Source organism: Lycium barbarum, chromosome 4 (genome assembly GCF_019175385.1).
Source record: "Lycium barbarum isolate Lr01 chromosome 4, ASM1917538v2, whole genome shotgun sequence".
Classification (NCBI taxonomy): domain Eukaryota; kingdom Viridiplantae; phylum Streptophyta; class Magnoliopsida; order Solanales; family Solanaceae; genus Lycium; species Lycium barbarum.
Window position 1 is genome coordinate 5,434,227 of NC_083340.1, and position 72,089 is coordinate 5,506,315.

The window sequence follows — 72,089 nt, forward strand, 5'->3', positions numbered from 1 at the left end:
GTGGAGGTGTCAGAGGTATGGGTGGGAGTGACAGTAGCGAGTGGAGATGATGATGGTGGAGACAGGTGTGGTGCGGCGTGGGGTGTGTCAGAGGTGTCGGTGATGAAGTGGGAGTCACGAAGGGGGTATGGGTGTGGTGGAGATGGCGGTGATGGAAGAGGGAAAAGGAGGGGCGGCGCTAGGGTTTTTTTGGGGGGAAGAGGAAGAGAGGCGGAAGGAAGAAGAGGAAACGAAGAGGCGGAAGAAGATGAGAAGTTAGGGGAAACCTTATTTTGTGCGAAATGGGTCAGACCCAGTCCATAAATGGACTGGGTTAATTCTTTTTAGACCGGGTATTAAGAGAATAGGCTAATAAATTAAAACACGAATTATTCTAAAAATTGAGATAAGAGGTGTGGACTAGTCCAAAAATATTAGAGATTAATCGGACTTTGATTTGGGGTCCGGTAAGTCAAATCACGAACTGAGTGCAAGAAATAGTTCGGCTTCTAAATTTGAATAAGAGACCTATTTAAATAACTTGTGTTAAAATATTGATCGACATGAAATGCGCAAACATTAATGCTCAGATAAAAAATGGCGTTGTAATAGCCGTGTAATAATATTCCGAAAATCCACAGTAAGATAAATACTATTATTTAATTATACAAAGATAAATGCGATGCGTGCGCGTAAGCTGGTAAAATGCCGAAATGATAAAAAATTATGAATTTATAATAATAGTAATAAATAATAATGATAATAATAATAATACTAATAATAATAATAAAAATGCGGTAATAGTAATAAGAATAATTAATAGAATAATGCAATAGCGGTATTGATAAGAGGCTAATAATTATAGTAAACATAATATATATATTTTTATTTTTCCCAAAAATATTAGAAGCGCGAAATAGGTATTTCGGAGGAGAGGCGGGACAAAATTGGGTGTCAACAACTTGTCCCTCTTTGCCCGGTAATGATGAAAAGAGTTGTCGGGCAAAGACGTTGACTCGATAGCCTATTTTGTCCCGGCTAAAGGAAGCTTGAGAAAGTTATGACCGAACTCCGGTCTCTGAGTTGCCTACATATCTCGGGCTGTACGAGAATCAGGTCGAGTGTAGTTCTGGGACAATTACGACACTTGAACCCCAATTGGCGCGAAACTTGCAAAATATTGTCTCAGTGCTGAATTATGATAACACTGGGTATTGTGATAGAAACTTGAGAATTCTGAAAATTGAATTGTTGGAACGCAAGAGAATACTTGTAATTAGAGACGAATGTTCGAGGTAGATCTTTGACCCGTGTCGGGAAGTCTGATTATCCTTCCCGACAAATTGCCCCAGTTCGCTGCTGAAGAAAAAGTTCCACGAGTTGATGTGTGATGCCAACTTTGATATTGTCAAAAGCCACAAGCTACAAAACAATTGTTAGCAATAAAGAAATAATATGTGTAAATAAGACAGGGTTGGAAAAGTTTACACTTGTAACCCCTGTTTCGAAAGTTGAATCCACAATATACTTTGGAGATGAATTAAATTTACGGCTTCCAATTGAGTCGATATTGAGATCCACTTTAACGAGAGCTAAATCCAAAATTGAATTTGAAATACCCCTAAATTGAATTTGAAAATACCCGCATTCTGAGGTGGGTGCCTGAACTGAAATATAAGATACCCGCATTCGGAGGTGGGTGCCTGAACTTGAAATATAAGATACCCGCATTCGGAGGTGGGTGCCTGAACTGAAATATAAGATACCCGCATTCGGAGGTGGGTGCCTGAACTGAAATATAAGATACCCGCATTCGGAGGTGGGTGCCTGAACTTGAAATATAAGATACCCGCATTCGGAGGTGGGTGCCTGAACTTGAATATAAGATACCCGCATTCGGAGGTGGGTGCCTGAACTTGAAATATAAGATACCCGCATTCGGAGGTGGGTGCCTGAACTTGAAATATAAGATACCCGCATTCGGAGGTGGGTGCCTGAACTGAACATTGAAATACCCGCATTCTAAGGTGGGCGCCTAAATTGAAAATTGGCATACCCGCATTCTAAGGTGGGTGCCTAATTTGAACATTGAAATACCCGCATTCTAAGGTGGGTGCCTGAATTGAACATTGAAATACCCGCATTCTAAGGTGGGCGCCTGGATTGAAAATATACATACCCGCATTCTAAGGTGGGTGCCCAAATTAAATTTTGAAATACCCGCATTCTAAGGTGGGTGCCTAAATTGAAAATTGACATACCCACATTCTAAGGTGGGTGCCTGGATTGAAATTGACATACCCGCATTCTAAGGTGGGTGCCTAAAATTGAAAATTGACATACCCGCATTCTAAGGTGGGTGCCCAAATTAAATTTTGAAATACCCGCATTCTAAGGTGGGTGCCTAATTTGAACATTGAAATACCCGCATTCTAAGGTGGGTGCCTGAATTGAACATTGAAATACCCGCATTCTAAGGTGGGTGCCTGGATTGAAATTGACATACCCGCATTCTAAGGTGGGTGCCCAAATTAAATTTTGAAATACCCGCATTCTAAGGTGGGTGCCTAAATTGAAAATTGACATACCCGCATTCTAAGGTGGGTGCCTATATCATGTCCACTTCCCATGGTGCAAAAATGTAAATCCACATCCACTTTCAGGATGCAGAAAAATAAATCCAAGTCCACTTTCACAGTTCAAAATATAAATCTACGTCCGCATTTCACGGTACAAAATATAAATCCACGTCGACTTTGACGTCCGTATCATACGGTACAACAGTAAATTTACATCTACTTTCACGTCTGCATTATACGGCGCAAAAATAAATTCACTTTTACTTTCGAAACATAAATCTGTATCCACTTTCTACAATTATATGTATATTTTTGTAATATAATTCTACTCCCACTCCCATACTCGTATCCACAATATAAATGTAAATCCACGTCCACTTTAGAGATAATATTGTAAAAAGATATCCACATCTTACTCGATGTCCCATTGTGACGGGGGTTAAATCTATAATTAACCCCACAATTTGATATACGATGCAATATTTCGATCTTGTTATCTTATTAACATACTTCATTCTAAAAGAATTTGATAATGATTTGAACATGTATGAAGTGATGACGAAATTGAGGAATTCTAACCAATAACAGGTGACCAAGGTCAGTGTCCATGATTATATGTATTCGATCCATCGATGAATGTCACGAGCTAAAACAATTGTTAGTGATAAGAATCAATAGCTGGGTCTAAAAGAATTATACTTACAGCCCTTGGTTGAGAAGATGAACTTGTGTCCACTGTTGCAATTGAAATTTCGTGATGAGTGGAACGACGCCCACCGTTCGGCATAAGCTACCTTTGCATCCACGCTGAAGAGTATTTGCATTTTGAAGAAAGTTAACTTTTTGATCACGCCCATAATTTAATACATGCACCGTGTTCATGTTAATTGGACCTGTCTCAACAAAGAAAAATTGTGAGTTTAAAAGAAAATTGGTTGACTTGTGCATGTCGGGGAACTTGGCCCTTGAATTGACCTTTGTCTCGGTCGCGTCCACGTTCTTCGATGTCTCACCACATATCTTGCTTTGCCGGGGAGTTTCAGTTATAAAAAAATGTATTTTGAAAATAAAAGTAATGAGATTTGGATGACTTTGAAAGGAAATACTTAGTGGCTCTAATATGTAACATGACTAAGAAGACTCGATTTTTGAATTTATTCACATTTTAGAAATATGGATGGACTTTTGTTTAAGACCACTTTTATGCTACTTCTAAAAATTTATCACAGTTTCAGTCTTAGAGATGCTTGATTCTGGACAATTGAAAAATAAGAACTTATAATGAAAGTTTTCGAAAGTGATTTGACCGACTTCGAAATTTGTCCCAGTTTCAAGTCCTGGAAACGCTTGGTTCTAAACGATCGAAAAGTGAGAAAATTGTAATGAAAATTTTGAAAGTGATTTGACCGATTTCAAAAATTTGTCTCAGTTTCAAGATACTAAGACACATGAATTTAAGCGGTGGGGAAGACCAAGTTTTGTATAAAAATCCTTATATATTTTATAGGAACCAAAATGTTTGAACAAACTGAAGATAAAAATTTTAAGATAGAAGGGCCGAACCCGCCTCGGGTTGCCTACGTATCCCCAAAGGAATCAGGCCAGACGTAGTTCGTGATGAACATAAAGATTTTTGAGTTTGTTTTGTTTTTCAATAAAGGGGGGGCCGAACCCGATATGGGTTGCCTACGTATCCAAAAGGAAATCAGGCCACACGTAGTTCCACCCATACAACAAAACACTGAAATATTTGAAAAAGTGGCCGAACCCGATGTGGGCTGCCTACGTATCCAACAGGAAGTCAGGCCAAACGTAGTTCGTTCATACAACAAAACACTGAAATATTTTGAAAAAGTGGCCGAACCCGATGTGGGCTGCCTACGTATCCAACAGGAAGTCAGGCCAAATGTAGTTCCAACCACAAAACAAAGACGTTGAAATAATTTGAAAAGAGTGGCCGAACCCGATGTGGGCTGCCTACGTATCCAACAGGAAGTCAGGCCAAACGTAGTTCGTTCAAACAAAATGACAGAATCTTAATTTAAAAAGGCCGTAACAAAACATAGAGGCAACATGACAAAAGGAACTAAATGTTCTAGTTGATACCTCCGGCCTACTACAAAAGGAAATTTAAACTGAAAATACTGAAACTCCCGACGAACCGGGGCTAAGATAGAAGTTCAATTTTGCAACTCAGGTCCTGGCTCAGCAGCCTATAAAGTCAATATTTCAGTAAAGTCTTTGATTATCGCAGCATGATCATTTTCATCTTCCACGAACAGGTTCTTGACTCCCTCCACGATATCATCATAGGCAACTTCAACAATCAGATCTGAAGGTTTTGAGAAAGTTTGATCAATGGTAGGAATAGGTTTTGGCAATGCAATCTCCTTCCTTTTATTCTTTCGTGCTTTCTTCACTTCTTCCTCAGTTGGCTCATATCCCAAACCGAATGTAAATTGTTGCGTAGGGAGAACGACTGGCTCAACCCGCCCATTTAGTGTTTTCCCTAGCCCAAATCCAGGTTGGTACCCATTTCTCACCATTTCTTTTGCAACCATAATTGCGGCACATGATCTTTTGAACTCTTGAGTTTGACATACTTCACTCTCCTTAGTGACATTCCCAACCTCCCAAGCGTGGTAAGCTGCTCCGTCGAACCCTCCTTCTGCCTCGACGAATGGAGTGGATTGCTCTATATAGAAAGACGTGTCTCCTTCTCCATGTATACATATTTGTTGTTGATCCCACTCGAATTTGACAGTTTGGTGCAAAGTAGATGGTACAGCCCCAGCCAGATGAATCCACGGCCTACCTAACAGCATATTGTATGACGTGGAAATATCAAGTACTTGAAAGTCCATAATGAATTCAACAGGGCCAATCAACACTTTCAACTCTATTTCCCCAATAGGACGCCTTGGAGCCCCATCAAATGCTCGAATATTCATATCACTGGTCTTGAGCTCGCTAACATTATATCCGATCTTCTTCAGACTTGTTAATGGACAGATGTTGAGTCCAGAACCCCCATCAACTAATACCTTAGCCACAAACATGTTACGACACTTGACAGTTATATGGAGTGCTTTGTTATGCATGCATCCTTCCGGCGGCAATTCTTCATTATCGAAGCTGATTCGATGACTGTCAAGCACGCGCTCAATCATCCCAGCTAACGCCTCACTAGTTGTTTCGCTTGGAACATATGCTTCATTCAAAATCCTCAACAGTGCATTCCTGTGCATATCTGAACTCAAAAGCAAAGAGAGAATAGGAATTTGAGCATTGGTCTTTTTCAACTGATCCACAACTGAGTACTCACTAGCCTTGATCTTCCTCAAAAATTCTTCTGCTTCGGTTTCAGTCACGACCCTTTTGGGAGGTACATTGGCTTCCTTAACTTGCCCCAATCTAACTAGCTCTTCTGGAGAATAGCATCTTCCAGACCTTGTCATTCCTGATGTCTTAACCTTGTCAGTGATCGTGTCCTTTCCTCGACATTCCATCACAGTTTGTTGATAATTCCATGGTACGGCTTTTGTATCGAGCACTGGTAACTGATTTGGTGCTCGAACTACTTCCACAGGTATTGATGAAGCTCCTAATATCTCGACAGGCACACAACCCTTTATCACTACAGCCGGAGAAGCAACGGCTACAAAATCATGATCCTCCACACGATCCACAGGCACTATAAATTCGGCTGGGTCGTCAACATTTTCATCTATTCCAATCATATTTATCGTGGCCCCATCATGGGTCGGGAGTGGATTGTTAACCACATTTGGTGTTGGTGGTTTGACCGTGATCTGTTTTGCTTCAATAAGATCCTCAACCTTATGCTTCAATGCGTAACAACGATCAGTGGAATGGCCTTTTACCCCCGAATGATATGCACATGTTTTAGTGGGATCAAAGCTTCTGCGTAATGGATCTGGAATTCTACCTTCCACGGGATATACTAAGCCTGAAGCTTGCAGTCTTTCGAAAACAACGCTCAGTGGTTCTCCCAATGGTGTGAAATTGCGAAACGGTTTATTTGGGCGAGGTGCGGATGCATTGTTTGGATGATGAGGTTGTGATGGTGGAGCTGGATATGTTGGTGGTCGTGGAGCTCGATATGCTGGTTGTGTGTTGTAAACAGGGTAGGATATTTGTGGTGATTGAGGTTGGTAAGATGACAAAGCTTGGTCGTAGGGATGTGGAGAATATTGGAAATATTGTGAGTGGTGAGCGTTAGGCTGGTATCGCGGTGGTCGTTGATGGCGGTATGATGTGTTTCCCAAGGCCATCACCGATGCTGCTTCTTTCTCTTTTTTCTTTCGATTTCCAAGAGTACCAGTTTGTATAGCCCTACTGGTAGACTGCAAAGCTGCTAGACTTGTTATTCTCCCTGTCTTAATGCCATCTTCGATCATGTCCCCAGCTTTGATCACTTCTGCAAAAGTTTTTCCACTCATTGTCACCAAACGTTCATAGTATTCCGGTTCTAGTGCTTGAATGAAGAAAGTAACCATTTCTGTTTCCTCCATGGGTGGGTGTACCCTAGATGCTTCTTCCCTCCACCGTATAGCATATTCTCGAAATGATTCGGTGAACTTCTTCTTCAACTTTGTAATTGAGATTCTGTCAGGAGCGATCTCAACATGAAACTTGTAGTGATCCACAAAAGCATTTGCCAAATCATCCCAAGTACGCCATTTGGTTGTATCTTGCTTAGAATACCACTCCAAGGCTTTTCCACTCAAACTCTGATTGAATAGTTTGACTCTTATCCCTTCATTCTTCCCCACACCAATCAACTTTTCACAATAGACCTTCAAATGGAAGAAAGGGTTCCCCGACCCATCAAACTTCTCAAATTTTGGAATCTTGTAACCTGGTGGCAATTCTACCTCAGGAAATGCACATAATTCTTCATATCTCACGCTTTGGTTACTACCAAGTCCACGCAAACTTCTCATGGCATCTTCCAAACTTTTGAGCTTTCTATTTATCATTTCATCATTAACTGACCGTGCCTCATTTTCAACTTCGACATAATGATCAACATCTGTGCGACATTGTCCTTGAATCTGTGTCATGGGTGGAGCTGTGGTATAAGTATACACCGGCGGAACTTGATGTGTGTCATGTGCTGGCGGTATGAATTGAGCTTTTGAAGAGGTGGTTGTAAATAAAAAGGGAGCATTTTGAGTGAGGTGTTCGGAACGAACTGGCTGAGAAGTGGTGAAATAATTTGCTTGGTTAAATTCGTCCAAATTTGGGAATGGATGTGGCACAGGCAAAGTTTGACGAACTCCCTGGGACGGAGTCATATGTGGCGGTGTTTGAGAAAATGACCGGTTATGAAGTACCATGTGACTTAGTTCGGCAACTCGTTGCTCCAGACGAGCAATGGTCTCCAAATGTGTTTCTGGTTCATTAGAGGATGTGGGATCACTCGTGATTGGTAAACTAAGAGATGGCTCAGATGAAGTGGTTGCATTGATCAAACTTTGCTCCATTTTAGAACGAGTCCTTTTAGTTAACCAGGTGATTAGTGATGAGTCAGAATCTGATTTCTTGGCTTTAGACCGTGTGAAATATGGATGCTCCGCCAGTTCCCTTTTAGCACAAGTCAACCTTTTCTGTTTTGAAAATAGGTTTAAAAAGAAAAAAGATAAAAACAAGAAAAAGAAAAGGAAAATGAGTCAGTATACGGTAAGGATAATATTATTGCATATAAACACATTATTGCACATAATACATCGCGATTTATAATGCAAGGGACCTCTTTATGCCAGAGGTAGGCCTAACGAACATTGAAGGACAAACATGTCTTTTATGTATCATTCCATAACTCTTCTTACAACTAATTTACAATAAAATAAAATTTATTACATGCCAATAAATAATACATCTCAAAGTTAAACTAAGATATCTAATACTTCAACTCCACTAATTTCTTTTGGTTGTCTTCAACCTCCAGCATTAATTTAGATGCTCCACGTCAACCTGCAACAAAAGGTCAGTTTTTTCTTGAAATACTTATCTATAGAGTACTAGGTCTACATATTCCACATATTTGTCCTTCAAATAATGCACATAGATAGTGAGTAGTGTCACTTAGAGTCATAGACTCTTTTGGACATTTGGTAAGGTTGACTAATGAACTTAATACACCAAGGGTATTAAGCCTCCTAGGTTTAGAATGATGCATGTCCTTACAAGGTTTTGGCTTCGCTCTACCCTAAGTAGACTAAGAATGGGTTTACTAGACGCAAAGTTCCCAAGCGGACTGCTCGAGTGAGAAGGCTACGCGGTCCCCGTTATTCGGGCACCCCCGCGCATGCGCCAACTCCCTTAAAATTTGGATTCTACGAAGAAATTTGCGGGTGCGCTAAGCACACCTCGCGTGTACGTGTGATAGTGTGAATTTTCCAAAAGTGGAGGAAATATGAACGGAATGCCAGTTTAAGGAAAGCAGTAATAACATATTACACAGAAAATACATATAAGGAATAAAAATACTTAAAAGCATATAAAGCAACAATATAGACAAAATAAAACAAAATAAACAAAGCATCCAACAAATGATTTATTAACCTAAGTTGTTATGGTTAAGAGCCTAAAATCCCCAGCGGAGTCGCCAAGCTGTTATACCCCATTTTAACCGGGTTAAAGCGGAGTAGAACATATTGGTGATTCCTATATTATTTTGTTTTAAGGAGTCGCCACCTAATTGATTTAACGGTGAATTAGGACACCTAGATATTAACTAAGATAAAGCTGAAACTAAACCTCTGTTAATGGTCTGCTTAATCAGTGTGATTCTTGGTTGCTCCGGATGCATTACATGTGGAAAAAAAAAAAAGAAGGATGAAGATTAGCGAGATAGCTTATGTAAAATGTATTCACAATACGTTTTTTTTTATAAGAAACTGATAAGAATTCATGAAAAGAAATACCATAGGACATGAATTACATCTAATAAAGAAAGAGTGTTCAGTTTTATCCAAATTCCATCTTAAATGACTTGTAAGCTGAACCAGATATTGATAGACACATGCTCTCTACATTGCAGTGAGGTAATGAAGCCATATTAATACACTCAAAAGGATGTTAGCACATGAACTTTAAATCTCAAATGTCAATGATTTGATCATAGCATCCCATACAAACAATGGCTAAGCACATCAACATACAACCTAAATCATGTTTTTAACTCCACAATATAACAGCCAGGAAAAAAAACATTTCGCACTTAACAAGATTTAGAAAAATAGCGATCAGTTCTTAGAAACAGAACACCAAAATGGCAGCACATTGATGATCAACAATATCTCACAGATGTTAAAGGGAAAAATAGATCAGTTTATTCACTTGCGAATGCTGTAAGTTCACAGATTTCATATAAATAATAGGTGTCACACGGAGCAGTCCCTAATCCTATTTCAGATTAATTCCTTGGTTTAATCATATTTTACGAAAGCAAACTGGACAGAGTCTAGGCAAAACATATAAGAGATTCCTAACACATTTCAAGAGAAGAAAAAAATAATAATAGAGTTGAGGTCAAAAAGAACTGATCCTCTTAGAGGGTACTAAAATTTAGACAGGACAAATCCCTCAAGGTTTTGATCAACACCCACAGTTAGACACATAAGTGACTTTCAATTGTTAAGTTTTCATAGCAAGAAATAAGCATAAGACTGGTTCAAGGTTTGCAATCAAACCCAACATTCTTGCACATGGGAAAACAAGTCTATAGGGGGCTAAAACAGGGCTCATCCAAGCTAAACCAAACATTCTTCTAATCCACTTATTCATTTAACATGTTGGATTATTGATTAGGAACAGTTTACACTAGCATAAGACACATGAACAGTGGCTAAATGCCCCCTAAAGGAATAAACTAGGCTCGGCTAGTATGATTAACAGGATTTGTACTCGACGCATATCTATTACATGATTACACTAACACTTTTCAAACTAACAAGATAATAAAGAATCAAACTAACCAATGAGATCACCAGATTACCTAGACTAAACACGTAGACTGACACCAGTCATGCATACTTAATCATCTAAGCAGGTTAATCTAAACTAAACTTACAAACTACATGATTGACATACTAAACAGAGCTACATGATTAAACCAGGCTTAACTAATAGAAGAATAACTCATATGAACAGCAAAAGCATAAATGAAAATAAACTATAAAGGGAGGGGAATTATACCAGATTTTTTAAACAAAGCCAATGATCTAAATTTGGCACCCGGATGGGTTATTTTAGGGAAAACTCTAATATATACCTCTGATATGAACTCATTTAGCCAATAATTAATGCATAAGTTATTATATGTTTATAAACAGACAAGTTTAGACCAACCCTCCTATGAGCATCTCACTGAAACTGCTCAAACTTAAACAAGGTATATAGGCACGTAGGCGATAAACTCAACTCAAATCATAGTATTCATTTTTAGACATTAACCAAGCCAGACCAGATCTTTAAAGGCCTCATTCATAACTTCAACAAATAACCAGTTGGGCCTTTCTCAAAGTAGAAACAAACCCGAAACACAAATCTGAACCACAAGCAGTCATGTTTGTCACAACAACAAACTAAGCATTCGTTTAACTGATTTCAATCCAAGCAGTCCAGATTACTCCATCATTACTGATATTATATTGGGCAAGAATAACGTGATAGGAGGTATTGTAGGCTAATCTACTCATGGACAGGTCAAGTCTAAAATCAGGTTATATTAATCATGCTTGACCCAAAATGATGCTTAATCATAACTGAACATTCAACCGACAGGGCATACAAACCACCACATTATCATGTACTATATTAGCTAAAAAAAAAAAAAAAAAACTTAAAGATACCAAACTACTATTACTGATAACCAGACGGGCTAATGGCACACAAAAAAAACTTAAGCTAAATCCGAACAGAGACAACAACTGATGAAATAAATGACACAAAATAATTTAAAGGAAGAAGGATTACCTTCTTCGGGTGCAGCGAAATGAGTACGGGGCCTTCGATTCACGCTCGAACACTTCAAATTCGATGTCGCGAGACTCGAATTCGCGACAAACGCAGAGTAGACGAAAAAATTGTTTAAATATTTTTGATTCGATGTTTTCGGGATATTGTGACAGCTAAAAGAAATTACTTTGCAAAGGATTCCTTGAACCGAAAATCAGTTATTGAGGAAACTTTCAGAATCAAGGATTTCGTTCTTTTGGGGGTTTTCTCGATTTTAAGGTTTCAATCCTTGGGGTTTCCTGAATCCAAAAATCCTCTCCCTCAACTGAATCATCGTTCTTCATTTATAGAGTGAAGACAGATATGGGGAACAAGAGGGAGTGGGGAACAGTGTCAGAAAGCGTGAGATGGGGCGAAAGGAGTGGGGTGTCAGACGAGTGGGGTGGAAGAGCGTGGTGTAGTGGAGGTGTCAGAGGTATGGGTGGGAGTGACAGTAGCGAGTGGAGATGATGATGGTGGAGACAGGTGTGGTGCGGCGTGGGGTGTGTCAGAGGTGTCGGTGATGAAGTGGGAGTCACGAAGGGGGTATGGGTGTGGTGGAGATGGCGGTGATGGAAGAGGGAAAAGGAGGGGCGGCGCTAGGGTTTTTTTGGGGGGAAGAGGAAGAGAGGCGGAAGGAAGAAGAGGAAACGAAGAGGCGGAAGAAGATGAGAAGTTAGGGGAAACCTTATTTTGTGCGAAATGGGTCAGACCCAGTCCATAAATGGACTGGGTTAATTCTTTTTAGACCGGGTATTAAGAGAATAGGCTAATAAATTAAAACACGAATTATTCTAAAAATTGAGATAAGAGGTGTGGACTAGTCCAAAAATATTAGAGATTAATCGGACTTTGATTTGGGGTCCGGTAAGTCAAATCACGAACTGAGTGCAAGAAATAGTTCGGCTTCTAAATTTGAATAAGAGACCTATTTAAATAACTTGTGTTAAAATATTGATCGACATGAAATGCGCAAACATTAATGCTCAGATAAAAAATGGCGTTGTAATAGCCGTGTAATAATATTCCGAAAATCCACAGTAAGATAAATACTATTATTTAATTATACAAAGATAAATGCGATGCGTGCGCGTAAGCTGGTAAAATGCCGAAATGATAAAAAATTATGAATTTATAATAATAGTAATAAATAATAATGATAATAATAATAATACTAATAATAATAATAAAAATGCGGTAATAGTAATAAGAATAATTAATAGAATAATGCAATAGCGGTATTGATAAGAGGCTAATAATTATAGTAAACATAATATATATATTTTTATTTTTCCCAAAAATATTAGAAGCGCGAAATAGGTATTTCGGAGGAGAGGCGGGACAAAATTGGGTGTCAACAATGGACAAATGGCATCATTTATATATCCTTCATTTATCAAGTACTCACTTAGGCGATTATACCACATACGCCCTGATTGTTTTAAACCATATAATGATCTCTGTAATCTGATTGAATACATTTCCCGAGACTTTAAACCAAATGCTTCAGGCATTTTATATCCTTCAGGAATTTTCATATAAATTTCATCAAGTACGCCACATAGGCCGTGACAGCATCCATCAGTATAAATAATGTGACATCTTCTGTTGTTTGGACTGCTGGCCCAATAAACATTACGTTTACCAAGATGGATCATTTTACTTGGTAATTATTCTACGTCAACATGCTTTAAGAGACGTAGAAATCAAATCCTCACAACCTTATACAATATTGCGCGCTATATTGTATATTGTCGACAAGATATCATGTTGTATCGGTTCGCAATTCGACATAACTTACTGAGATCTCATCACTTCATTATTTTCAGGTACCTGAACCTCCTATAAGGTTTATGAAGTGTTATGTCGTAGCTCTTCAAGAGCACATTGCCTCCTTATTATGATCATTTTCTCCTCCCCTTTTCAAGGATTATTATATTTGGAACCGATTGGTCTACCATGCTCCATGCACGCTGTAGACTTTGTCCTTCAGGGACATTAAGAGTATTTTGCAGATGAAATATGAAATAGTTGGGTCAGCAAATGCTTCCAGCATTTGACTTGAATTATCTGAGGATCATACTGATGATAATTCACAACATATTTCTTAGCTGCTTATTCTCTCCCCCTTATTTTAGTGACATATGTCCCCATTTTCTTTGGAAAAATTCATCTGTGTGCATCATGGTATATCCATTAATCATGTACCGCACATCAAATGCTAAAAGATGGAAATATCTAGTTCCTGACCCTGAACCAAATATGAGGGGAGAATTTATCAAAATTTATTGATCTGAAGCATACAAGTGCTGTTGTATGCAATATATCATATCTCAGACCAACATTTGAAACTCTGTTCTCATAAGCAATGGTTTAGCTGTATTATGGAGGCATCCAATGCCAAACCAACTTAGATATAAATCAGCATTATCAAGATGATTGTCTTGATTACATATTCTGAAAATTGTGCTTCCAACTCAATTATTTTGAGCAAGCAACTTTGTAAATGTCAAACTGCCAGTTGACAATAAACATACATGTGACTGTCTTAAATAGATGCATCTATTTAAGACATCACATTGCAGGTTAAGGGGCCCACATTCACCTTTTATATTTTTCAGAATTTTGGGAATTCAGTCCCAACATTAGCTGGTGTAATCAACTTATCATGAGAACAAGCAACACAAACAAATTCTTGAAGAATCTTCTAGTTCTTCAATATGTTTTTTAATACTCAATTAACACATCAGATTTAAATCAGGACGATCAAAATGGTCTTGTCAACTGATAAAATTATCTGTACCCGTAAACTTCAAGTTTACTATGACGAGTGCTATTTCCTTTAATAAACTTCTGGTTTACTATTGCATGAAATTTTATGTCAAAACTTCTGGTTTATTGTGACATGCGATCTCATCATGCTCGGGTAACACTTTACACACGTGACCCTACCCGTAATAAGTTGGAGATATTCAATCTTCCAATCATCTGTAATCTCAATATGATGACCATTTTTCTCGCTAGTAAACTTCAGGTTTACTATAATTTATTTTCCGATCGAAATAATTATGATTTGAGATGAATGGTACTATCATATATAAGCTCTTCGAGAGACATCAATTTGTTCACCATAATCATATATTATTTGGACACTGCTAGTGTCATGACACTTGTAAATAAATAATTAGCTCTTCTGGAGCCTTTGATCATTAATTTCTATTACCAAATATTTCTTAAATACTTCTGGTACCATTAAAGCAAATTTCGACACTACTGGTGTCACGAAATAAACATTGAATTCTAAACTTCATTATTTCAAACATCTCCTTCAGGGAGATTCATCATTAACTGAGTATTTTGTATCTAAGCTCAAACACATAATAATCAAATCCTTCATAAAGAAATACATTAATTGTTATTTCCTTCAAGGAAATCAATAACAACTAACCATAATGTATTAATGTGGTTATAGGAGAAAGCATTCTACTCTTCTTCCTTTTGCCTTAGAAATATGTTTCGACGTACGACAGGTACATGTAGCAATGTCTGAATTTCATACCACCAGAATATAACATCTACATTCCTTGTATTTTATCCCTCCAGGAGATAAGTTGTGGCATTTGTTCATTCACTTCGGGGAATGAAACCTGATTATTTAAATGTGCTTGAAATACGACGCTTTTCAATAGCTCGTTATTTTGCTCAAACACAAGAAAATATTGCTTCAAAGTATTTCTCAGATATTTTGGTAATTCTTTCTGCTTCAGGAGTAAAGTTTCAGAGTTTTACTGCTTCGGGAGTAAAGTTTCAAGTTTTACCACTTTGGGAGTAAAGTTTAAAGGTTGACTAATTCAGGAGTAAATTTCTGAATTCTACTACTTCGGAAGTAGATTTCAGAGTTGTTTCAGGAGTAGAATTAAAAACCTTACTACTTCAGGAGTAAAATACATAGGCTTACTACTTCTAGAGTAGAATTCAAAGTTTGCTACTCGTGGAGCAAAATTATGAGTTTAGTACTTCGGGAGAAAAGCATATAATATTCAGAACATTTCTTCTCAATTATTCTACCTCTTCTGGAGATGGATCATGATATTTTCACAATCAAATGCATGTTTATATTTATAGGCTTTACTACATATTATCACATTCACTTCAGGGAATGGATCTATATTTATAACATTTATCAAAAGTTTTAATTCTTCAGGAATAAAACATAATTATCTGAACGCGCCTTAAGCATATCAAATCGTGATAGCTTATAGCCTCTTTTAAGATATTGCTACTTCAGGAGCAAATCGAGGCATACATATAATGTGGAGATTTTTTCTCTAACACATCTTCAATCATAAACACAATAAGCTCATAAAAATATTACCACTTCTGGTGTTCACGGATATAACTCATTTAATCAATTCATATTTGCGAACTAACCTTCCAGTAAAATATTGGCATAAGGCCTTCAGCAACTTTGGTTTCAAGATATTTTGGCAAAAAGAGGCCGAACTGCTATATTCCATAGTAATATTTAAAAAAAAAAAAAGGTCATGTTTCTTACTACGTTGATGGTGAGCTTCTCCCAAAAATCAATTTAAAATTTTCATAGTTGTTAAAGTCAACAACAATCAACCATCAAAACAAAGATAGAAAAATACTTGGAACATGTTACCTGAACTGTTTAGACTAAATAAGTACTGCAAGTCCTTTACTTTATCTCCAGGAGGCAACGACTTGTACTCAGTGTAATTCCAAGAATTGCACCTTCGAGGCTTTCAAAGTATTTGCTCAAGATGGCTGAGGCTCGTGCTGATAACGTGTTATAAAATAAAACTATGAAGTAAATACACAGAAGAAATATGTAGAGAGAATATGTAGAGAGATATCAAATTATATTACTTCTTCTCATTCAACATTGCATCTGTGCATCCTATTTATACGAGCAACATACAAAGGAGATATTTTGGGATATTTGGGATATTTGGGATATTTTGGGATATTTCCAAATTAATGGATATCCACTAGTTGGATATTTATAACAAGAAACTCGATTTTGACGGAATAATTCTTGCCCTTGAAATTTAAGCTCTCATTATTTTGTTGTATGAGTAACAAAATTCTTCTAGAATATTATAAAGCCGAATGAAATCAAGTTTCAACATTAACTTGAATGTCCCTCGAGAACAGGCTGGGATTTTACTCTTTATCATGTATTCATGCTCAATCGAAACCGGCCATAATTTGAGTGTATAACTAAAACTTACCGATAAATTTAAGTGGTTGTCGATGTATTCCGGCGTTAACTAAAAACTTACTTTGTCTTATATTATCAAGAGAAAAGGGTCAAATTTATCCTCCAAGTGTGGTTTATAATTTAAATTTACCATCCGTCAAAGTTTGAGATCAAATTTGCCCTCCCTATTAGGATACTTGTTATATTTATCATTTTTTGAATGAAAGTGTGAATTGGACTAAAAAATTAGTCACGTAAGCTCCACATAAACTCCCAAACCCAATTATTTTAACCCATAACCCGAGATCCATTTACTTATCATATAAAATAATACAAACCTAATTCTATTTATTTTAGAAAAAAGAAAAGAAAGGGAACGAAAAGCTCTACTACTATCATTAAGCTGGAGTTTGGAGGCAAGACACAAACCAATTATCAGGATGCTTGAAGATATCAGGCTAAAGGTAACACTTGTCCATTTTAGCTTGTCTATTTAGTTTTGACACATAAAACTAACGCTTTAATATTGTGTAGGTAATGGACATGTTGGTAGCCAATGAAAGTGAGGTACACAAATGGGCTACTAAAGGTGTCAACCGGTTCCGTGTAACCGGTTTTAACCGGTAACCGGACCGGTTAAACCGGAACCGGAACCGGAACCGGTATAACCGGTTAACCGGATATTAGTTAACCGGTCCGGTTCCAATTTTTTTTTAACCGGAACCGGACCGGTTAAACCGGTTAAAATTTTAAAAAAAAAAAAAAAAAAAGGAAAGAGCCGTTGGACTTGGGCCTCGGTAATGGACCGTTGGCAACGGTCCATTTGCAAAAATGGCCGTTGCCAAACGGTCATTTTCTTAATTTTTGGCCCCCAAATTATTTTTTTTAACACTTTAACCCCTCCCCCACCCCTATATAAACCCTTCTTCATTTTCATTTCAATTCAATTTTCTTCATCTTTGTCTCAAATCTCAATCTCTCAATTATAGTTACTTTGCAATAATTAGCCACAAAGTCTTATTATAGTTTGAACTTTCAATTATTAATTTTGCAATTATAATATTGTTGGTGGAGTTGGTGATTTTGCAACAATCCGAAGTAGCTTTGGTGGATTTGCAATTCTAGCCGCCTTCGCTTTGTTGAAAATTAATCCGGCAATTTGGTACCTTCGTTCCAACTCTATCTTTAATTTTTGCAATTTAATTCTAGCAATTTATTTTTCGAAATTTACTCATTATTCTAGTTTGGAAGAACGTGCTACACCAGTTGCTCCACGCCCTACTACTTCTCATAGTAGCAAAAAGGGCTTGTCGGGTTTAAAAGTTTTACATTCACAGCCTACTTCTTCTTCTACTGCAAACTTTGATGAATTTAACTTTTATTTGATGCGGCCAAATGTGGATATCAGCCAACTGGATGAGGTGGACGTCTTAGCATGGTGGAAGAAGTACAAGGCAAGCTATCCGATACTTTCAAGAATGGCTCGAGATATCCTTACGGTTCAAGTATCAACCGTGGCTTCGGAGAGCGCATTTAGCCAAGGAAGACAACAAATTGGAGACCATAGACATTCATTATCCGGCTTTAGCTTGCAAGTACTAGTGTGCATTCGAGATTGGATTACATCGGAGCGACGCAACCAAAACTCAGAAGCGGAGCAAGGCGAAGAGGAAGAAATTGAAGATTTGATAGCTAGTGGACCGGACCAAATGGAAGACTTTGAAGATATTTCCATGACCGAATATGATGTGGGGGAAATTAACGAAATGGTTCAAAATTGGTGATTTTATTATTCTACTATTTTTGTATAACTCATGTATTATTTGCAAGTTAAAAAAAAATACAACTTGCAAATAAATGTTATCCAAGAATGAATAAAATATATGGCTCATTGAGCTTTCTTCTATTTACTTGTGTTCATATTTTTACTTTTATTAAGTTAGGAATATACCTAAAATATACTAAGAATATACTTATAAGTATATTAAGCTATATAGTATACTTAAACATATATAAGTATATATAGAAAAAATAGTATATATAGTATATAAGTATATATAGTATATATAGTATATAAGTAAGTATATATAGTATATAGTACATATATACAAGTATATATAGTATATATACTATATATATTAAGTTATACACATATATAAGTAAGTAAGTATACTATATATACTTACTATATATACTTACTTATATATAGTATATAGTATATAGTACATATATACAAGTATATATATAGTATATAATAAGTAAGTATATATAGTATATATAGTATATATACTATATATATTACGTTATACACATATATAAGTATATATAGTATATAAGTATATATATTATATAAATATATATAGTATATATATTAAGTATATATTGTATATATAGTAGATATGTATATATAGTATATATATTAAGTTATACCTATATATATATATATATATATATTAAGCTATCCTATATATAGTATATAGTACATATATATACATATATATAGTATATATATTAAGTCATACATATATATAGTATATATATTAAGTCATACATATATATAGTACATATATTAAGTTATACATATATATAAGTATATAGAGTATATAGTACATATATATAAGTATATGTAAGTTATACATATATATGTGTACGAAAAGCACTATTCTGTATTGCTGACTTGCTGTTAGGCTGTTAGTCAGTAAATATTTAAACTTTAATTATAAAATTGTATAACATATGTAAATATACCTACAATATACAAATAAATACTATAATATATATATATAATACAAAAAACAAAAAAAAAAATATTTTAAGCAATCCAAACCGGACCGATTCCGGTTTGGACCTTAAAACCGGTAAACCGGAACCGGTTAGGTGGTTCCGGTTTTGGAACCGGAACCGGCCGGTTTCCTAACCGGTTTCCGGTCCGGTTCCGGTTGACACCACTATGGGCTACCAACAAAACTGTGAGGTCCATTTCAATGCTGATGTTGGGTATGAAGTGTATGAGGGAATTGACACGCATGTTGTGGACCCAACCTCGAAGAAATGCACTTGTACTGTTTTTCGTTCCCCCTCTTTTTTATTTTTTAAAATAAAAGGATTAAGTCTGTATTATTTTATATGATGGGTAAATAGGTCATGAGTTAAAATAATTAAGTTTGAGAGTCTATGTGGTTAATTTTTTAGTCCAAGTCACACTTTCATCCAAAAAAAGATAAATATAACAAGTATCTTAACGGATAGGGTAAATTTGATTTGATCCTAAACTTTAACGGAGGGTAAATTTAAATTATAAATCATATTTAGAGGGTAAATTTGACCTTTTCCCTATTATTAATCACTAACTACACTAACTAAGATATAGGGGAGATGCATGTAATTCATGAACCATTAATTCTGGTTTCATATTTGAGCTCCGTAGATGAAACATTTTTGGAAGGGATTTTCTATGAATAGACTTTACGATGACACAAATTTAAAATAATTAGATTAATAAATTCTGGATATATATCAGATTGTTAAAAGAAAGTGGGGGCTCTTTTCGAACCATGAAATTTGCACTGACTTGGGAGAAAGAGTCCAAGGGTGAAGAACCATATTGGGTTAATCCAGTATCCAAATTCTGAAAAGTACATTTTCCCCGTTATTAGTTAAAGCAGAATCAATTTTTCTTCTTTTTGCCTTTTGTAATGAGTAGTATTATTAAATTAGTCCTCTATGGTACTATCAGTCAGTACTGATCAATGAGTTGTTAATAACTTGTCTTAGAGACGGCAAATTAGGCAGTACTACTGTATGAGATTCTGATGAAATGACTAAACATAATCTGTCTCTATATTTTATTTGACAAAAGGATTGATTCAGTATTCACGTGCTACCTACCTCCTTGCTCTTTTGCTGCCCACAGCATACTCCACTTACCGCTTGTGTAGTTCCTACTTCCTAGTTTATATTTCATTTTATAAAAGGGTTGTTTCGTTATCTCTTAATTATAGTTCTGAATTTATAATCTCTCCACTAATTTATGATATTAAGTCTGAAGGGATAAGATGGATATTTGAGATTAAGTTTGTGATTTAAATTATACTTTGTTTGGGTTGAAGATATAATAAATTTATACCTTCAATCAAATAAAATATAATTTTAATATCAAATCTAATTTTGAAGTATTCCACTTTATCACATGAATCAAACTACCCCTAAAAGTTTTAATAATTGTTATGTTTTATCTCAAATCTGCCTACAATAGATTTTTCTTCGAATCCCACACATAATGAGAACTTAGTGAACCAGACTGCCCTTTTTATTTATATATGCCCTTCTTACTAAAACTTTTCGCAGAGAGAAAATCAATCAAGTCTCGGAAAAGTTATTTGGATATGTAAAGGATAAATTTATACTTGTAATTAAACAAGGGAAAGGGCCTGACCTCTCTACTTTGGGAAAATGTTTATATTTAATCCCCGTTATACTATCAGCTCATTTATATCTCTACTATTATAATAATTAAAACATTTGCCCCTATTTTTAACCCCCCATTCCTGATAGTATCACGAGAGTAAATATGAACCTTTTCCCAAAGTAGAGGGGTAAATCAGGCCCTTTTCCCTTTGATTGCCGATTATTCTATGTTTAGATAACGTTGCAGGTTTCCTAACTAGTTCTGATTTGCTAAAAGAACAATATACGAAATAATTTTATGCAAAAGTAAGACATTGCTTCATCCAAAATAAAGTTTTACAATGGACATATTATAACAACAATTTATCTAAACGAGGGCATTACCTTACATTCATCCAAACAAAGACATTTAAAATAACTTCAGGATAATATTTTTCAAGTTACACCAAAAACATAAATACTAGTCTCATAAGGGCAATCACTTCATCATTGGAGGCTATAAGTCATTCTCAAGTGATTAAAGTGTCAACTTTAGAAGACAAAGTAACAAAGATGTGGATGGTAATTAAAGTTTCATTAGCACTTTTTGTGGGTTTCATTACAACTCCAATGATGAAGTGATTGCCCTTACGAGACTAGTATTTATGTTTTTGGTGTAACTTGAAAAATATTATCCTGAAATTGTTTTAAATGCCTTTGTTTGGATGAATGTAATGTAATGCCCTCGTTTAGATAAATTGTTGTTATAATATGTCCATTGTAAAACCTTTTTTTGGATGAAGCAATGTCTTACTTTTGCATAAATTATTGTGTATATTGTTATTTTAGCAAATCAGAACTAGTTAGGAAACCTGCAACGTTATCTAAAAATAGAAGAATCGGCAATCAAAGGGAAAAGGGCCTGATTTACCCCTCTACTTTGAAAAAAGGTTCATATTTACCCCCTGTTATACTATCAAGGACAGGGGGTTAAAAATAGGGGCAAATGTTTCAACTATTGTAATGTAGGGGTATAAACGGGCTGATAGTATAACAGGGGTAAATATAAACCTTTTCCCAAAGGAGTAAATCAGGCCCTTTTCCCATTAAACAAATCTAATAAAAATATTTAAACTTGTTCTGTCCCACTTTACCGCATGAACCAAACGACCCCCTGCGGTTTTTAATTGTTATGCTTTCTCTCAATACGTCCCCCTTAGTCCTTACGGACAATTTTCACAGACAGAAAATCAATCTAAGTCACGAAAGTATATTTGGATACGTACAATTGTTCAGTGATATATTTGGACCTTTCCAAATTTTAGGGACATACTTCAAATAATTGAATAATACTTATACAAACCAATTTGATAATTTAGAACTTCTTTTTTCTACACGATCCCGCTTTGTGCATGTCAAAACTAAGGTGGACAGCTAATAGAGGGAGGGACAATATGAAGCGAAAATAATATTGTGCGTGATTTACATCTATTGAAAGTAAATAAAGAACCGAAAACTTCAGAGATAATTTGAAACTTTTTTCATATACCAAAACACATAGGTTGTTGAAATATACTTATTTATACCAAATAAATTAATTTAATTTTAAGATTAACAGATGAAGTGGCAATATATATTAACGAATCCTAACTTCTTGTTAATAATTTATTTGCACAAAAAAATATCCTGCATTAATTAATTTGATATAAATATCATGATTCAGGTATAACAAGAGCCGGCCTCATGGGCCATTGTTGGTTATAGCGAGCCCATTTTCCAATCTGCGCTGGAATTATGGTCACTTGTTCTGGGCTTCTAACTGTGACACATTTCATGTTTGTGCACAATTTGCACGATTATCCTTATTCGCGGATGGTCTTTAATTTTTTCTCTTCGCCTAATAGCCCAGGTTCCGTTTTTAAACCCCCGCTCGGTCAAAAAATAAATAAAAAATCTGCAAGATAAAATTTGGATTCGCAACATAGAGTTTTCAAAGTTAGCAAACTCTAACTTAAGGCAGAGTTTGCATGAAACTCTACCTTATAAGGTAGAGTTTACTGAGCGGGGGTTCGAACCCGAAACCTCAGGATATTTTTGATCACTTTTTTAAGCGAAGATAAAAAATTAAATACTGGCCTTTGAAGGACAATCCGCACAAAAAAAAAATGTTTGTGCATGTCCCATCGTTGTGTTTTACTTAATCAAATGACCAATTCTATTTGAGATAAGGGTAAGGGTAAAAAACACACCTAAACTATCACTTTTTTTGTGTTTCATACCTGAACTATCCGAAGTGAGCAAAACACACCTAAACTATCACTATATAGTTAACAAAACAGATCTGAACTTATATATGATGGTGCGTGTACTACACTCTCTCTTTTGGTTTAAAAATAATGCCACATGGCATTCCACGTGGATAAATAATTCCAACGTGGTAGAAGTTAATTCCACATGGATGAATAAAGGTTAAAAGTTAAGGGGTAACATTTTTGGGTAAACTTAGAAAACGCGATCATTGTAAAAATTTAATGGGTCTCACCGTTTGTAAAATTCTCACCGGAGATTCTCTTCTTCTCCAACAGTGGTCTCGTCTCTGCCGTGGTTGGTGTCTTGCTTTCCCCCATTAAGCTCCAATTCCCCCCCCCCCCCCCCCCCCCCCCCCCCCCCCAAGAAGATGAAAGGAAACAAAAAGGAGGAGAAAATCTTATTAGCCCTTACAGAAGAAGAAATAAATGAAAAAATCTGCACAAGAGAAGAAGAAATGAAGAAAAATGGTTGAGACATGATGAAGAAGAAAGGGGAGAGCTTAGGGTTTTAAAGAATTAATTAGAAAATTTTAAAAAATAAAATAATAATGAGTCAGCAAATATATAGCAGTTACATATGCCAAATGGACGAAATTTTTTGATAAAATTTTGTTTCACGCGCATTTAGGTGAGTGAGGTCAAAATTTTAGTCTAGTCAGCATTCAGGTGTGTTTTGCTAACTATATAGTAATAGTTTAGGTGTGTTTTGTTCACTTCGGATAGTTCACGTATAAAACACAAAAAAAAAGTGATAGTTTAGCTGTTTAGGTGTGTTTTTGACCCTTTATGTCATTCTATTTAGAAAATATGTTGTTTCTTATATTTGGATATACAGCAGAAATGTAAGAATCAAACTAAAATCCACGAATTCCTTGCTGAGCTATTATTTTGAGCATTCATAAAATAATTGAAATTGAGTCATAGTCGATTGATATGTCGTAAACGTAAATATAACTCTAATATGTCCAGTTATGCAATTCAACCAGCCCCTACATCGATATACTCTCAATTTTGAGTACTAAAATAAACAACTTCAACAATCTGGAGTCTGGACAGGAAAGCCTTGAACATTAGACTCTTTTTGGTTCCATGGAAAGAAAGGGAAGTGAAATTCATTTAGTTCCTTCCCTTCAGTAACTTCACCTTTACAAATCATTTTCATGAGGCAACAGATAAAATTGGATGATTACTTTATAAAAAAAGTTTCTAATTAAAGCAGCAAGGGAATTTCAGACTTTTACAGTCCTACATTATGCTATTAATACACTCCTTCGCTTTTTCGCAAGCCGAAAGCAGCAACAAGATATTTAACATTAAATTAAGAAGAAGATTGTTATCAGTTGTGGATTCGCTTTATCAGCTTGTGTTTTTGTATAGGTTGTTTGTCTTGAGTAGCCTATCAAACTGAGCTTGATATCAGACCTCCTGAGTTCTTCCTAGATGTCAATCCCCCAAACGAGAGAATTATTTCTGTCATTCTTCGGCTAATGTCTTCGAATGATGGACGAAGTTCTGGTGAGCTGTTTGATAGTTATAAAACAGAGGCTTAATTCTAGTTCACGTACAATCTATGTTGCTTGGACGCCTGACGGATCCTCCAAAAGTAGTGCATTTTTGAACGATCCGACACGAATCCAGACATTTTTGGGTATTCCGAGCAACATAAAAGGAAAACGATCATGAGATATCAAACAAAAGACGAGAAAAGCACCTTTGCCAACAATCAACAATAATAGCTGAAACGCGAGGATCAAGTTTTTGCGGAATGTCCAGTCTGCCACCCCTGAAGCCAACAACTCCAACAACCTTCAAATAAATAAACTCCGTTGGTACCAGTACTGACCATTGAGAAGCACACTATCAAATCTTTATAGATGGGCAACATGCTATCGGCATTTGCTTGCATATACACCCATATAGTGAAAGAAACATTGAGGTACCTGTAAGGGATTAAGGTCCTTCCACGGAATAGATACAGTCATTAGCTCCCATAAAATCACACCGAAGCTGAAGACATCAGATCTGCAAACAGTGGAAGAATCAAATGTCCAATCCATTTATTTTTCTGGTATTCAAGCAGGTTGGAGTATATATTATCATAATAATGGTAGAAATGGAATCATATTTGTTTTGATATTCTATACAAAATCCTATAACTTTATTAATAAGTAAACACAAGCAAAATCCGGAGTAACATCTCAAGGGAATGTTACTAATGGAACATGTAGGAATAATAGGTCCTATTCATTTTTTGTTGACCCTTATTTCAATTGATTGGATGCTTGAGCACTCAGAGATTTTCGTGAGTTCCTCGTATATAATAAAGTATCTTCCGCCCCTTCCACAACTATCAAGATAGACATTGTAAGTTATATGTTAATTATGTAAAATGTTGCAGCAGCATGAAACAACATGCCTAAAATCCTTTTCTTTGCAAATTAAGGGGCTTATGTTTAACTGTATTGTTGGAATTGATCTCGGAACTAAACTCCATCAACAGTCTGAGCGTAAAAATATTAAGTTAAATAAACAGGATAAACTATGCAAGATAGGTCAATGGTATTATCGGAAGCAAATCTTTATCTAATTTAAAACCAATCACATGCTTTATATTCCGTTTTCCAAATTTAAATAGTACTGACCAAGTATCTGCAGAAACACAAAATAATGGTCACCGTATTATAGTCCAGCATAATTTGTCCATGAACAAAACAGTTCATAATTAGGCGACACTTTACTCGCAAAAGAATGGTTCCAGAAGTTTCTTCTTTCCTCCTAGAATGCTTTTAATTAGTCCTTGAGAAAAGGCACAAGGAGCAATAGCTCAAGTTCAATGATCGGTTTCGCATTACACATCAAGGTTAACTAACAGAAGCAAAATAATACAGAAATTAAAGCCTGTGAAACTCACTTCTCTGTTGAAGGTTCATTTCTAAGTACTTCAGGAGCCATCCACTGCGGCTGCAATTACAGCAATATAGAAAATTTTTGTGAGAGTAAGCAACAGCGTTAGCGCATCTGATAAAACCACTATACGAGAAAAACATAAAGCTAAGATGCATACCGTCCCTCGTCCAGAATTTGCAGTTAGAAAGGTAGCATGTTTCAATTTCGAAAGGCCAAAATCTCCAACCTGAGGAAAGAGACACCGATAAACTTATCGTAAAAGGGCTTCACCAACAATAATCTTAAGGTTCCACAGAGAAATCAAGACCTTGACAGTCCAGCTCTTATCCACAAGCAGGTTTGAAGATTTAAGGTCTCTATGTACTATAGGAGGGTTTCGCCGATGCAAGTAATTCATACCCCTAGCCTAAATCAAACATAAGAAAGAGTGAGATACACCATGAGATCCAATTAAGGTCAAGCCTCGTACTTAAAAATGAATGACATAAGGAAATTGACGAGTTCAAGCAGAGAAAAGACCACGTCAAGGGCCATCCTAAGACGTCTTTTGAGGTCTAGTGGCTGATTATTCCTGTGAAGTGCTTTAAAAAGACTTCCCCTGAAACACATGATGAAACAACATTTTCCCATAAAAATTTAATTCCAACTATATATAGTGTGCAATCATTTGCCTGTCTAGTTTTATGCAAAATTTCATAACCAAGACCATGTCAAATGAGAATGACGTGCTTCATTACCTGGGCAAATACTCGGTGACAATGGCAAGCTTTTCTTGTGAAGACACTGCTCCCATAAATAATAGCACGTTCGGATGTCTAAGTCTTTTCATAATGTCAATCTGAAGACATATTGAAAGTAAAATTAAAAATCTAAATTAAAAATCTGCTATAATTTAAGTCGATGACCATTTGATGGCATCACATACCTCCTTTTTGTAGTCAAGCAAAGTTGCCTCACCACATTGGTTCCCAAAATAGACCTTAACAGCAACATCCTGAAGGATCAAAAAGGAGAGAAAACACAAATACTATGAAGACGAGATGTTATTTCACTGCTCTCAGAATGTGAAAAGAATACTGCGAACTAGGAAAGTACCGATCCTTTCCAGATTCCGCGATACACAACACTATATGCACCTGAAAAGGAAATATTAAGGTGAGTATTATATTAGTACTTAATTAACTGAAATGCTCGGTCCAGTTATGTAATGCCTGCAATTTGAGGCAACAAGTGTACAAATAGATCTCTAACAATTAGTAGAGAGTTGCTTCTAGACCAACTATGGCCGATGACACATATGTACACATAGCCAAAGTGTACAATGTCAATAACATTGCTACGATGTTATCAAGATTTACCTTGTCCAATTTCTTCCTTTAGGCTGATATCCTCCCAAAATATTTCACAATTTACTATCAAGCTTGACTCGTTCTCATATTTATTTGATGAACTTCCATTGCTGTTTCTATTGCTCACTCCCGACTTCCGGGACTGTTGGTTTTCTAAGTGCTGTCGAGATGAATTTTCGATCGCTGAAAGTTTTGAATTTCCTATTTGTGGCTTAAGATAGTTATCATTGATTTGGAAACAAGATCTCGGCAACTGTTCAGGAGATTTGAAAGCCTTAGGACATTCAACGAACTTTCTGGAGGAGGTAGCTATAGGACCCTCTACAACATAAGTGGATGATAAATTTGCATTTTCGGGTGAAAACGTTCTTCGTTGAGTAAAACATGATCCTTTCAGTATATTCGGAAAATCATGATAGGCATCAAGAACATGACTATATTTTCCCTCTGATGCTGATGGTGAATTAGGTTCTGTGACATCCTCATTCGCGTTAGTTTTATAGTGCCCATTCTGTTGAATATTTCCACACTTCTCTCCTCCAATGGTTCCAAATCCTGTAATGTGTAGCTTCGACATAACCTTCGCCACCTATGATTTTCATAAAACCGGTAAGACTAGAATAAGAGAAAGTCATCAAAACTTGATTGAAAAACCTTCATTTATTAAAGAAGCTATAGAGTCAATTACTAATAGTACTAGTTTCACAGGCTTTTTGGAATTGATCCGGTATGGGATTAACAGTTTATGCAACATAAGCATCTAAAGTACTAAATGGAATAGGTATTAGTTTTGTAATGATGGAGCAGCAAACTTGGATTCGGAAAGAATCTCCTTTTTTGGTAGTACGTAGGGGGAATTGGAACAAAAAATTGGTAGTAATAGTCAGCCACCTTTAGAAGAAATTAGATGAAAGCCAGTAAAGTAGGCTGAAGCCTAGGACTGGCAAAATGGTTAAAAAAAAAAAAATTAATCAGCCAATCCAACCCATTAGATATGGGTTGGGTAACTGACTTTTTTAAAAAGGCATCAAATATGGATATTATCTACCAAAAAAATGGATATCCATATGATCAATACTCATTTGTCTGCTTTTATTTTTCATGAACTCTTGTTTTCTGGGAGTCTAAGCTTATTTTGACTTTTATCTTGTGTTTTTACTTGACTATAACCATGGATAATGTGGATATCCATATTATTTGTCGGTTAACCCATAGTTTATCCATGTTAAATATGGGCAGATCAGATATTTTATAACTTTTTGTTTAAACTGTCTTTGAACTGCCCGTTTGCCACTCCTACTGAAGGCCAAGAAGGAACAGGACATATCCAGAAGAAAATTGTCCTAGTCATGAGAGGAAGCAGTAACAGTACTAGTTTAGAAGGCTGAGCAGTATCATCCATCTCTGAGCTTTCTGCATTAGCTCTGCTCTTTCTACCTAGCAAACTGAAACTCAGCCGTGCAGCCTGAAATGATAAATTTATCTCATACATCTCGTTAATAATTAACAAAAGGCAAGGAACCTGAGTACCTGAAGTCCTAAACACTTACGGGTGCTCTTGGTGGCCTTTGTGATTGCCCTCCTATGGCGTCTACGTTAGCCTCCTCCCTGTCTCTCGCATTTGCAGATGCATTGCGTGCATCCTCTCCACGATTGAGTGGTAAGACTTTTGAGGCCTTAAAATATAGCATAGCAAAGGCAAATCACTAACTATGGAAACTAACTCAAAAATGTTACTAATAAGCACATTGATAAAGCAATAATAAGCACCAGACTGGAAATAGACGATGCGGTTTGTTGTTGATGTGGATGCCATCGGATACTTTTGATAGTTATTCCCCGCCCTCCAGGTTGTCCATTAGACTGTGAGGTTCTTGCTTTTTCTGAGTTTATCTTATTTAAAAAGGCTGCATCACTTGAGACAGTGATAACACCGAAAAGATCACCGTCCTCGTACCATAGGCTTTTTGTCACTATTGCCATAAAGATCTGACCCGTCCTCTTCTTAAAAGGAAACTGACCAGACCATGATTGTCCACAGCTCAATCTTTTCACGGCATGCATAGCCAATTTATGATATTCTTCACAAACAAGCAGTTCAGTACACCTTTGTCCGACGACTTCATAGTCTTTATAACCATAAAGTTTCTCAGCTGCTTGATTCCTGCAACAGAAAAAACTTGTTTGTGTTAAACGCAAGGTCATGCGAATCACCAAGATTCGTTCTTTTTCTTGTTTAACCTTTTCCATTCTTTGTCGATTAAATAAGCGTTGGAGCAATGGTAAATTGTGTGGTTGCTTTACATCTGAGCATTCACTTCTTTAATATTTAAGGCACGGCAACATACCAGGGATTTGCACCCTCGTCAAAGAGGGTGCGCAGCAAAAGCTTAACTGGGTTCCACCTTTACCGCTGAACCAGCGGGTACTTTTTAAAAATAAACGCCGTTGCCGGGGATCGAACCCGGGTCACCCGCGTGACAGGCGGGAATACTTACCACTATACTACAACGACCTTGTTGAAAGGTGTTATCAACTAATACTATATGTATTCAAATTTAAGGTAGAGATGCAAAAATAAATCTGTCTGTCCATCTCACTAAGCTTACTGTTCGTTCAAAAAAAAAAAAAAAAAAAAAGTGATACTTAATTTTTGTGCCTAATAGTAGAAAAAGTTGCTATGCGCCTCAAAGGCAACTGCTGAAGCTACTGTTAGCATCTAAAAAGGGCACATTTTATATACTCGTTTAAGTCTTCAACACGATCCCTCTAGTTCGAGTTATTTCATGAAAAATTTCCGATGAAGGACATAATGACACTTGAACTCAGAATTCTGATACCATATTGTATTGACTTACCACAGGCGATGGGTTCCTACAACGACCCGAGTAAATATACAATAATAACTGAGTTCAAAGTTAAATATTTATGGATGTTTAGTAGACATTTTAATACATAAACAAATTCTGAAAAACTTATTGGGTTCGCGTGAACTCATATCTTAAATGCTAGATCTGCCTCTGTGTCTTACACCTTGTTAGCAATGATACTCTTTAATTTACCATTAAGCCAAAGCTCCGCATAAGACTTTAAACTAGTACTTCCTCTGTTTCAATTTATTTATCAGATTTTGAAGAAAGTAAAGAAAGAATTTTGAAATTTGCAATTTTAAACTAAAGATATATCAAATGTATCATGTCATGTGGAAAGTTGAAATTAAAGAGTCACTATCAAAGAAAAGAGACATTCTGCTGTAAACGGATTAAAAAGAAAAGTAAGACAACGAAATTGAAACCGAGGGAGTAATAAAATGACAAAGATTTCATTAAAAGGAGCTAAAAATGACTATATATACTTACCAGTAAATTATCTCTCCTGTACCAACTTTAGTAACGTAAAGTGCATGTCCCATATCTTCAAGCACATTTCTATACGGACTTCCTGAGTAGAAAACTCCGGGGCCACAATACGACGATGTACCACCAGCGGCATCTGGTGTCTTCTCTTCATCTGAATCCTTACTCTTTTCTTCTAAAAGTAATTTAAATTGTTCCCTAAGTCTCACATAACTCGCTTCTAATGATCGCAACCGTTCAACAAGAACACAGGATGTAGCCAATTGTGACTCATCGGAACTGTCCATGATGGTGGAATCCGATGGTGGTGGTGGTGGTGACATGTTGGTTAAAGGCTTTTTTTTTTTTTTTTAAAAAAAAGTTGTGTGTGTTTACGTTTTTGAATTTAAATATTGGACTATTTATATTGTGTCGTGGGACTAAAAGGTGTTTGGTACGTGGCGTTTGTGAGCCAAAAGGAAGCTAACCCCGGAAAACGAGGTTTCCGCTGGACATAATGTTAATTTTGGTTGCAATTTCGAGGCTGATTTTGTTACCAATGATCTAAACATAGTATAGACTATAGCCCTTAAATTTATGGTATATTTTTATGGATGTTTGAAGTACAATTTATAATTAAACACCTGAAAATATAATAAATTGTTTATATTTAAAGATGTTAGAGTCCCACATCGAATGGGTATGAGTTACTCCCCGTTTCATGTTATTTGTTCACATTACTATAAATAGCCATTCCAAAATATTTATCCTTTGACAAAATCAAGATAAAATTAATTAAGTTTTTCCTACTTTGCCTTTAACACTAATTATTTTTTAAAGTAACCAATATTAATTAGAGTGCAATTAACCGGAGAGAGATAAGGGTAATGTAGTAAAAATACATTTTTATTTATGAGTTCTTAAAGAACGCGTAAAATGAAAAGTGGACAAGTAATATGGGACGGAGAGAGTACTTGATTTTTTTATATGGTCTTTGGTAATCTTCTGCTGATGAGCTAGCTTTTGGGGTTAAGTTAGACACAATGTCCATTTCTTTAATAAAAGACTTTCTACTCAAATATTCCAAAATTTAGTTAACATAATTTTGTCTAATGTTTGTAATAATTTATAAAATTTTAGACGTGATTAAGATTTTTAATTTATTCAAAAGATCTTCAGACCGTGATTTAGGTCCATATATTATAAGAAAAATAAAAAATAACCATTTTCTAGAAAGTTGTCACAAAAATGGAAAACCGATGAAATATTCAGAAATTTGAGGATTTACGAGCTTCGGCTCTATAATATGGGTTCTTTTTGGAATAATATGCCACTTTGCGTCATTGCTTACGTTTTACTTAGAAAAAGTTACAATTCAATGCCGTAAATTGGGCTTTCGTTTCTATTTGATCGATTGGAATTTGGAATATCGTATTTTTTCCCGGCTGGAATACCGTACTTATGATTGGTCGCATTCTTTATTTACTACTTCCTTCCTAATTCCTATAAGAAGTTCCAAGATCACTGTTGGAAAGAAACAAAAACAAGGTTCTGTATACGGCAAAATCCATATATAAGCAAGACCGGTGAGACCGCGGACCGGAGATAAGAAGAGACAGGTATGATCACTAAGTCTTCCCTTAGAACTGGTGATATTGCACCGGCTGCGGTTGACCTGAGAAAAGTGAAGCGAATCTGTTTGGTCTGGTATCACTGGACCAAACTCCGCATCACAGCTAATCCGGTTTCAGCATGACCGAGTTGATCGTGACCGTTAGTCCGGTTTCAGCATGACCGAGTTGATCGTGACCGTTAGTCCGGTTTCTCCATGGCCGAGTTGATCATGACTGTAGTCCGGGTGATCAGTTACAAAATTGCCACGCGTCAAGACCGTTCTGTCACATTGTACTGCCAATCGTACGGGTGTTAGACCGTGCGACCCAACCTTATCCTTTTATGGTTTTCTTTATTCTAAAGGGGCCTTATGTTGTATGCAAGGCTCATAAGGCAAAACTATAAATAGGAGACATTTCCCTACTTTTAAGGGTTAACTTTTTTGAGATCAAGAACATTGTAATAGAAAATATATTGAAGCTCTCTCTCTCTCTTTTGGTCCAGATCAGTGGCATTTTATGCTTATCCATTTAACATAGTTGGCTTAATCATAAACATCCATATCTTTATTTAAATCATTAGCGTATATATTCACGTTCACATGCTATAGCACGCAAATCCATAATTATATCTCATAAATCCAAAATAGATTAAAGTTCATCCACATATCCTATACCTCACTTACAAATTCAATTGATTACCTAAATTCGGGGTAAACAGGTTCCAAGATTACATTATGTGACTTCACTGGTTGAAATAACTAAAGTTTGCCAAACGCCTGGACACTATAGTTGAGGACTTAAGGTGTCCAAGTCCAAGTGCAAAGCATCCAGGACCAAAATATGACTCTCCTTGTACTTGTATCATTATTCATTATTTATCACCTTTTGTTGTTAATTTATTATTCAAGTGAGATTCAGATAAGGAAATTTTTTGGTTTGGTAGGGGGTGGGGATCAGGAAATTTAGAGATATATGAGCTGGATGAATAATAACAGCCCGACTTTTCATACTAGCATACTACGAATTTTAGGGGTACTATCAATACTATCCAACCTGTAGACTGAAAAGAATGTTTTTTCCTTTCCCTTTTATGATCCAATCTGAAGCAATAGCTTTCTTAAAAGGGAAGTAGTAACGTATTTTAGACAGTATACGATATCTAATATATTCTTCCATTTTAATTTAAATGACGTAGTTTGACTGAGAATGTGATTTTAAGAAATTAAAACGAACTTTAATGTGAAACTTGTGGTAATATGACATATGCAATATTGCATGGGCAGTGAAGGAGGCCACCCTTGTCCAATGTGTGCATGTGACATCTTTTCGCTGAAAAATTCATTGAGTAGAAAGCGCTCTCTCTCTATATAACTTGTTTTTTCGTGTGTTTTACTTCTTTATATTTCATCTTTGGTGAGAATCTTAACTTTACCACTGACTATAAAAGTTTAAGGTGTTAAACATGTCAATGACGTCATAATATTTTCTATAAAAATTTGTTATTAAGAGTAAAATAAAAGAAATTAAATTAAATTATTGTCGAAGTTTGTAAAGCGTAATAAACAAACTCATAAATAAATAATGTCATTTTGTTAGAACGTAAAGAGTGACAATTTCTTCAATTCTATCCTCTGTCATGCACGATGTAGTGACCTCACTAAATACAATTTCTTTAGTCAAGGACCAACTGAAGCAAATACTAGTTGACTATGAGGAAAAAAGACGGAGAATTTAGTTCTTGCATGTTGTTTTACAGCAAACATGAAGGATGTGTATATCTAGCAACCACAAAAATGGATAACACTAAGCTCCTATGAGAGCATTTCTCGGGGTATAAGTCTAACAACCTCAACGAATAACTCTACTTTTCTGATTGCATCACTTTCATGCACTGTCAACAAAAAGGTGATTAATGATTCATGAAAAGATTTATGTGTTCACCCTCACGTTGACTTACCTGTAGGGTGTAAATCGCCAAAATTCCATACATTCCGTTGACCCTCATACACATCTAAGGGCTTATTGTGACAAATTGGGGTGGCAAATGAGTGAGTTTGGTTGGTTTTTGTTTGGTTGAAAATGGTTTGAATAAAAATGGGTTGGGTTTCAAACCGCCCATATTTTATGTGGGTAAGTATGGGTTGGGTGATAAATGGTTGGGTTGGTTATGAGTTAAACCATATTATACAAGCGTACTGTTATTTCAAGTGTATGTTTATAATTTTTTTCTTTTGTCAAGTTAAATTAATTTTTTCATATAAATTTCAGGGGTAAGGGGTGGGGGTGGGAGTGGGGGTGGGGGTATGAACTTTTTATTTTTTATTTTTTTTAATTAAAGTAAAATATATGAAATTGATTTTTTTTTGTTTGGGGGGGGGGGGGTGGAGGTAGGGGAGGGGGTGGGGTGGGGGACCAGAAATTCTTTTCCATTATTTATAAAAAAATTTATAGAAGTAATATATATATGAAAATTGAATTTTAGGGGGGGGGGGGGGAGGGGGTGGGGCGGGGGTAAGAATTTTTTTTTTCCATTTTTTTATAAAACTTTTATAAAAGTAAAATATTTGAAATTGATTTTTTTGGGGGGGGGGGGGGGGTAAGAAATTTTTTTTCAATTTTTATGATTTTTTTTATAAAAGTAAAATATTTGAAATTGAAATTTGTAGGGTGGGGGTAAGAATTTTTTTTTCCATTTTTTATAAAATTTTATAAAGGTAAAATATATGAAATTGAATTTTTTTTAGGGGGGGGTATGGCGGGGGTGGAGGTGGGGGTGGGCGTAGGGATCGGAGTGGGAGGTAAGAAAAAAAATTCTCCTTTTTTATAAGCTTTTTATAAAAGAAAGATAAAATATACGAAATAAAAAAAAATGTGTGGGGTGGGAGGGCATGGCGGGGCGGGTGGTGGGGTAAGGGTTGGGGTGGGAAGTAAGAAAGAAATTTCTCATTTTCAAAATGAGTTGTTATTGGGTCTAGTGTGTTCTTATATGGATATCCATATTTGCCCATATTTTTATGGGTTAAAGAGAGACTTGAAGCCCATATTTACCCACCCGAAATATGAGTGACCCAACTCACTAACATGTGGGTAAAATGGGCTAATTTTCTAAATATGGACTCAAATTGCCACCTCTAATTGCGGATGAGAATTGAAGAAAAGGAGATGAGAAAATTGAAAACAAAAAAAGTTGAATATTCTTTGGAACTAGACATCTTATCCAGAGACAGATGGAGTATCTAATTTATGGATTCTAGTTGAATTCAGTATTTTCAACGTGAATTAAAATATACATGAGAAAAGTGACTAAATTTTCTACTAACAAATTAAATATTAAATATAAAATTTATAATTTCAAAAGTGCAATGAATTTGACGTAGTATTTTTAAAGGTTACACTTATCATGTTTATATTTGGGATCCGTATTTCAAATCCATATTGTTCACCGAGTACTGACTCTAATAAACTCCCTTCGCCTCCTCCTACTGTCCACCAAGAAAGTTAACCTTTTGCTTCTTGAATTGATTCGACTTTACTATTTTTTTATTTGATGGTAAAAAAATTATTTTTAATTTTATTAATATTTTTATTTTAATTAACATTTTCATTTATATTCAAATTTAAAAGACCGGAGTCCGTGTTCCCCGAAGGCACGACCCTTCCATCTCCATCATAGCTATCCAAGAGAAAAGAAAAGATAATGTAACCTCAAAAAGTTAGGGAATATGCTAGCATTTTGCCGATACTACATTTGGTTTCTCACCTGATATTCAGTATTTGTTTTGGGGCTGCAAATAATTTGAATTTGTATCGCATAAGGCTCATTCAAGGAGAACACGCTTTCTAATAATTTTTTTACTCAAGACTCGAATTCGACAACTTTGATTAAGGATGAAGGAATTCTGTACATCTCACCACAACCCTTATTGGTTAACTTGTGAGTTGTGACCATCAATTTTTGCTAACAAGTTTTTTTACTTAATAAAAAGGAAACTACAACCAGACCAATGGAAGCCTTTATAGATTAATAGATGTATCATCCAGACCAAAAAAAAAAACAAAAAAACAAGGAAAGAAACAAAGAAAAAAGAGAGAGATTCTTTTAGCTAATGGTGTTAATATAATAGCTTGATATATTATTCAATACTAGGAGTAATTGACGATGATGGTCAAAAAATATTTTTTTTACCTGACAAAGAATTTTGACTAATTTTCAGAATTTTCTTATTAATATATACGAGGAAGAATATTCTACTCTATGATCTCGGGATCCTAGATTTCTTTTCATAACATATTATATTTTTTTTTTTTTGGAAAGAACGTGTTGCCCCTAAAAACAAAATAATTACCCGCCCATACTCTTCTTACTTTCATGCCCTTGAAACTATTTACCTGAAATGCTCCTAGAATTATGATACCAACATATTATATAAATATATTGAGATGGTATCATGTTCATTTATTCAAAAGACACATTTATCTCAGAAAAACCTCTAGGATACCATCACCTCATATACATATACTGTGATGGTATTGTGGAGGACTGCTTCAGTTCTTCAATGAGACACTTCTCAGTCCTTCATGATACCATCATGGTATAGGCCTATAGGGGTGGGCATGGTATGGTATATACCAATTACCATAGTGAAATCGAAATTTTTTATACCATGGTTTTGGTAATATGTTATTTGGTATGCATTTTTAAAAAGTTCGGTGTGGTATTTGTATTTATAAATAATATACCGAAATACTGAATACCATACCGAAGTATATAGATACATATACAAGTCATATATATTAGTATTTTAATACTAACAAATATATAAACAAGTATTAGTACAAAATTAATCGTTTAAACGTTGGAATTTTTTATTAATCTATGTTAATTGAAATGCCCTTTTGTGTAATTGATTTACGAAGGGGATTAATTGTGCTTCTTTTGAATATATTTACATGTGTAAGGTGTTGACACAATATCATTGAGACGTTTCTTGAATAGCCGAAGTCATAATTATCTATTATATAAGTATATGTAGGTCAAAGTCGAACAAACTATGGTTACCGATTTACCGTACTAAAAAATATCGAAACCGAACTTAAAAATACCAAACTACCTAATTTGGTATGGTAATGGTATAGTGTTTTTAAAAACCGAAAATCGAAATTACCGTACCGAACTTTCCAATACCATACCGTACCATGCCCACCCCTGACATAAATATATTGAGACGATATCATGGAGGATTGCTTTAGTCCTTCTCTTCGTCCTTCATGATACCATCACACACACACACACACATATATATAGGCTTAATGCATATGTGACCCTCTATACTTGTCTCTTTTTTTCATTTTGACACCTCAACTAAGTGTTGTTCCTATTAACCCCCTGAACTTAGCCTCAAGTGTGTCTATCAAACACAATCCGACTTACATAACATATATGATGAGTTCCAATTTTTTTTAGCCTTGCGCGTGAATGTTAATCGTTTCCTATGTGGAAAACTCAACCAATTAAAACACTCACCCATTTTAATTATACATATCAGATATTAAGTTTTGGTTTTGGTATTTTAGTTTTCAGTTTGATTTCTTATTTTTCAGTTTTTAATTTTTCAGTTTTAGTTTCCAGTTTTGGGTTTTTATTTTCCAGTTTTGGTTTCTTATTTTTCAGTTTTTGTTTTTAGTTTTTATTTTCAGTTTTAGTTTCCAATTTTGATTTCTTATTTTCCAGTTTTGTTATTTGATTGGTTTAAGTTATGGTTCTTCACTTGTATAACGCAGTAGCACACTTTTTCCTATTTGATGTGTATAATTAAAATGGGTGGGGGTGTTTTAATTGGTTGGATTTTCCACGTAGGATGCGATTGACATTCACACGTAAGGCTAAAAAAAATGAGACTCACCATTTATATATGCTATGTAAGTCGAATTGTGTTTGATAGACACACTTGAAGCCAAGTTCAGGGGTTCAATAGGAACAACACTTAGTTGATGTGCCAAAATGGAGAAAAGGGTCAAGTTTAGGGGGTGATGTGGCGTGATTTTACGCCACAATCGATGCTTTTTGACTCTAAGTTTTACTTGTTTTTAAGCAAGCCTATGTGATTTTACGTGGTTTTTAGTGTTTTTCAGGTAAAAGAACAGATTCGGCACAATCACAGTTGAAGTGCAGAACCAGGTCGTGAATTGAAGTTTACGGTCCGTATTCTACAATACGGGCCGTATTCCATGGTCGTGTTTAAGGATAACAGAACCAGAAAGTCAAGCTGAGAAGATGGTGGTTTACGAGCTAGGTTTACGGACCGTATTTCAGTTTACGGTCCGTATTCCATAACGTATTTAACCAGTTGAGCATCTGGCAGAAAGTCAAAGTGTTGGATGTTGAAATACGACCATGCAGTTTACGGACCGTAAACCACTTTACGGTCCGTATTTCAAAAGAGGAAGTTGCACACAACTGAGTAGCCAACTTGGGCGTAAACCAATTTTACGGTCCGTAAAGTGATTTACGGACCGTATTTCGCCATGACGGGACCAAAGTGCAAATCTGAAACTTTTGTATTTCCAAAACCTATAAATAGCCATTGTAGGGTTTTTAATAGACATCATTCATTATATTTTTGTCTTTTGACTTAGAACATTAAATTCTCTCTAGTTTGTGAAGATTCAAACATCAATTCAAGTATTACCAATTCCTTTTTCATTCCAAAGTAAGCAATTATGAATTCTTCAACTTCTTATTTCTTGTTCTTTGTCATGAGTAGCTAAATTCCCTTACTAGGGTTGTGAACCCAATAATGGGTGTTTGGTGATTGGGTTGTGATTGATATACAAATAATGGATTATTAGGGTTTAATTATTCTTCATTCTTCTTTATAATTAATGGTTGCAAACATTGATTAAAGCCATAAACCCTAATTTATTTGGGAAAATAACTAGGGTTGGTAAGAATAATTAACAAGAACTCAAAGCTTTAAACTTTGTTTAATAAATTCACTTAGGAATAAGAAGAATTTACTTGGCATGATTAATCGTTCGTCATTATCACTTTCTTATATTTGGGAAAATCATAGAAAGATATAATCTTTATTTATTGGGAAATAGTAGAGATTCACATAGAGATTAAGTGCATTCATATAATGATCCATTATAAGTATATCAAGATCAATACCCATGATCGTACACCCTATCTAGCGGGGACACAACCTTAGTTTCTTTTACCATAAATTTCCACCAAAGCAATAGTTTAGCAATTAGTCATAGAAACAACCAACTTTTACACAAATTATCGGATTAAGACATTAGACCTAGAACCTAGCATCTACGACTTTAGTAATCTTTTCACACTATATTCCCTGTGGGATTCGACCCCAACCTCGTTGGGTTACTATATTTGACAACATCCGCGTTATACAATTAATAGGTGTAATTTGAGCGTATCAGGGGGCTGCGTATGCATTAAGCCATATATATATATATACTGCGATGGTATCATGGAGAAAGGGTTTTGGGCGAGGGGGTACTTGGGTAAATATTTTGGTCAGTTGGGTAAGAAGCGAAATTAGTTTAGGAGGGGACATAGGCGGGTAAATATTTTACATTTTAGGGGTATTTTGTGTTGTTTTCCCTTTTCACCTCGAAATTGAAGGTTAGACCATCGTTTGGGCCCCCAGTTCCTCCGAGCCCATACCTCCTATAAATTCATTTTTTTTGCGCGGATTGTCCTTCATCGACGTTGGTCTTTAATTTTTTTCCCCTCAAATTGCTGGTCTTTGATTTTTGGCCTTCGCTTAAAAAATTGGCCGAAAATATCTCGAGATTCTGGATTCGAATCCCTGCTCAGTAAAAAAAATAAATCGTAAGGTAAGGTTTCGCGAAAATTCTGCCTTATGAGGCAGGATCTAGCTTTGCCTTAAATTTTGCAAGGCAATTTTTTTTTTACTCTGCTGGAATTCTATAGAAATTAGGCCTTAAGGCATAACTTTTGCCCGAATAGGCCTAATTTGGTATGAAATTCTACCTTGCGATTTTTTTTTATACTCTACTGGCGTTCGAACCCAGAATCTCAGAGATATTTTCGGCCACTTAAAGTGCCGAAGGATAAAAATTAAAGACCACCCCCGAATAAGGGCATTTGTGTGAATGACCCCTATAAATTCACAGCTCCGTCCGGTTTATGCTCCCTCCGTTCCATTCTTTGATTTTAATTTAATATTAATTCTTGTTTACCATTTCTCTTCGCGTTTATAAAGTAAAGTAAAAGTGAAAAAAAAAGTTACTTTTAAAAAAATGACAAATATTTTAACTCTTAAGTGCCCCCCTCCCACCCAGGAAATTATACTTAATGACCTTAAAAATGGGTGGTTTTATACCCTAATTTGCTCACGAGCAAACCTTCTAGATCAAAACTCAGAACTTGTTAAATTTGAAGTTTTGCCATGAAAAAGTGAGTTCACAAGTTCAAAATGGTCCACTTCCAACGCATTCCTTGTAACCCGACCCCCCACACGAAGCCCAAGAATAGAACTAGAACTCGGAATATTTTATTATAGCCTGTTTGGCCAAGCTTCTAAAAACAGCTTATTTTAAAAAGTACTTTTCAAAAAAGTACTTTTGGCTAAAAACAGTTTGTGTTTGACCAATTAATTTAAAAAGTACTTTTGAGCAGCAATTAGTGTTTGGCCAAACTTTTAAAAAGTGCTTCTACGTGTATTTTTTTCAAAAGTACTTTTCAGAAAAGTGCTTTTGGGCAAAAGTTATTTTTTTTAGCTTCTGAAAAAGTGCTTCTGCTACTCCCCAAAAGTACTTATTTTCTCCCAAAAGCTTGGCCAAACACCTCACTTTTTTTAAAATAAGCACTTATTGAAAAAATAAGTACTTTTGGGGGAAAATAAGCTTGGCCAAACAGTCTATTAGTCATCAAAGTGACACTTGAATGTCCTCTGTGCACTGTCAATGACAATGGAATCAAGGTAAACATTACCGAAAACAAGCAAATCCCAAATTAGTATAATCAAATGGAGTAACGGTTCGTTTGGCTCAGATACAAGTTCTAACCCTTGGGCCTTAGTTCATTTTGTTTAAGAAAGATGCCGACATATATAACATTTTTTCATAGATTTTTTCTTACCGGGATGAAAATACAAATTTATGGATCGCAGATTAAGATGTTATTAGGTAAGGAAAGTACCTTTAAGGAAGCTAGTCAGTCTTGTTTTGTCAAAAAATCCCTCCTCACTCTATGCATAAGCTACTATCAATACTTATTTAACACAATAGCAAATTAAACGCCATAATTTCATTATGCTCATATATAAATCTTAAATTGGTAACATTTATATTATCTCATTTTACTCATCCAACAAAGTACTACTACGTAATTCGAAAAAAAGCCTAATATGTAGAAGCATACAAAAAGATACTTCTCAGGGCACTTTTAGAATTACTGGAGTCTTAGAGGACTGAACTGCAAAACCCAACCGTTAGTTGCAGTTACAGGCGCGCCAAAACCGTGCCCACTACACTATATATACACTGAAATTACCAATTCCACAATTAACACTCAAAAAAATTCAAATTCCACAATGAAACCGCTCATTCTCATAATCTTCACTCTATTCTTTCTTCTTCAATACGTTTCCTCAGTACAAATCCTCTCTAAATCAAAGCTTCAAAAATGCGAAAAAGTTTCGGATTCGAAGAGCCTAAATTGCACCAACAAAATCATCATCGACTTGGCTGTTCCCAGTGAATCGGTAATAATCTCTTCGAGAAACTTGTTGAATTTTCAATCATTGTTGTAGATGAACTAATTGCGCGTATATTTGAGTTGATGTTGGAGTAAAAATTTACGCTCTATGTCTATTTTTGAAAATATTACGCCACGTAGCCTGTACTTTGTGTTTGTTATCCGGTTTAGCCTATATTTGTTATAAACACCTTTTATACACTATTATACACTTGTATACAAGGTTGATACATTATGTATAACATAGTTTGAGTTTGTTACCTGATTTAGCCCATATTTGTGTATAAAAACCCTTTATACACTATTATACACTTGTATACAAGGTTGATATATTATGTATAACATATTTTGAGTTTGTTACCTGATTTAGCCCATATTTGTGTATAAAAACCCTTTATACACTATTATACACTTGTATACAAGGTTGATATATTATGTATAACATATTTTGAGTTTGTTACCCAATTTAGCTCATATTTCTGTATAAACACCTTTTATACACTTTTATTCAAGGTTGATACATTATGTATAATGTTATAATGTTGTATAATATTGTATATTGGGCTACGTGGCATAATAATTTTCAAAAGCTGTATATTTTTGATAATTTCACTTTTTTTTTTTTTTTTTTTTTTTCTGGTGGTGGTAGAGTGGAAATGAGGCTTCATTGGTGGCAGAGATAGTTGAAGTGGAAGAGAATTCAAGCAGCAACATGAGAACACTTCGAGTTCCTCCGGTGATTACAATTAACAAATCCGCCGCGTATGCTTTATATGAATTGACATATATACGAGTACGTCTTAAAAAATTCTATGTTTGAATGGATACCGAATTATATTAGTTTGACCTTTGCACTTTTTTTGGTGATTGTGGAAGAAAATATTGAAGCATTGTTGTAAAGTTAAGCTTGACTGAGAAAACTTTTCATCAATTGTTAAAATTTGAACTTTTAAATGAATTAAATTCTCAAAGGCTGAAAATTTTGCATTTACATGTTGTTAATTTTGTCAAATATTTTGCAATATTTCAAATTGGAAAAATGCCATTTAAATTGGAACAAACAGATTATATTTGTTTTCTTTTATTTACCTTATTTTGTCTTCTTTCCTTTCTTATGTATAATGTTTGTGGAAGAATATTTTTGCTATTTCAAGAAGTTAGTGAACTTTGTTTCATTCAGTAATGCTGCTGAATTGTATCTTAGAAATATTTAGTTCTTCTGAGAACTTACTGGAATTTTTGGAATAATTTGTTTTGTTTATACTAGGTTATATGTTTGAAGGCGGATGCCCTTAGATTACATCTTTACGCAAACTTGGTTGTAGTGTCTATATTACAATCTATTGTGTAGATTTTGTTTAGCAATGTCTATTTCCAAGCAATCCTTCCATCTCTGTGATCCATGTAATTCCTCCAAATTCATGTCACATGTTTTCTGGTGGCACGAGTTCCCGAGGAAGCTTCTCTATTGCTGCTTGTATTATCATGTGCACTTCCATTTCTCTTATGGCGAATAAGCAGCTGGTTTGATTTGCTTAGAATGGTGGAACTGTGAAACAATACTTATAGATGAACATTGGAGTCAAGTTCTATAAGGCTTATTAAGGCTTCGTCTTAAAGATTATAGTCTTGTCAATCTGTTTAGGCCACTAGATAGTAGAAAGGTGGAAAAGCAAAGCAAAGCAAAACATGTCTGTCCTTGTTTGAATTACTTGAATGGTAATTGGTACTGCTTTCTCTTAGTTCAATTGACCTTTCTCATGCAGGATGTTGCTTATAAACCGCAAGAATTCTATGTAAACACACGCAAGTGTGAGCCAGATGCTGGGGCAGATGTTGTGCAGATATGTGAGAGGTAATTCATTTTGATAGTGTTCTTCTCCAAATTGGACTTACTTTAGGCGATTTTGCTTTGTGTCAGCTGAGTAACTTTTTGATCTGTTTCCATAGGCTGAGGGATGAGAATGGACACATTATTGAGAACACTCAGGTAATGTTTGAGATTTTTAATTGTTTTTTCATCCTAGCAGAATGTAGAATAATTTTTGCTGGTCGTCGATGACAAGTTCATCAATTTATCATATTGATGACAAGTTTATCTGATATCTAGGCTGGACAAGATATGTACGTTTCCTTAATGACTGCTATAACTATAGGTCTAACGAAATTTGTCGCCAATCATGATACCTAAGAGCTGTCTTTTATAGTCTTCCATTTAGAACTATATTTAGAAGTCTTTTTTAAGGGGTGACTGAAGATTTGTCTAGTTAATGGAAAGGATCTTATCTACTTATAACCTGCAGATTGTCTTCACTTCAAGTATTTTCTCACATTGAAGACTTTCCTTTACTGATTTCTCCTAGTACAGGATATAATCCTTCTTCTATTTTTTCTTCTCAGCCTACCTGTTGTCCTTGTGGGGATCAGCGAAGGGTTCCTTCGTCATGTGGAAACTTTTGTAAGTTCACCCTCCAGTTCTCATAGAATATTTTTTTCTTCGTTACAGATTACAGATTTGCAAGAACTTGCTTTCTAGCTCATATAGTTTCTTGATTTAGTTGACAAGATGACGAAAGGGAAGAAAAACACTGCTCACTGTCTTCGGTTTCCAGGTGACTGGTAAGGCCTTTATAATTGTGTATTGTTTGTGTCAATGAGATCTCTATGGAAATTCCTGTTTTATGATTTGAAATACATTACTTTTGAAGGTCATGTAGTTTTTTGTATAATAATTAGTTAATGCTGCAACAGTTCTCTCTACATTTAGGTTCCATGTATATGGCATTGGGCAGCGCTCAGTTGGATTTAGCATCCGAATTGAAGTTAAGAAACAATCTCAGAATTCGGTATTTGCTCTGGAAATCCTTTCCAGTAACTATTGTATTTATGTTCCTTGGTGCATACTTGGTGCCTATTTCAGATATAATTTCTCCGTATGCAAAATATGATTAGTAAACACCCCAACTTTGTTTGGTATTGAGGCATAGTTTATCAATTGATGTATGTTAACTATTAGACCAGGAAGCCAGCAGCATGAATTGGATAAAGACCATTGTCGCAAAATAGTGTTCCTTTGCTAGTCTTCAGCACTGCATTTATCCCCTTTTCTCATCTTCATGTACAACTGGTTATTGGTCATCTGTCTTTCTGGGCATTAGCTCCAAAAGATCAGCTAGAGACATGGCATTTCCTCAAATTCACCTTTCACCATTTCATCTCCATGTTAATATCTACTAATTCATACTCCCCTCATCTCATTTGTGTGACACTATTTAGTTTTTGGGATGGACAGTTGTTTTATTCCAGCATCTTACAAAATCATGATTCCAATAGTATAATATGAACGAGAATATGCTGTCAAGCCAACTCCTTTTGTTAATGTTCATGATGACTGATTATGAGTGCAAGGATTAATATAGCAGAACCTATGAATCAACAGTGCATATTTTTATTTTTTATGGAATGACGATATTCCATTCACTTTTTCATCTGAAGGGTATAAGTGTCACAGTTTCATTGTGAATATTTGGTGGCAGGAAGTGATTGTCGGTCCGGACAATAGAACTGCTATATCCAGTGATAATTTTCTGCGGGTGAATCTGGTTGGAGACTACGTTGGATACACTGATATACCGTCTTTTGATGACCTCTACCTTGTCATACCTAGACAGGTAGCTGTTGTCACTCATTTGGCCACGTATCTTTCGTTGATCATGCAAGCATTTCTGTATACTCACTTCCATTAGTTTCTTGTTTCGATGGAATTCTTTGTTTGTCATTCTTGGGTAGTCTTGTCATTTGTGATACTAAGAGGTTTTATATCCCTTTTGCTGAAGGGTGGCCCAGGTCAACCACCGAATCTGGGGAGCAATTTTTCCATGTGGATGCTACTTGAGAGAGTGAGGTTTACACTAGACGGTGTTGAGTGTAACAAAATTGGTGTAGGTTATGATGCTTTCAATGCACAGCCGGATTTTTGCTCAGCACCATTGTGGAGTTGCCTGCACAACCAGCTATGGAATTTTTGGGATGTCAGTAAATATTAAACACCTAATACTTAAACTATGCTCTTTTTCTGTTATAAGAGCTTTAGTGCCGCATATTTTCACAACACTTGGTCCATCTTTGATTCCTTTTAAATAATTGCTGTTCCATATATTTTACCACTACAACTTTTGCACTACAATGATGGTCTTTTCTAATTCTCATATATCTGTTTAAACTGCATGAAGAGACATCTTGGTTTCAGATTTCTGTAATGGCTTGTCATCTGTTCATATATCTGCTGGGGCTTGTGCTGCCCATGTTTTCCTTTTTTCTTTTGTTGCTACTGACTGAAGACATTTTGTCCATACATCTCTACAATTCCATTGTCTTGTACAAAATTTTCTTTCTTTATGACAAATACCAATTGAGAATCAGCACGTAAAGGTAAAGCGTGTCAAGCGTTTATGTGGCTGTTTCTTCAATAATTTATACTAAAAAGTAGATACAAATAACACTGTGAAACCTGTGGTTTGAGTTTGACTGTGGTTGTTGTTCAAATCTTCAAAGCAATTTTACAATGTTTCAGACTTGAACTGTGAGTGTTTTATTTCACAGGCTGACCAGAATAGAATCAGTAGAAATCAGGTGCCGCTATATTGTGTGCAAGGAAGGTTTGAAAGAATCAGCCAGCATCCAGTTACGTTTCAGGTTTAGAGTTTGTGTCTGCACAGATATCTTTTTCTTTTGCTTGTAATTTACAAGTATCTGCAGAATGCAGGAAGCCATGCATTCTCTATTGGAATTACAGAAGTCTTGAACACAAATCTATTGATAGAACTGAATGCAGATGACATAGAGTATGTGTATCAAAGGTCAGTCACGTTATTTGGTATTAGTGCTTTGTCCTTGTGGTTCTCCTTCGCATAGTTTTTGTCCATGTTCTCCTTTATCTGAAGAATTCTCTTATAGTCCGTCCACATAATTTGGGCCTTTCATGCAGGAGCCCTGGGAAAATTCTCAGTATTACAATCCCTACTTTTGAGGCTCTAACTCAATTTGGAACAGCAACAATTACGACAAAAAATATAGGTGAAGTGGAAGCATCCTACAGCCTCACGGTAGACAATTACTTTATGTTCCTTATGTTTAGACAGTCAAAATATGTGCTTTTTCTCTTCTCAGTTTAATGTTCTGCTATGCTATTTAAAAGGAAGAGCTTTCATATTCATTTCCCAGAATTAAATGACCAAAAGGAGTGGGCTTAGTTGGTAAGGATTGAATCTTGAAAGATCGTTGTTATTCCCTATGGTGGATAACCTGTATTTCCAAAGTACTTTGAGGCCTGCAGCATGCTTTGGCCCTGGACGAGTCCTACTCTCACTGAACTTTTCTATAGACCACCCTCTCCCCCCAATCCACAAAAGAGAGAAGGAAAAAGAATATGAAAAGAAGTCCCAGAATAAGTCATGCTACATCATTGTAGCATCATCTTGGTTTATCTTAGCTTTGAATATCAACTTGATAATATCCAATTCTCCATTGTGCTACCGCCAGTTCTAATCTAAACAAATTTCACCAGTTTGTTAAATATCTCAGAGGTCCTTGATGCATCACTTCTTTTTCATTGTGAAATTTCGCAAGCCTGCAGACTTAACTCTAACTTTAGCTGGTCAATTTGCAGTTTTTGTAGAGGCATTAATATACTTCATTCATCTGCTTGAATAATTTGTGAAACTTACATAATTGACATTTTCATCATACAGTTCGATTGCTCAGCCGGTGTCAGCCAAATGGAGGTTATCATTACTTAATTTCTGATATATGATATGAAGTCATCATAATTTTAGAAGAAGAAATAACTTTAGTAAACCTTATGGTGCTGCAGGAACAGTTTTATATAATGAAGCCAAATGAAGTCATTACTCGAGCATTCAAGTTGTACCCAGCAAGTGATCAAGCTGCAAAATATGTCTGTTCAGGTAAAGATATTATGAGGAAGGCATGAAAATTTAGTAGATGATTCCAAAGATGCCAGATTTTCTATGTTTACTCTTTGTTGCAGCCATACTGAAGGACTCAGATTTTAATGAAGTTGATCGGGCAGAGTGTCAATTTACAACCAAAGCTACTGTTCTTGATAATGGATCACAGGTGAGCTGTAGTTTATGTTGGAAAATCTTGGTATACACTGCGTGTGCGTTTTGTTTTCTAGCAATATAAAAAAGAAAAAAATAACAATGTTATAATGGGCTACATGATGGGGAGGTTGTGTTGAAATGTGTGACCATCCATCTAAAAGCTTAAGCGGTTAGAGAGACAACAACAACAACAACAAGCCCAGTATAATTCCACTATGTGGGGTCTGGGGAGGGTAGAGTGTACGCAAACCTAACCCCCACCTTGAAAGGTAGGGCGGCTGTTTCCGAAAGACTCTCGGCTCAAAGCGGTTAGAGAGAGCATACTTTTATTTATTTAATTATTTCTTTCAGTACACCCTTGGCATGCGGCCTGGGTTTTTTTCATGGGCCAAGCAAGTAGAATTTTTTTTTTTTTTTTATAATGAGTAGGGGTGAGACTTGAACCTAAGACATCATCTCATCGAAAAGCTTACACTATTAGAGAGAGCATACTTTTATCTGTTTAATTGTCTTTCAACAGAGTCCGCCCTACTTCCCAAGGTAGGGGTAAGGTCTGCGTACACTCTACCCTCCCTAGACCACACTATGTGAAATTTCACTGGGTATGTTGTTGTTGTTGTCTTTCAACAGAGTGGAGTAGAGAGACCAAGAGAGCTACTCTATTCCTGCGTAGTTTACAAATTTAGACCTATGATAGTTGAAGTTAGTAGTCTGACATGGGGGGCAGTCAGAGTTTATGCCTTCAAGAGAGAATGTATTGTGTTTTCAAAGTATTTGCTATAGACACAAGTTTGGAGTTGAGCCAGCGATGGTGTTAAACTCGTAGCACCTTCTATGACTACTTTGTTGAGGGTCCAGAATGCTACAGATAAGAGAGTGGCATATGTGCTTCTTTTCAATAGGACTACCAGATTACAAATATGTGTGGGTCGTGAAGCATTTGTTTAGCACCATATCATACTTCGTTCCATTTGTAATGCTCTTTGCATTGTTCTGTAATCGATATAGGTGTCAATCTGGAAAGAGTTTTGGTTTCCGCTGTCATCAGTTCAAATGAAGTGTGCTTCAGTTCGCAAAAGAGTAGAGAGAATCGATTAGAAAAGATTTATTTCTTTTTTCTCTTTTTGCCTGATTGAATTAAATAACTGCACTTTTAAGAACTGCTACTACCCCATCAGTTTTACCTCCCAGATCTCCGACGAGGTTCAGTTCACTTCCCAGTAAGAATAGCTTTGTTGAGTTTCAATTAGTGCTTTTGAAAATATGCATTCCTTTTCTCCTCCTACCAATCCCTTTTGCCATTAAATTATCCTAAGACTGATCTCTCTAGTATCTAGGTTTCCCAGCCATTCCTCAGAGAACATTGTTGGTAGGGCTGTCAGATAAACATGTAATGTCTTGCACTCACTATTATTTGTATCACTGATCACATGTCGTCTTCTTAATGCAGATTCCGTTTCAACCTCCTAGGACAAGCATCAATGGTTTCTTTGAGAGCATTGAGGATCTTTGGAAAAGAATTTGGGAGAATTTGACAGATTTTCTAACTGGGAAAAGCTGCAGGTACTTAAATCTTTTGATGTCAAATGATCGCCGATGTAAAGCATATTATAGATTAGACTCTTGGGAGATTTTTATGTCAGTCACGGTGTTTTCAATCGAGTTTCACTAAAGTTACATGCTCCTAATTGAGTTTCACTGAGGTTATATAATCACTTGAATGCTCTGCTCTAGGCAGGAGTTCGAGATATCTTTGGTGATATGCCCTCAATGTTAAGTTTCTGGCTGTCTTACATGTTAAACTATGGGGAAGCTAAGGATTTATCACATCCACTTGAGGTTTTTGAATAATGTTTGAGGATTCCTATAGAATAACTTCAAATTTTCATGTTAATTGTGTGAATAGCTGTTTTTTGACAAATAATTTCCTGATTAGCTTTCGTCAACAAATATTGTGAACTAAAGGGTTGTTGGTCTTTTACAAATATTAAGTAAAAAGACTGGTGAGAGTGTATATATTTAAGTTTAGGAGATCAACAGCATCTTTTTTTCCCCAAACTGAGAGCTACTTGGGTTCAGTTATCAGTTCATTCTACATTATGATGTGGCATGTGCTTCAGATATTGCCTCCGCTTTCTGGGCTAAAAGTGATATAATTTTAGATTTATTCCTGAGCAATGTGTCTCTCATAGGCATAGCTGGACCAATTGAAGTTTTATTTGAGCAATTGATGCATCTCTTTTCTAGATTTCCAATTCTCTCCGGCAAATTGGTCCTATTCTGATTAAGAAATTGGCTGTTTCCATCATGTTGAGTGCTTGAATATATAATATATCATCAAGATATTTTCTATCAGCCTAAGGACATTATTTGTCTTCTGTAAAAGAATGCTGAGAACCCTAATCTCATGCTGAGTGAAGGAGGAAATACAAACTGCACGAATTTTTATTTAATTTGTTATTTATATTTATTTGCTGATGTCTGATGTGGATGTTATATTTTGCTGAATGTAAGAGTAATTCCTGTCTATTTCCTGAGAGATATTAGTTGTGTCTAAGATAGCCTTTGATCGGATTATGCAACTCTTGGGCAGAATGAAGTGCTATGGATTCTTCGACTTCAGCTGCCATATACAGTACATCTGCATCAGTTGGGTAGTGATGTTTTGTCTGTTCTTGGCAATTCTTCCAACAGGTTTCATGCTTACATAACGTTTGCAGTGATCTTTTAGAAGTTGAAAGCAGAAACATATTTGATGATATGATACTATTGTGACTTGCAGTGATTGTACTACTCTGGCTTCTTCACCAGAAAGGTCTTTTTGATCCTCTGTATGACTGGTGGGAGGATCATTTTTCAATTACCGAAGATAAACATATGAATCATTGGAAGCACAGTTACGATGCTGACCCGTTAGGAATTCATCATAAGAGAAGTCATAAGCATGAGCCAAGGCATCATAAGCATGAGCCAAGGCATCATAAGCATCACGCACATAGAAGGCACACAAGGTTTCACAATGACCCAAGGCGCGAGAATCTTTTGGGAGAAACTGATTATCATTACTACCTTCATCATGTGCACAAGGATAAGCATAAACATGGAAAAATCAAGAGCTCAGGCATTGCAAAGCCACTTCATCCAAGGAAGGGGGACGACAACCACATGAGACATCACAGACGAATAAACGAGAGAAAACTTTGGGAGGACTTATCATAAACAAGAAGCGAGGTGCTGAAAATCAAGAGGAATATCTAAGTCACAAACATTCTATCTTAAATGACACACATCATAAGAGGCAAAGCAAGTGGAAAGAATGACTAAAGCTGGGTGACAGTAATTGTCAGAGCCTTGCAGCTATCTCATGTACAGAAGCTGTTAAATTTGTGTTTTCTTCTTTATAATGTGCTTTTGACCTCTCTTAACTTACAAACTAAATATTCTAGGGATATTTTGCGGGGCAGAACAGGGTTTTGAATTATGGGGGAGCATGAAATAGTGATATTTGTAAATTAAATTGCTCTCTGATTCTAGTAGGACTTCTTCATTCAAAACTGTACCATGTATTGAATTTATACACACTTTTGCTCTTTTCTTCTTCAATCACAACTACACTTTGTGTTAAGATCGTAAAAAAGAAAAGAAAAGAAAAAATATATGTATAGGCATCGATATCAGTAATTTTTTTGCAAAATTTTCAGACTAATGATTTGCTGAGTTCTTTCTTTCTTTGTCCCAGCACTCTATCAGCGACATAATATTTTGCTGCTTTGAGGATATGCTGGTGAGTTTGGATTCCTGGTATCGTCTTTAACCACTTTTACTGACTATCCCATCTATTGCGTGTTGGCTATTGAATCTTCTCATCTTTCTCTGAGATTTTAACGTGGTAACCGTTGGGAAACTGTAAACCAGGAGTCCGCACTGTGTCTCCTCCTTCAATTGTTTGCCACCTGACAGTTTTCACCATTTATAATTGATTAGCTCCCTGCTTCTTCTTTTTTTCCTCAAAGATATTAATGCGAGTTATGTTCTTACCTGTATTTGGTCACGAGAGAGTGGAGAAAGACAGCCATCTGCACCTTAGTGAAATCTGTGCCAACACAAAATCTCATACCACCTCCAAAAGCCATGAAATTTCGAGATGCACCATTTATTTCTACTCCCTGTATTCCATGAATATTTCATTGTAGAGTTGAGAAAATCACTCTATGATAACATGCAACCAATTTTATTTTTTTCTAACCTTCAGTATCGTGCAAATACAGTAAGAATATACAAATTATGAAAGGCTCACCTCCCATCTCCATGGATTGAAGTCAAGGGGATCTTGATATTTGTCAGGGTTTAAGTGTACGGCTGGAGGACAAACCATAACCGCCCAACCAGCTGGAATGGTATGCCCTGCAATCAAATAAGTATTATATTAAGGTATGTTCCTATGAGTAAATCTGGAGCTTTATTCACAAGAAGATGGTGGCAAAGAATTTAAATCATGTACCTTTGAAGTTGATATCTCTTAGTGCTTTCCGGAAAATAGCAGGAACAATATTTGCCAGTCTGACTGTTTCATTAATAACCTACAAATCCAGTATTCATGTTAATGAAGAATGTTCTTAGTGATGGTTACTAAGAACTTTGAAAATGGAAAATCAATTTTAACTGAAATACCTGAAATGTAAATTTCATTGATTTATATTCTTTCCATGTAAGTCCAGAAGCTGGGTTTTCCCTTGCTCTAATTATTGCCTCATGTTCCTTCTGAAAGGCATTATATACACGTTAATTCTGGCATGTAAAAGATGAGGTTAATTAGTTGAAGAAGAATAGTCACACTTACTGTTAATTCTTTTAAAGCCAAAGGATGGTCGTGCAGAAGTTTAACAGCTAAAGTTATAGCTAGAGAGGTGGTCTCGAAGCTGGCAAAGAGCAGTACAAACATCAAATCCAGAGCTATTGCCTCTGTGAGGATTGTGTCCTTCCTTTGAAGTTCTTCTACGACATAATCAAAGAAATCACTTTGTTCCTTCCTAGGCTTTGCTCTTCTTTCCTGTAGCAGTGTCTTTAGCATCTTCATTGCCTTCTTTCTTCCCTGGTGATCACCTCCAGAGTCAGTTAATCACTTCAACAAGTATATGGGCACACCGTTCTAACGTGAATTTTGCAGACTGAATACTTGTACCAGATGGCTAAGTCTAAATATTTAATGTTAATACCTGTAAGCACTTGTGATAGGCAGTTCCGGGAATGTCAATAGGAAAGGAAATCAATCCCTGTATAAAAGCTACAAAACTTTCTCGCAGATTCTCTGATGAGTTCTCAGAATCATAGCTGATTAGCTTTTTTGCAGTTAGATCAAATATCATCTGCAGAAACACCAAGAGAGAAGCTGATTGAAATTGAGAACGTTTTAATATAAAGGCAAGATTTGAAGGGGAGCCTTGGTGCAACGGTAAAAGTTGTTGCAATGTGATAGAGGTCACGAGTTCAAGCCGGGGAATTGCCCATTGCAGAAATGCAAGGCAAAGCTGCGGACATAAGACCCAATGCGGTTTGGTCCTTCCCCGGATCTCGCGCGTCGCAGGAACTTAGTTCACCAGGCTACCCTTTTTACTGAAGGAGAAATTTTGGATAACTTACAGTGGCAGTTGCTTCCTTCATCTCTACGCTTGTCTGACCTGACCACCTCTTCAATTTAGTTTGTGCTGCCTCTTCAACCTCAGGCATCATCTTTTTCAGACTTTCAGGACCAAAAAGGTTTAATACCATGTTCTTCAAGTACTTGTACATGAAACCATGCAAGGAACCTACATTTTGCCTTCCAAATATCTCAGTAAATGTATCTGGATACCAGCTCTGAAACAACTGTCCCTCTTGCTGAAAGATGAAGTAATTAAGGTCCGGGTCTGTAGATACTATAACAGGACGCCCCACCACACTCGTTTTAAAAATCGGTCCATACCTGAAAATAATTGCCAAAGTCTTGTTTATTAGAATGATAAAATGAAGTTTGGTAATGTCAATTTGTAGTATTACTACTATATAGAACCAAAAAGAGTGGATTGCAGCAAACACCTTTGCATCCTCTCCTTCACAAAGGGAGCAATATCTGATGTTTTATTTGGGGCAAAGAACTGAATCGTCTCGCCAAGTAACGGCCAGCCCATTGAACCTGGTGGGAGTTTTCCATTGCATCTGGGATTCCTCCAGTTGTAAACCCAATGTATAATGACTATAACAAGAAAAGCTCCAATGCACATACCAACTGATATCATCTTAGTAGATATGTATTATCTGCCTCTGTATCTCTATAGATTTACGAATTGAAGTAGTAGATTTTCCGAAAGAACTTCCCAAAAAAGGAAGTGGAAATGTAGTTGCGGGCAGGTATACAAGAGAGACTGAGAATAAATGGAAAAAGATTGTTCAAAGAGAAGGAAATGTATTGGTTTTATTATCTATAAGAAGTGGGAGAGTAATGGTAGGAGATGTTGTGAGAAAAGGACTTGTAGAATGAGAAGAAACTGCTGTCATGTACTCCATATCCACGAGGAAGAGTTCTTAAATAGGCAGGCTAGAATTACAAATAATTAGAATAATAATTTTATAGTTGGTTGCTCAAAAAAAGCTGTACAGGTAGTTGGAGAAAAGAATAGTATAGCCAGAATAATTTTGCGTTGAGAACACCCTCATTCTTTTGTCAACGGCCATACTTAAAAAATTGTAAAAGAAAAAGCCTAGCATAACGATGAAGCCTACACGATCCTTCCTCTCTTTTTTTCTCTCTCTGTGTAGATTATTATCTTTGAAAGGTTCTTAAAACACAAAACTGAGGGAGCACTTGCCAGAAATGTTGCATATCTTTAGGAGCTTTATTAGGAGATATAAAATTCCCTTTTCACTGATTTAATAAGGTGAAAATTGGATTTTAAGACATTTATTGCTTGCATTTGGGAGTTTGAATCAATCATCAATATGGATTGCAACAACTACAAAATCTAATGGTTGCATCAGCTTCATTCAAAAATCTTCTCAATATCTAAGTTAAATACTGTCTTTCAAACAAACTTAATGTAAAAGAATCAAATATTCAATTTAGTTTTTTCAAGATTTAGATATCATCTTAGATCTTATTCTTTAGCTGTAGTTGGCTATAACATATACCATGTCAAATTCTGAATCTTAATTACATAAGCAGTGATTCTATTGGAGCCTTCTAGATATTGAGGCAACTACTGTATCAGGTTCTCTACTAAGTTATCTCATCTGACAAATGGCAAAATGAGCTATTCTTTTGCCTTATAGTAAACTCTTTTTTCGTTTTCAACACATAGAGCACCACCCCACCGTCGAGCCGCGGGCTTAATCCCACTAAACAATGAAGGATAGGTAGGCTTGGATAATGACCAACCATTATATCCAGATTTAGCATGCTTCTTCATGCTAATCCTGCATTTGTTTGTACTGTAGTATTATAATAATGTACTTAAGATTCATGTATTAGACAAAAACAGAAAGGGATAATGAATTTATCAAACTGTTTAAGTCTTAAACTAAACATAGCGCGGGAATCAAAATCTTTGTCTGGTTCTGGGATTTTTGTGACTAAAATAACTAAACTCGTGTGCAGACTGAACTGTTTTGGTCAAAGGGGCTCCATTTAGCCCCAAAAAGAGGCTAGATCAGGTTGTGTTAATGTTTCATTTTCTTGGTTTTAAAGTGTTCTTTTTCGTCACTATTACAGAGAATTTTGGTGTTTTGTCTGTTAAAGACACATTAGGAAAAATCCTAGTTATTGCTGAAATGGTATCACTAATGCTGTACCATTGTACCAATTTATCGGTGATTTATTTTAAAGATTTTTAATTCAGAAAAGTTTAAGTGAATACAGAGAAAAAAGCCAATTCTGAATGGATTGCTTAAGAGGATGACACAGATAGCTCAACTGCCTTTTGGAGTTAAGCTTATGTGGAGGTGCAGAATAATGACAGCTCAATTTGACTATTAGTTTGAAGCTTTTTTAAAAATTAAACAATTAGTACTAACTATATAGATTAAGAGAGATTAAGGAAGTGCTCAATGAAGTCAAATTCTCTGGACCTTCTTAAGTACTTATTTGTTTAATAGCTTAAGAGTAAACGACTTTTTCTTTCTTTTTTCCCTTTTTTTTTCCTTCCGTTTTGTGCTTCGAAGAACCGACATATAAAGGTCCTACTTGTCTTGATGGTGTAAAGCACAGATCTGATATTGGGGACCCACCAATTTTTAAGGCAAAATCTCTCTACCTGGTGTCATTTTTTTTTTCAATTTTGTGTCTGTTTTGCGTCGGTAAAAGTTCATCCGCACCTATAATTTATACCAAATCAACGATAAGATGATATGTGTCAGTCTTGTGCACACTCTTTTATTACTTAACTTTGATTATTAATGTGTGTTTTCACCTCATTTATTGTTTAATTATGACTTAACTTTGATTATTTTGCATCTCCTGTTAAACTGTTTCTTTAGTTTACCCATGAAATCCACAGTAGACGGCTTCTTTTTTCACTAGAGGTATTTGATATTCGAAATTCATTATGTGATATACGGGGTATTTGATAATCGAAATCCATTATGTGACTAGACTAATTCGAATTTATGTCGAGTAAATAGGAAAGTGTTTTTTATTTCAAGTTTTTCCATTTCTATGACTTAAGCTCGATAAATAAGCCTATTTTTTTTTTCAATCATCTTATGACAACCCTCCACTTATTTGGATTGGCTTATTTTAGGTGCTTATAAGTCAAAATAGTTTTTAAGCACTTTTGAGTATTTAGGTAAAATAAAAAAGTATTTTCAAGTACTTATTTTTAAACCAAACAATAAAATAAGTCAAAAACCATAAACTAGAATTCCTAACTTATGACTTTTACCTTATAAGTCAAAAGCATAAGTACATCCAAAGGAGCTCTAAATTACTCGCTTCTCTCTCAAAATGAGAGGCTAAGAGTATCATTTGACTTCTTAACTTTTAACAGCGACCGTCAAAGACATTATCTGTGAAAATAGTGTTTGGTCACAGAGAGTTGTCTCTCCGATAGAGATAATTTACCCAAAGGAACCCTTCGATGGATTCTACTCTCGTAATAAAATTTTATAAGCTTTCCTCTCTTTTTGGTGTTTAAAGTAAAATACTTTTCACCCCCTAAGCTTTGTAATAGGGGTGGATGTCACGCCCCGAACCACGGCATGGGCGTAACACGACATTCGGTGCCTAACTGCATGTAACTGAGCGAACCACATGGCTTGCTGAATCATCATGAGGCATACATGAGCGGAAATATAACGTGAAGTGCATGATGAGCTTTTATAAAACATAGTAAGTCATAATATTAAACATAAGTACTTGGTTAAGTCATGAATGCGGACAATATCATAAATGAGCCAAACTGGCTAACCAACTCTGGAAGTCTAACATGACATTTGTCCTGTCTATGAAACCTCTAACATGAATCTGAAACACGTAACATACTTGCTGGGACAAGGCCCCCCCCAGCATACCTTTAGATGCAAAACTAAATAAAGAAAGACAATGTCTAAACCCCGAATGAGATGGGGCTTACCAATAAGCTGGTACGTGCAGATCCTAATGAGCAGAGGCGTCGTCCTGTAAATCCGTACCTGCATCGTGAAATGCAGGCCCCGGGGCAATAAAAGGGGACGTCAACACATTGAATGTATTGGTATGTAAAGCAACTGAAAGAAATAACATGGGACATGGAATAACATGATAAGAACTGAAACTGAAAACCTGGACATGAACATGAGTGTCACGACCCAACCCCGTAGGCCATGACTAGTGCCCGATCTGGGCACTCAAACACATTCTAGTATATAATTTCCAGAAAAATTTCGGCAGAGTTTCCTTTGTTTTACGGACTATCCCATATACCCTGCACGCAGAAAATACCAACAAAGGCCACACAGGGCCAACAAAGCAACATTTAAATATGTGCGGACCGACCGCCGCGGCGAATGGGATCGCCCAAACACAACATATACACACAACTGTACAGAAAGATCCCAACCCACAAACATGTCCACAGACCTCTAAACAGACCGACAAAATCATATGACGGGACAGGGCCCCGCCGTACCCATGAACGAGAATATACATATGTAGAAGTGACAGACTATACCAAAAGATGGCTCTGAATAAGAGAGCACTCCAAATGGCAGAATAAGATCCTAAGCGGACGGATCAGCAAACCTGTCGTCGGTACCTGCGCTGCATGAAAACGCTGCCCCCAAAGAAAGGGGGTCAGTACGAAATATGTACTGAATATGTAAAGCCTGAAGTACGGAGACAAAATCATAACTGGTGCAGGACATACAGAAATAAACAGAAAAATCCAAAGTATCAGATACATAATTTCAAAACATACAGAGTGTGTACAGAAACATATGTCATATCAAATCCGGCCCCTGCCAAGGGACTCGGTAGACAGAACGTGGCCACCCTCCCGACGCTGGTGCCACAACACAGAAGAATCAGAATGGGGCATAACCCCGTCACATAATATATCATATCAGATGGTCATAGCAAATCATATCAGAACAAGCGTACATGGCACAGCATACTCCACAAACCCATGTACGCGTATACCTGCCCCCTCACATCGAGGCACGGCGAACAATGCAAAGGATCACGCTTGACAACATATCATGGCCCGGGCTCAGTGTGGGAAACATTGGGGCATCCACGAATGGAGTAGTGAGAGACTAATGCAATTTAAAAATATCATAAATGTTTTCAAAGACTCGGTGAAGCGTATCAAAGCCAAACAAATCCAATGGAGTTGGACGGGATCATAATAGATGCATTTCGGATATCATAATAAATTACAGAAGTATAACCTTCCTGAAGTCGTTCCGGGTGTCAAAATAATTTACAAGACTTAATAGGATATTTAAAACAATATTCGTTAGGTAAATTAAAAAGGGTAGTCAAAAGTTTCTTTCAAAAATCGCTTAAAAGGAAAACTTTAGTACATTAAGGGCAAAACCGGGAATAGTGGGCCCGCCTCGGGACAAACAAGGCGGCGGGCTCAAATTATGCCCTCCAAGCTTATGGAGTCACCTAAAAAGGTTCTACAAATATCCTGTGACCTTCCAAGTAATTTAGAACAAAATTGCATAATTTCAAGAAAAGCATACCAAAATGGTTCAATTCTACTGAAGGAAAAACGGAGAATTTCTCTTGCGGATTCCGAGGGCCAAGAAGTCTTTCGAGGCCCGGATCCGACCCTAACACACTAAGGGCATGCCAAGGGAAGAATTGGGGTTGCTTTACATACCTTTCAAGCTCTTTACGCCTTTCCAAACTCACTTCCCGTTTCGTCAAAAATCTGTAATTGGTCAAGTTTACCAATTGTGAGTTATGAATACCAAAGTTTCAACTTAATGCATATTTGTCTACCGAAATTTCGGCAGCACTTCCCCTATACATATAGCACCCCGAGAATTCAACTCGGCTAGAAATCATCAACAACAACCCAAACGACAACATCAATATCAACAACGAACATTAAAAACACAAATATCCTTCAACTAGTCATCTTTCTAACAAGTTGACATAACCTTCATTTCAACCCAACTTTCAACTAATATCAGCAATTTCACATTCATCAACAATCAAGATCATCACCATATAGTTCTAGAAACATTTCATATCGTTTTCCTCAAGTTATACACTCGATATACATAATATACAACTTTCCGTCAAAGTCATAACTTATGCAAAACATCAAATCTTTGGCATACAACTTCATAACATGTTTCCAACTTCCAAATTCATCAATGATCATCACAATTAACAACCAAACAACTTCATTTCCTTAATGTCGGAAAGTCATACTAAAACGACATAAGTTTCTACATTCTAATTCAATACAAACTTATATCATTCCAACTTCATTTTCATTGCAAGCATCACAATAACACAACTAACACATTAAACAAAATTAATTCATTAGCATCCTACCAACACCATACCACACGGCCAAACCCCTATATTTCATTTTCAACCAAATTTATTCAACGCTCATTCTCCATATGAATTCCATCATACACACAACTAGAATACAACATAAATTTCAACTCATTTCACTTACACATTAACACACACACACGGCCACATTCTATATTCCATACCCACTTCGCAAACTTCCATTTTTCCATACAATCAACTCATTTCTACATACTACAACACAAACAATACTTCATAACACTATAATAAGGGATAAATTCTTACCTTTTTACTCAATCTTCTTCACTTGAATATAGGGTCAACTTGAAGAAACAAGACTTCTTCCTTCCAAACCAACTACACCAAGTTGAGAAGGGACCTTGAATTAGTAAGAATTCAACAAGAGAAAAATTTTTTGAACAAGATTTTTGATGGTCAAATTCCTATGGCCAAACCCGAACCCTCTCCTCTTTTTTTTCTTTCTTGTTTTGCTTTGTTTTCTTGCTTCTTATCTATTCTCTTGAAAGTTCTATAAATAATGCTTTCTTCCAAGTATTTAGCACATGGAAAAATAATTAACTAACCATGGGTTTGGGCCACTATGTGGCCGGCCACCCCTTAGTGTTGGGCCCAAATTTTCTTCATTTATTTTGGGCCCAAAGACTTATAGATCACCTTTTGAAATTCCCGGAACTAATTTCCAAAATTCTAAAATTGCCCTTAGCCTCGTCCCACACTTTCATGACTCTATTCTTTCATGCATAACTCCTAAATTCAACAAAATATCAAATTTGACCTTATATCTCAAGAATCCAATATAATTAAAGTTTTTCCAAACGTGTGAAAACACGGGATATAACAATGAGCATGAGCATGGATACATATATATACACACACACACACACACACACACACACACACACACACACACACACATATATATATATATATGTAACATAAGTAAAACATGATAAGTAGGGAGAGCATTTCATAAACCGACAACATGATATCACCATGTGGATACGTGGAGTCTGGTACCTCGCCGGACCAACAGAGCCTCCATACCTTGCCAGGGTATAAGGTGGTAATGTGCCTGATGGATCCATTCAGTGTAAAATTAAGGAATCGTCCTAACTGGGCGGAGCGATCCTTGTCCTACGATGGCTACGTAGTTTCAGGCTATCTGAGCTTTCTCGGTAACTTGTGCAACTCCCAAAAACATGAACATGATATAATTGGCTAAGAAACCCATGATTTTCGTGAATTAACTTGTACTTGACTTGTAATTATGATTTCACGAAATATCTTGTAAACATGGTTTCATGAAATAACTTGTATTTAGCATGTATGTATCTTGTATCATAGCATGAAAGTAATTATTTAATATAGTTGCATGAAAACTTGTAGACATGTAGGATATTTATGAAATAATCATTTTTAGTTAAAAACATGCATGCAAGAACCCATAGAATACAAGATATGAGTTTTCATGGATTACGGATTAATTCTCAATAATCATATCGAGTTATTAAGAACACAATGATAGAATAATAGCAATTCATGCATAATATAATCATGGACATAGACCTAGGGTTGTTATGAGCATGGTGTAGAAACCCTAGTTTTCGTAAAGAATCATACTTTATGGATTAAGAGGTGTGAGGAAGAACAATGATGTTCCCACACGTAGATAGCAACTCTGCATACCTGGCAATGCTCCAAACTTGAATTAAAGACTAACTTTGAAGAGGATTTCCAAAATCTTGAATTCTTGAACCTTGAGATGGGTTTTCTTGAAAACTCTAGTTTAGAAATGATGATTTCTTGTTTAGATTAAAAGGATATGTATTAGAATTGATTTGGAATAATTAGAGTAGGCTTACCTTAGTTTATTGATGATGGAAGAGGGTAAGAGGTCGTTTTAGGGCTTGAAGGAATGAAAAATAATTATTTGAACTGATATGGACGAATATATGCTGTTTTGGAAAATTGAATTTTACGCCCAGTTAAATACTGGTCGTATTTTGAAACACGGTCAGTATTCTGTATGGACTGCATTGCGTCTCTTCATTAAAATGGTCATAAATCTTTGCACAGATGTCCGTTTGACCGCCATAATATACCGCTAGAAAGGTATTTCAAACCTCTACAACTTTTATCAAGGAAGTTTTCCCAAATTTTAAATAAGTTTTGAAATACGGGCCATATTTTGAAATACGGTCCGTATTTAACAATGTAACATCCAAATGTCAAATTCCAAAATACTCAGAAATATTTGGTACCAGCTTATGACTTGAAATACGGCCCGTATATTGAAATACAGTCACTGTTCATGGGCGTAAACCCCCATCTTACAACTGAACAGGGAAATTCCAATTCCCACGTTCTTTATCTGGTTTTCTAAGTCTAGGATCATGGTCAAAGCTTAGGTTAAAGGTACGATGTGTTACAGTGGATGCACAGTATATGGCATGGATTAGGGTAAATTTCATAAATGGTCAAATAGCTATTATTTTTTTTTTGACCAAAGTCACTTAACTATGTTTTCTAACACAAAAGTCACATAACTATCATTTTTTTCACCAAAATCACTTAACTACATTTTGTAACACAAAAATCACAAAAACTTTGAGCTTACTAATACAAAAGTCACAACAACAACAACAATAACATACCCAGTATAATCCCACCATGTGGGGTCTGGGGAGGATAGAGTGTACGCACCCTACCTTTTGCCGGAAAGGGAGGTTGTTTCCAGTAGAATCCCGGCTCAAAGAGATATAAAAAAAATTAGTAGTCATCACACCTACTGAAAAATTCAACTTTCGATGTACAACACAATTAACAAGAACTGACCAGACCCGAAACTCATATGCAGAAATTAAAATATTTAAGAAACAGAATCAATCCTTTCACTAAATATACGATCCTTCTCTCTAGGGGCTCTCAAGCCAAAACTATGAAAATAAAATTTTCATTGTAGAATAATTTTTTTCAGTTTGATAATTTACCTTTTTTTTTCTTCATAATATTAATAATTCTAAAAAAATTCTATATGATTCATTTTTATGAGCGGAAATAAAATGTTTTGACTTTTATGGTAATTGTTGGACGGTAGAATGGACATGATTGTGGTACACAAACAAAATGTATCGGAGATAAGCTTGTCCTTATTTATTTAATTATATGTACTAAAATTTTGGAGAGTTGTTCTTGGAAAAACTTACCTTTTTAACTCGAAACAACTTCTTTTTCTAACCTTAGGGCATATTAACCCTTTTTTCCAATATATAATAAAAAATGTTACGTTTTGTTGGATAGTAGGAAATTGAATTTATGGATTACTCCACTGTCCCAATTTATATGGCACCTTTCAGATTTTGAGATTCAAACAAGTCTTTTTTTTACTGTAATATTTTCACGTATATTTTAAATATTTTGAATTATTTATTTCAAAAAACTTAAAGATTTCATGCCCGAATTCACGGTCAAAATTAAACTATTTGACTCTCGACTTTCGAACTGTGTTACATAAATTGGGACAAGGGAGTAATAGTTATTACTATTTGTACCGGGAGTAATAGTTATTACTATTTGTACCGGAAGTAATAATCTTGTGATAATGTTTTTCAAATTTATTTACCCATTTAGTATTTTAATATTGGCATGAGTTTTGGATCGGATCGATATGTTTTTAATTGTGTTTGTATTTATTAGACTTAAAAAATTAAAAATACATCAGAAGTTGAATTTTCCGGTAGATGTGTATATTTTGTGTTAGTAAGCTCAAAGTTTTGTGACTTTTGTGTTAAAACATAGTTAAATGATTTTGGTAAAAAAAAATGTGATAGTTACGACGCGACTTTTATCTTAGAAAACATAATTTAGTGGCTTTGGTGGGAAAAAAAATGATTGTTATGTGATTATCTATGAAATTTATTCCATGGATTAGGCAGAACACCATAGTTTTGGCATAATCATTGTACTCGTGTTCAAAAATTCACTAAATGTATACATATAGTAATAAACTGCGAACTGAGTAACACAAATGAGTTATGAGTTGTGCGACAAGCTAGAAATTGTCAAAACCGATAAATTTAAAATGCTGAATCTATCTATAATGCAATGTGCTTACAAGTTACAAGTAACTGTACCAAAACTTAAAAAAAATAAAAAACAATTACAAGTAACAACTTCAGAAACAATTTTCCATACACTGCCTGCTGTTGGTCTCCCTATCTCGAAGTCCCCTGTTTATTTGTCTTTTCGATCACTCGACGGGCTTAGTCTCCACCAAGCAAACCAACTCACGTGAGAGTTATACATTCACAAGAAAGCTCGCTCTCGCGCGCTCTCTCTCTCTCTCTTCTTTTATAGGCTTAAAAGCGGGCCGTAATCCAACCTATTAAATTCTTACTAATTTTTTATTTTTTATAATTTTTTAAGTACCTAAAACATTTCCCCCCCTTATTGTGCAAAAAAATGCGCGGATTGGCCTTCATAGGGACTGGTCTTTAATTTTTTGCCTCTCAAAACCGTGCTCTTTAATTTTTATCCCTACTTCTCATTTAATGGACATTTATGGGTCAAAGTACCCTTCTTCGCTAGTCTATGAAATCAGAGATTCTGGGTTCAGACTCCAGCAGAGTTAAAAAAAAAAAAAATTGGCAAGACAATTTTTCATAGAAACTATGCTTATTCGGGGCAAAGTATGCCTTGTCCGGCATAGTTCTATAAGATAACTTAATTTCTACAGAACTATGTCGGACAAGACACAGTTTCTATGTAACTTAATTTCTACAGAACTATGTCGGACATAGAAACTATGCCTTGTCTGGCATAGTTATGTAGAAATTAAGTTATACTACAAAACTATGCAGGAAAAGGCATACTATCGAACTATGTCTCAAGACATAACTTTTTCCCGAATAGGCGTAGTTTCTAGCCCTTGCCTTGAGTTTTTTTTTTTTTACTTTGCTGGGGTTCGAACCCAGAATGTTAGAGTTATTTCATTTTTTTATTACTTAAAGTGTCAAAGGGAAAAAATTAAAGACCAACGATTTGAGGGACAAAAATTAAAGATCACCCCCGAAATAGGGCAGTTGTGCGAATGAACCCTCATTATGACTATAAATAACATGTCAAAATTTAAGTTACATGTCAGTGCAATTTTTAAATATGATGAATTAGATAGGTCAAAATGAGCTGAGCTTTAACCTGTCCAAACTTAGGCAAGTTCGGTGGGTCATATTTTAATGGACAACTTTTACCCTAGTTTCATTTACTTTTATATAAAGGTACTACTTATTTATGTTGTTCTAGAAGTTATAATTGTGTATATTTTGTAATATAGTCAAACTCGAACTTCACACCGACGTGCTAGAGCAAAATATACGGATAGAGAACTCGTTTGGATGGAGGAATTTGACCTTATGTATTTTAAACTCGTAACTAAACTTAAATCCTTTGTCCTGTATGGAAGTATTAAAAAAAAAAAGGGGATATGAGATTCAGATGTATAATAGGCTGTCGGTTTGAATCGACATTTTACGCTTTCCATTTTGAGACATTTAAAAATGTATGACACTATCCATATTTATTCTTTCTTTAAACTATTTAAATATTATATTTTGATGTGATCTTTTATCTATCAAATTAACTTTTCAACAAATATTATTAGATAGATAGTAGTATATTCTTGAACTGATATAGTTGTTTACCCCGGTTTCGGGTAATCAATTAAATTTATAAGTGGGTATAGGATATATGTTTTGTTCTTGATGTGTGCTAGACAAGGAAAACAAAATATTTGATGATTCGTTGGTAGAACGGCTAATGACGACGATTGACTAGCGATACGGAGGTTTGTGAGCAATGTATGATATTTGATGGGTGAAATGCAATAATAACAATAACAGGCAGCCTTGGCCGAATTAAATGATGAAAGAATTTGTATATATGGGTTCTTCTATTACAAAATGTTCTTGGAAAAATAAGAAGAGTCAACCCCCTTAAGGGAGGAGGATATACCCTATTTATAGCAGTGAGCCCATGGGTCTCATACAATATGAACTAATAAAATAGCAATAAAAAGGACAACCCCTGCACGGATTTGGTGGGATTCGACTGACGGCGCCGTCTGACACACACATAGTTGGTAGCCGACCATGATGTGACACCACTGATGCGTTTCAGCAACGGTCATAACGGACCAACGGACACACGGACAAACGGTTGTCCGGATCAACGATGACGAACCCTCGGGAAGAGTCCCCGAACCATCGGTGGCATAGAGACCGGGCCAAATGGCGTTTCTGCTCAGTTTCGATTGAAGCTCTTGTCCGGAAAGGTATGATGCCCCTCGTGCGAACCCCCGACAGTCTCCTTCCTCCGATCAATAGTTTCCCCGGATTGACTCGTATCCGGTTTTTACCGTATACAGATAGCCCCCACACTTCCCGGACCGACGATCCACCGGAGTAACGGGAAGTGAATGAATCATACAACCGTCAGCCTGGATGGTCTATCCTTATCTCCTTATTTTGGCGGGAATAGTTGCGTCACGTCTTCCCCTTTGCCGGCCACGTGTCCTGCTCCGGATGGTCCGCTCCTGTCAACCGCCTTTTGCACGTCATTTCGGGTCGCTTCGCATTAATGATGGGACACTGGCGACCCCCGATTGGCCTTCCTCGATAACCGTTCCCCTCCTTACGCCTATATAAAGCCCCTCACTTCCTCATTTTTTCACTTTTACGATCTGCTCTTTCGTTTCTTCTCTCCTTTGCGTTCTATTTTCATCCTTTCTACAGCAAATCTGTTACCAAACCTTCGCTTGTTTTTACGTGAAAGGGAGATTAATTTTGTCACCATTCTTGCCAACTGCCTTTTGCTCCAGCTGCTCTTCAGATCACCATTTCCTTCGTTTCCTTTGCATTATTTTCCGAAATCCTTTCCCCTTCATTCTTACAACATGTCTGAAACCACTTCTCCCGAAATTCCCTCGGTTTCATCCCCGAGGGTCGAGGCTGTGTCTCCGGCTAAACAAAGGAGTAACCCCGTCACTACGGCCTCGGATATTATACCGGCTAAATTTAACTTCAATAAAGACCTCGAGGCGGAAAAGCCCTCTGCCGTCTCAGACCGGGGGTACGGCGCGAGGCGATATCCTTCCTCCATAACCGAGGATAAGCTCGACGTAGTCCGAGCAGATTGTGGATGGAACACACGCCCAGTGAGGGTATTCGCACCCGGGCCGGACGAATCCATTACCGACCACCGGGAAGGGTTCTTGTACGTGTACACTTATCCCTTTACCCTTAAACTCGACCCCCCGATTGATCCGGTCATACTGGACATGTGCCGAACCTATGGCGTGACTTTGGCACAGGTCAGCCCAATCGTTTGGAGGGTCGTTGCTTGCCTCCGGTTGCTGGCCAACAGAGCTGAGAAAGAATTCTCACTGGGCCACCTAATACGCCTGTACTCTCCGAGAATATTCCGGGGCGGCGTCATAAAACTAACCAAGCGCAGCCGGAACCCGTTCTTCTCAAAGATGGACGAAGACCGGGACAGGGGATGGCTAGAACGCTATGTCCGGGTAAAGACCGAAGACATAATCCCGGCCGCCCATCTACCTTTTCCGGAGAAATGGAACGACAAGCGTAAGTTCGATCCTTTGAGCAATCGTTATTACTCGTTCAGCCGCTTTTGGTATTGTTTTCTCACTGCCCCTTTTTTTTTTTTTTTTTTTAGCAAACAGATTTGTTCCCCCGGTAATTCGCAATCTGAGTGAATGGGTCACGACACTCCTCGGCCAACTTCCCTATGAGGACCGAACGTGGGCCCATTTGTCACATGGTCGATGGATCGCTCAAAATCATGGTAACGTTTGACTTTCTTTCATTTCTGCTTCATCCTTAGCCATTCGTGGTCGTCAGCTTTCTCAATCCTGCCTATGTCTTTGCTGTTCAGGTTTGCCGAAGGGCTCGGTGGCACCCAGATCGGAGTCGGGGGCCGCTTAACCTGCACCGGCATCCGCGTTCGACACGGCGAGTTCTTCCCGTGTTCTTGTCGAAGCTGCCAAAAGGAAACGGCCCTCCGAAAAGTGGGAACCGTCAAAACGGAAGAAAGCGAGAAGTGTTGCCCGGCCCCCGAGAGAGGAGGCGGAGCCCGACATCATAGTTCGGAGGGTCGAGTCGGCTCCATCAACGGCTACAGTACCCGAGGGGACTGCCTCCGTTCCGCCTTTGCCTTCTGTCTCTTGATTTCCGTTCTTCCTTCAGTTGGAGAAGAAATCCTTTCCCCGGCTCCTCTCCGGTCGGTTGACTTCGTCGATATTTCAGGTGAAACTTCTCCGGAAGATACTCCCCTGCAGAGGAGAAAGGGACCGGGGGAAACGGCGGTCGCTGCAGTTGATCAAAGGACCGCGCCAGTTCCGGAGACCGAAGCCCCCATTCACGCTCATCCGTCTCCCGACCATGAACCTGTTTCTACTGAGGAGCCCCCGGTCTTTTCCAGAAATATTGAGTCCACGCCAAGTTCATCTACCCCGGCTCCGAGGGCTGAGGATTTTGAAGATATGTTTTCAAACACTCCTCCTGCTACCGGTGAAACTGCGGGTTTCGGCCATCTTCCAATTCCTCGGGTCACGAGGTCGGCTAACCGACAATCAGAATCTGGTTCTAGAGATAACTTGGTGACCATCTTCCCAGCCCCGAGCGTAGAACCAAGAAGAACCAGATCGGCCGTAATCACCGTCCCCGAGGATTGCGGCTTTCTATCGCGCCCGGTGGGAGTGGCAAGCTATTTACGGCCTCTTGTCTCCGACTCGGACAAGCGTAAAATGACCGGGGTCACCTGGCAGTGCCTCATGAACGAAGGCATGCATGCGGGCAATCGGGTAAGACCCTTAGCCGCCCTTGTATATCAGTAGACTTTACGCTCACTTTATTTGATTCTTCATGTTTGTTTTTCTTGCAGAGTGTGGTACTGGTCAATGGGGCCTTCATCCGTGCCCAACACGAGATGGACGATCTTCGGGGCCAGCTAGATGCCCAAGGACGAGAAACGGAGAAATACAAGCATCTTCTCCAAGAGAAAGAGGAAGAGTTGGGTCGGGTGGCTGTTCTCGCCAACCTTCGTTCCGAGCTCGATGCGGCCAAGGACGAAAATCGTCGTTTGAAGAGGGAATTGGCCACCATGACAGATTATAATCGAAGCCTCGAAACTGAGAAGATTGGCCTTAGCCGAGAAAAAGCCCAATTTTCGTCGAGGCTGGACGAGCTGGAGACCACCGTATCCCAACTCCGGGGGGAGCTAGATTTGGTGAAGGCCGATGCAACGGGCCTAGCCGAGAGGAACCGGCTATTGGAATCCGACACCGCTCTGTACAAAGAACGTATGAGAGTTTTCGAAGGGAAAGCCGAGGAGCGGTCTCGGATATGTGAGGGCTTAAAAGCCGAGCTGGAGGAGGCGGTGAGCGCCAACGATGTTCTTAAGGCCGAGCTAGAAGCTGCTGTTCATATGAGGAATATTGCTGTGGCAAACCGGGCCGAGCTGGAGACCAAGTTAGTTAAAGTCGAGGCTGATTTGGAAGAAGCCTGGAAAGGCGTGGAGGCGGCCGAGGCTCAAACCGCCATCGTTGCCGAGTACGAGAAGTGGAAATCTCGGCGGCTCACCCTCGAAGAAGCCGAGCACGGATTCTCCGATCTTCCGGCCCTGATAAACCAGGCCAAAGAGATGGAGGAGGAGGCAAACCATGCCCTCGGGTCCGACTCAGATGATTCCGAAAGAACCGAGTCCGATCATTCTGCCTCCAGTCATCTAACATAGGATTTTTACTTGACTTTTTCTTTTTGCCTTTGCTGGCCTTTTGACCTTTGATGTAAAAGTATTCTTTGCAAAAGGACCTTTTGTATGTATGGAAGTTGTACTTTTCATGTTTCTTCATTTGAGTGCTTGTTTTTATTTTGCTTTGAATTACTGGTCCGTTTTTCGGACAACATGACCCGTAGTCATTGGTTAATTCTGCCCGTAGGACTTACTAAATGTTTTGTGACTTTGGATCTTTCCGTGCCCGTGATAGGCGCTTCTTTAGGACCGACATTTTTTGTGGCCGGTTCGCAATGACCTCGTTGGCCCTGTCGAATTCCAACCAAAGTGCCCGGTATAGGGCGTATAAATTGAACAATGCCGAAATACGACCCTTGCAATGGCTTTTGTATTGTAAGTATTTGTACATATGAGAATTTTTATTTCGTGTATCTTTGCCGTAGCAAACACTAAATGGGACACGATTCATTATGATCGTTAGGTCCTTACATCGAAGGCGATGACCGGTGGCCAGCCTTTGTCTTTGCCGTGGCAAATGCTGAATGGGACACGATTCATTATGATCGTTTGGTCCTTACATCGAAGGTGATGACCGGTGGCCGGCCTTTGTTTTTGTCGTGGCAAATGCTGAGCTTCTTTGTTTCTCTTTATCGTGGCATGCTTCGATGTGGGCACCGTGTCCCCCTAACACTTGTCCGAGCTTCGAGGTCGGGTGAGTGTTATCAAGCCCCCACTCGGAAGGCGTGACCTCGGGTGTCCGGGTGCTAGTCCTTTATCTTTGTTGCGTAGCACGTTGTACTTGTTGCCTCATTAAAAATCTCGTCGGAAAACCCATTTTGGGACAAAACCGCACTAAGGAAAAGAGTGCAACACGTGCTTTCAGTCCTAAATTCTAATTTTATGCTGTCCTTGATTTCCTGCAAAAGAAAAATACGGTTAACAAAAAGTATGTGGGAAGATCGCACCTTAGCAGTAGTATCTTTTTAGATGGGCTACGTTCCAGTTGTTGCGTAGGCATTGCCCATCCATGGACTCCAGCTGGTATGATCCTTTGCCCGTTACACCGGTTACCTTGTACGGTCCTTCCCAGTTCGGTCCTAGCTTTCCCTCGTTGGGGTTCTTTGTATGTAAGGTGACTTTCCGAAGTACCAAGTCCCCACTTGGAAATGCCGAAAGTTGGCTCTTCGGTTGTAATATCTTTCCATCCTCTGTTTTTGGGCCGCAATGAGGATCGACGCTCCCTCGCGTAGCTCATCCGCGAGGTCAAGCTTCACGGCCATAGCCTCCCCGTTTGATTCTTCGGTGGCATACCTGAAACGGAGGGTCGGTAAGCCAACCTCCACGGGGATGAGGGCTTCGGCTCCGTAAACCAATGAGAACGGGGTTTCCCCCGTACTCGATTTGGATGTGGTTCTGTAAGCCTAGAGCACCTCCGGGAGTATTTACCTCCAATTACGCTTCGATGCCTCAAGTATCTTCCTCAGATTTTGGATTATCGTTTTGTTCGTTGATTCTGCTTGCTCGTTTGCACACGGGTGATACGGGGTTGACACGATTTTCTTGATCTTCAACCCTTCGAGGAAACTGTTGACCTTGTTACCCACGAACTGGGGGCCATTATCACAGGTTATCTCAGATGGGATGCCGAAACGGCAGACGATGTG

The 72,089-nt window shown here is 36.9% G+C and overlaps 3 protein-coding genes and 1 non-coding gene across 4 annotated transcripts; 1 reads left to right on the forward strand and 3 right to left on the reverse strand.

Moving 5' to 3' along the window:
- Positions 1-24,613: 24,613 nt before the first annotated feature.
- On the reverse strand, positions 24,614-31,601 carry LOC132634959 (uncharacterized). The gene is made up of 15 exons (XM_060351150.1): positions 31,123-31,601; positions 29,534-29,927; positions 29,314-29,439; positions 29,136-29,228; positions 27,773-28,352; positions 27,510-27,550; positions 27,340-27,408; positions 27,152-27,252; positions 26,934-27,012; positions 26,722-26,820; positions 26,572-26,640; positions 26,419-26,468; positions 25,448-25,529; positions 25,219-25,313; positions 24,614-25,027 (listed from the first exon to the last, which is right to left on the reverse strand). Exons 1-15 carry the CDS (start codon positions 31,440-31,442, stop codon positions 24,907-24,909), a joined length of 2,319 nt encoding a protein of 772 aa, XP_060207133.1. The 5' UTR covers positions 31,443-31,601; the 3' UTR covers positions 24,614-24,906.
- Positions 30,207-30,278, reverse strand: TRNAD-GUC (transfer RNA aspartic acid (anticodon GUC)). The gene has a single exon. It is a non-coding gene; the product is annotated as a tRNA-Asp (tRNA).
- A 10,609-nt stretch (positions 31,602-42,210) lies between the features above and the next one.
- Positions 42,211-52,392, forward strand: LOC132638106 (protein HAPLESS 2). The gene is given in 19 exon segments (XM_060355089.1): positions 42,211-42,469; positions 43,112-43,255; positions 44,229-44,317; positions 44,413-44,452; positions 44,863-44,920; positions 45,021-45,081; positions 45,230-45,308; positions 45,999-46,133; positions 46,299-46,493; positions 47,065-47,145; positions 47,221-47,321; positions 47,450-47,567; positions 48,213-48,245; positions 48,335-48,428; positions 48,512-48,600; positions 50,038-50,150; positions 51,181-51,281; positions 51,370-51,780; positions 51,783-52,392. Coding segments are annotated over 19 exon segments (2,238 nt in total). The 5' UTR covers positions 42,211-42,298; the 3' UTR covers positions 51,908-52,392.
- A 22-nt stretch (positions 52,393-52,414) lies between these two features.
- On the reverse strand, positions 52,415-55,106 carry LOC132638108 (cytochrome P450 87A3). The gene is made up of 9 exons (XM_060355090.1): positions 54,663-55,106; positions 54,228-54,549; positions 53,804-53,953; positions 53,428-53,679; positions 53,259-53,348; positions 53,089-53,167; positions 52,885-52,991; positions 52,626-52,753; positions 52,415-52,540 (listed from the first exon to the last, which is right to left on the reverse strand). Exons 1-9 carry the CDS (start codon positions 54,860-54,862, stop codon positions 52,438-52,440), a joined length of 1,431 nt encoding a protein of 476 aa, XP_060211073.1. The 5' UTR covers positions 54,863-55,106; the 3' UTR covers positions 52,415-52,437.
- Between the last annotated feature and the right edge of the window lie 16,983 nt (positions 55,107-72,089).

Coding starts and splice junctions, on each gene's coding strand:
- LOC132634959 (XM_060351150.1), bottom strand. CDS start 31,442: ATGTCACCACCACCACCACCATCGGATTCCACCATCATGGACAGTTCC. Junction 26,821..26,933: donor TTAGGATGGCCCTTGACGTG/GTCTTTTCTCTG, acceptor TGTTTGATTTAG/GCTAGGGGTATGAATTACTT. Junction 26,641..26,721: donor ATAAGAGCTGGACTGTCAAG/GTCTTGATTTCT, acceptor CTCTTTCCTCAG/GTTGGAGATTTTGGCCTTTC.
- LOC132638108 (XM_060355090.1), bottom strand. CDS start 54,862: ATGATATCAGTTGGTATGTGCATTGGAGCTTTTCTTGTTATAGTCATT. Junction 53,680..53,803: donor CCTATCACAAGTGCTTACAG/GTATTAACATTA, acceptor GGTGATCACCAG/GGAAGAAAGAAGGCAATGAA. Junction 52,754..52,884: donor TCAATCCATGGAGATGGGAG/GTGAGCCTTTCA, acceptor CATGGAATACAG/GGAGTAGAAATAAATGGTGC.